Here is a 60,948-nt window from a genome sequence, read left to right as displayed (position 1 = left end):
AAAAATATTCCAAAACAAGAACAGGTCCCATACGTGAGCATGTGTTTACTTTGGCAGGGTTGGAGAGAGAGAGAGAGAGAGAGAGAGAGAGATTGCACACTTGGAATTTGGACTCGAAGAGGAAGATGAGTGGTCGGGTTGTGGTGAGGACGAAGTAGCCCTGGAAGAGGGTACTTTTGTGCAAGGTAGACCACAATATTAAGGGTCACTAGAAATGTACAGTCTCAAGCACTTCTCTTTATTTTTCTCATTTTAACTCACTTCTATTGGTTGCATGTTTTGTGATGTGTGTTCGATTAATATTTTTATTTTTTTTTTATATTTTATTTTCGACCTTTACAATGGTTTGAATTATAATTTTTTTTTTTTCAATTTCCAATCAAAATTCATTGTGTGTTTTGAAAGATCATGAGAATCAAACTTCTTATTGAATCATAATAGTAATAATAATGTTGTAAACGATATTTACTATTCATGTGTGGGTTTAGTCATATAGATTTTTTCTTTTTAAACAAACGATATTATCTACATTGATGGGAAACGGATGGGCTAAGCCTTACAATAGACTAGCAATAATGTTGTTCAAATTCATTCTTGGCGAGAATCAAACCTATGACCTCTTACTTATAAATAAAGAAGAATACCATTAGACCGTAATATTAATAAAAGAAAGAAAAATAAAAAGAAATAGGTAAGCTTTTTCCTTGAAGATAAATTCATATTATTGATTTTGATAATTATCAAACTATGTACAAACACATTAACAACGTTAACTAAAATAATAAAGAATTACACCAGCACAAAACATTTACAACTTGAGATACCTTTCGCTCTAGACACAATGGCATCCATCTCATGAGTTGCTTTGTTACACGATGGAGGAGATAATTTGAACACAAAGAGCTTAGCTAGAAAGTTAGAACACAAATATCATTGATCGGGTTTTGAAATATTAATTTTGTTTTTATATCCGCACGATTAAAATCAAATTGAGATTATCTTTGAATTTCAAAGAGCGTCGACCAAAAAAATTTCTTTTTTTTTTTTTCGGCGGGGACTAAAATCAGTACATGAAAAAGAAAGCTAAAAAAGGTGGAGTAGAGTCAAATCTCCTCCATCATGGGCCTTTCCTCCACTTTAATCATTAATCATGATTTTCTGAATATTCAGGCGACAAAAAATGGAAAATTACAAAAATATGAATGATCTGCTATTTTCTGACTTATGCAATATGTACACTTGTACACTCACCGGAGCAATCGCAGCCCTCCACGTGTAATTCCACAAATCCAAAAGCCAGCATCCTCCATCTTGTCACTCCCCGTAATTTCACCGCAAAAACAAGGGCAATTCAATCATGACGTAATCACGACAGCGACCCGCACTACCTTATTTGTTCAGACCCAACAACAATTACATCTCAATCTGACTAAAACACGACAAAACCAAGAAAAAAAAAACCGAAAAAGAGGAGAAAATTGTAGCCAGGCCCTCAACTTTAACGGAACAATGATTTTTTAGGTAAAAATACATGACTATTAATCCCTTAATACCTCAAAACGTTCAAATATGATCATTTTTATTAATTCTATCGAAACTTTCATAAAAAAGAGTCATATTGAAATAATCATTGCTATAATTTGGTTAAAGTTGAGGGATCATTGTTCCAATTGAGTAAAAATTAAACGATCATTACTCTAATTAGGTTAAAGTTGAGAGATCATTTTTACAAGTTTTTCATATTTGCCCCTTGATTTTGACCTTATGTGCATAAAATGATCATAACTATATATTTTGATAAGTTAAGAGACTTGTAATTATGAAATTTTTGTTAAAGGACCATTGTTTCAATTAATTTAAAATAAACCATTGTTACAATTTTCTTTAAAAACAAAAAAAAAAAAACAGTAAAGGCGGTGACCGAGATACCGTGACAGGGCTGTGACTCAACGGCAAGCTCTCCTCGGCCTCTTTTTATGTGGAGCACTTCAGAGCTCTCCGACACAATTCACAGAATTTCGCAGCAGCAAGAAGAGCAGCTGAAGCACTGAACGTGACCTCACCTCCCCCACACCAAACGACATCGTATTGCCACAGTCATCGTTCTCTCGCACTCTCTTCGTCTCCTTCCCTCCCTTTCTCTCTCTGCAACTCTTCAAATTTCACCATTTTTCAGCAGCTCACAGAAACTGAAAAGATAACAAAAATGGAGGCTTTCTACAGGCTCGAAGCTTGTGGGATAGTGTAGGTTTTTACTCCTGTTCGGAAAGCCTTCAGCTTCCTCCCCTTTCTCTCACTAAAGCTTTTCTCTCTCTTCACTCTATCTCTTATCTATGGCTGGCCTGAGATCGAGACTCAATGCGTGGAACTTGGATCCGGAGAGGAAGAGGAGCGGCGGACTGAGGACGAAGCAGGCAGGGAGAGGATCGTGTCGTGGAAGTTAGGCTGCGCTGGGAAATGCACGCTCTCCGGCACTGATTTCCTTGTCATTTAAATCGGCTGTCAATTTTGTCTACTCTGTTCTGTTCGATTAGTGCTTTGAATTTTCCGAACATTTTTTTTCGAGCTCCGGAAAGGCAGCAGCCATGGGGCTTTTTCTTAAAGAAGCGCTCAAGCGTCTGTGCGGCACCAATCAGTGGGCTTATGCTGTGTTCTGGAAGATCGGCTGCCAAAACCCTAAGTAAGTTCCCGGTACATTGGAGCACAAGCACAGAACGCTGATTAATTTTTGGTTTTCTAATTATCCATTTCTTTAATATTTTTTTTCAATCTGGCTAGTCCTCTGTTTGGTTACTGAGAAAGTGGAGGAATAGTGTGACCAGTTAGAGGGAGATTGAAGATTTTGTTGTTAGTGTTTTGTTTTCCTGCATTTTCTGAGTAGCCAAACCCAGTGGACCTGCTATCAAGATTGGATTATATTGTCCGTTTCCGTTTGGTTTGAAGGAGTAGGGTTTGGGAGGATATGATATACAATCTCAGATAAGATGGAGATGTTATAGTGTAATGTGTCGTTTGTTTTAGATTCGCGCAACCTCAAAGTTTCTTTATTTCTGTTTTTGGAAGTTTATGTTTTGGTTTGTTCTGTTTTGTCTTTGAGAATCTAATCAGTGCAAAAGTAGGTTTGCATTTACTATTCCAAACCTGCTCTTTATTTGTTTATACTCCGATACAAGCGATATTCTACTTTAAATTAATCTAAACTGTGGGGGATTCAAACTTGGGTGCATGGGGTTGAATCTGCTGATCAGTTGCTCTGTTTTCTTATCCGTTTGGCTTCTAAGAAAGTGCACTTGATATAGATATGATTTCAAACTTAGATACGTTATTACGCATGTTAAAGCTACTCCCAATTACCAACCGAATTAAATTTTGTTTTTATGTTATGTGCTCATGTGTCATAACATCCTTTGATGCTTTGGTGTTTGTTCTCTTGGTAATTATATGTTTCTATTCAACTTGGTGGCAGACTATTAATTTGGGAAGAATGTCATTACGAACCATCGCTATCTTCTCTACCTAAACGCATTGCTGGAACTGAAAGAGCTGAATTACCATTTGGAGAGTGGGAAGGATGCTGGGTTTCTTCTGAAGTGTGCTCCTCTTCTAATGGCTTTCAACAAGAGGAAAGAGTGTCCTCGCTTATTAACACAATGATGATTGATAAACCGTTTAATATAGTGGGCGAAGGGTATGACTTTTCTGTTTTCTTTGCTTGTTTTTACGTGGGTTTCATTTTTTAAGTGCCTTTTCTTCGTAGCTGTAAACATCCATTTGAAAAACTGTTCCTTTGGCTGTTTCAGAATGGTTGGACGAGCTGCATTTACAGGGAACCATCAATGGATTCTATCAGGCAATTACACAAAAGATGCCCATCCACCAGAGGTATAACAGTATTTCTACTTGTCCCTGCTAGTACAGTTTTTGCTTGAAGAGTTTAATGAAAATTTTCGGAGGTCAGGACCTAGTTAATAAGCATGTGTATCTACTTACTCAACATCTGTTCTTCATTGGCCATAATCTTCATAACTAAACACGTATACCTTGGTTCATCTATTTTGACAGTGTAGCCGGTGATTATACTTGGATGGGTGAAACTAAATTTTAAATGGAAATTAAATGATTTAGAGCCATCTAATTAGTTTCATAACTCTGGTCAGTTGTCAGACGCTGAAATTTATACCATGGTTTGATAATTGTGCGACAAATTTAGTGAGGACCGTTTCATCAAGGGATAAAAATTATATTTCAAGTTTTGGGTTTTGGCATTTGTATTTATATGACTTGATTTTGTCGCTGCTGCAGGTCCTGAATGAGATGCACCACCAATTTTCTGCTGGCATGCAGGTATGCTAGTTCCTATATAATCAACTTTTTTTGCATATTCTATAATTTTCTGTTTCATGACATTACTTGTATTTTATTTGGTCTGCAGACAGTTGCAGTTATTCCTGTTCTTCCTCATGGTGTTGTTCAACTTGGTTCCTCCTCGGCTGTAAGTCCTTTATTTAGCTCTTCGGTTCTATAGGATGCACTTACAAATTGACGTGTTCTAAGTTTTCTTTGTAGTTTAATGGATTTAGATGGTAGAATGTATTTTCTAAGTGTCCCTGTGAGATATGTATCTATATGTGGCCCCCCTCAAATTACCCCAAATATATATGGTTCCAGTAGTTTGCATCATATTTACCGGTGCCTGACACTAACATTTGCTTTCTCAATAAGCGGCCAAATCTGTCCAACCATGACACAAATCTTTGGTTGGCCTGGTCATCCTGGTAAAATTTCACCTGTGCAGCCAGGTTTTGGCAATATTTAACACATGAAAACTGCATTTAGCAACATTTGTAAGGCAATACTAAGAAATCTAGACCTTATACTAAACCTGTTGAAAAGTGGGTACTTTGTATGGTGTAAAAGCTAGTCATGGGCTTCAGGCCAAATAAATTACACTTTTGACTGTGCAAGCCGTTTTTTACTTGAATGGCCGCTCGCTGGTTACACCTTTGTTCTGTTGCGAGCAAAATTGTTGTGATATTAACCAGCCCATAGGAATACATGTCTATTTGTTTTAATTTTTGCCCCCTGTGAATGTCTATTAATAGTTTAGTACCTATGTTTTCTTCAAGTTTGAGCATTCTTATGCAAGTGGTTGATTAAGCCAAATCAATATTTGATTTCTGTCTGTTGTCCATTACTTCCAACCTGGCTAATGTATCCATTCTACTTCAGATGATGGAGAATTTAGGATTCATCAATGATGTGAAGAGTCTAGTCCTGCAACTAGGACGCATTCCTGGTGTTCTTTTAGCAGAAAACTATGCGACAAAAGATTTGGTTGAGAAGTCTGGGGTACCCTATACTTCCGGAATAGTGGCATCAATGCATCCAGCGGGTAATTATAAAGTAACAGGATCCACACGCACCCATCAAAGCCACTTTACTCAGGCTTCAGGCCTTTCTAGCCAACTATCTCACTCTCTTAAAGATTTTCAGAATAATTCTCAAACCACTTCTTCAACATTTCAAATCCCTAATCTTACCCAAAATCAGCCAAAAATTCATGATGATCCTCAACAACCAATGGTTTCTCCATTGATGAAGCTGAATTTTTCTTTGGGTGGCCAACTAAAGGATAGAGTTCGGGGAGCTGAAGTGATCACCTCAAATTCTGATGTGCGGTCGAGCAAGTCAACTACCTCTTACAAGTCAGGGGTGGGACTCAAATACCCATCTGGTTTAGGTCAATCAGGTGCAGATCAGGACAGCCTAAAGTTTATAGAACATATGATCTTGTCTGGTGGTAGCAGTAGGCATCATCGTGATAACAACTTTAGCGCATCAAATGGTATCGTGCCTCAATTGGGAACCAATGGAAGTTTAATCTTTGATCAGAGCAAAGGTTCGAGAACAACCACATTGCTTGGAGGAAATCAAGTGCATGGTGGATCAAGTTGTCATTCAAGGCCAATTTCTGTTCCTTGCACTATTTCAGACCCCAACAGGGTAGCTGACATCAACCTCTGTGGTGGACGTCTGTCGGGAGTTGAATTTGAAAAGGCTGATGCATTCCAAACAGGAGGAGTTTCTTCATCCAGTGTAGCAGGTCCATCGGCTTCTAATAACATGCCTTCCAAAGGCTCTGACCAGAGACAGTTTTCCACCGATGTGAAGCTTACACAGAATGAATTGGCCCCACAAAGGATAGATGATGAACTGTTTCAAGCCCTTAATATTCCGTTGACTCATCAAGATGAGCGTATCCCTGTGAATGCACACATCCCTGATGTTGTTCTTGATGATTTTGATTATAAAATCTGTAGTCCAAGATCTGCAAATGCTACAAATGATGTGTGTACTCAGATTTCATCAGGGGATGATTTGTTTGATGTTTTGGGTATGGATTTTAAAAATAAGCTGTTTAACGGCAACTGGAGTAATTTGCTTGCTGATGAGACACACTCAAACTCAAAAGACTTGGGTGAGAATACTATGAAGTTTACAAATGTGCAGGAGTTGGGTTCTGATTATTATTCAGCAGGTCAAGAAATCTCAATTGGTAGCATTTTCTCTGGGGCAGGTACTGACCATCTTTTAGATGCTGTGGTCTCCCAGGCTCAGCCTGCTGTCAAGCAGAACTCTGATGATAATGTGTCTTGTAGAACAACATTGACAAAAATCAGTAGTTCTACCGTCCCCAGTAGCTCTCCCACTTACGGACGGATTAGTAGGTCTAATCATGTGCATGGCGAGAAATATGGCCTTCGTAAATCTCTTGTAAAAGCAGGCCCAGAAGAAACTAGTTCTTTCCAATCTGGCTGTAGCAGGGAGGATATGCTAAACTGTTCCCAGACTAACTCCATATATGGATCTCAAATTAGTTCTTGGGTTGAACAGGGTAATAGCACCAATCACGAGAGCAGTGTTTCAACAGCATATTCTAAGAGGCCTGATATAGTAGGAAAATCAAATCGCAAAAGGCTTAAACCTGGAGAGAACCCTAGACCAAGGCCAAAAGATCGTCAGATGATCCAAGATCGTGTGAAAGAGTTGCGTGATATTGTGCCAAATGGTGCAAAAGTAATACTTTCTTCTTTTCTTCCATTTCCTTGTTTTGGAATTATGCAATTTTCAGGTGCTGATGCCGTTATGTTGATAACATTATATGGTTTTACAGTGTAGCATAGATGCACTGTTTGAACGGACCATCAAGCATATGCTTTTCTTGCAAAGTGTCACAAAGCATGCTGACAAGCTAAAACAAACGGGAGAGTCTAAGGTACAAACACTCTGTACTTTTTCCCCTTGCTTCCTTTTAAACAGAAAATCTGCTTCATTGGTGAGAAAAATCCAGATTTATGGGATTTGAGATCCAGGATATGAGATATTTAAAAACAAGGATATAACAAATAATGGATTCTTTTGAGATGATGTATTTCCTTTCCCGCCTATACAGATTATTGGCACAGATGATGGACTAGTTCTAAAAGACAACTTTGATGGAGGGGCGACATGGGCTTTTAAGGTTGGGACGCAATCAACTGTTTGTCCTATCATCGTTGAGGATCTCGATCCACCTCGTCAGATGCTTGTGGAGGTATTGACTGGCATTTTTATGAAATCTCTGAAATTGGAGCATTGGCTATTAGTGAAATACATGTATCAATATTTTGTCTTTCCATTTTATTATCTTGTTTTGCAGATGCTTTGTGAAGAACAGGGTTTCTTTTTAGAAATTGCTGATTTAATAAGAGGTTTGGGCTTGACCATCTTGAAGGGGGTAATGGAAGCTCGGAATGATAAGATATGGGCGCGCTTTGCAGTAGAGGTAATGCTCAAAACAAAGTATATTTTATATAGAGATTGCTGATTTAATTAGAGGTTTAGCCTGTTGGTTCTTTTGCTCCTTGATAAGGTCAAGATCTTGGATCAAGTTCATGATTAATAAAAATTTTTGCGATCTGGAATATATTTTAGGTTAAAATGAATATTTTTGGGTGCGGGACTTCCAAGTTCCAAGGAATTGAAACCAAGTTAGTAAGGAATGGATGACAAAATGTTAGATAGTAAAGACTAGAAATGCACCACATGAGCATTACAAAGGCATGTAAGAGATTTGCAAATCACTACTTGGAAGGAGTCATTTACCTCATACATGCCTTTGCAGTGACCATGAAGTGCATTTCTCATCCTCTATTTAACAATTTGTAGTCCATTCCAAACCGACCTGGCGAAGGGATTTGGAAATCCCTCACCCAAACATAGCCCAAGTGCCCCCAATCATCTAGTTTTCTCATAAAATTGGAGAGACGTATGCTTGTTAAAGCCTATTGGGCATCCTTGTCGTGATATTATTGCCAATGTCTTTCAAATAAAAAGTAATACAATACCAATAATATAGAAAATTGGCGACTGGACATTGATATATGGCTTGTTCGAGTTATTTTTTACGGGATTTTTATCGTGAGGTTTGATCTCTATTAAAGTTTATACATATGCTCTATTTTGTCATTTATATTACGTATCACTTTCATTTTTCTATCCCTTGGCAATTTTTGTGGTGCTATTCTCTTGACCGAATTTTATTCTGCACATCCAATTTTACCTTCTTTATTCTGGTCATTTACTTCCAAGTGTTATCTGCAGGCAAATAGGGACGTAACGAGGGTGGAAATATTTATGTCACTTGTTCACCTTTTGGAGCAAACTGTGAAAGGCACTGCCTCATCAGCCAATGCCATGACGAACAATATGATGGTCCACCACTCTTTTGCTCAAGCAGCCCCAATACGTGCAACTGGCAGGGCTAGTAATTTGCAGTGAGCCACTAGATACACAGTTCCAAGTTCGTAGGCGCAGTAGATTGTGATGAACCACAATAGCTATAGTTTGTTGGTCTGGACATGTTCAGAGCGAGCCAAGATTTCGCTTGCCATGACGAACATGCATTCTAGACTGGGCTCTCTTGCAGTTCTCACCTTGACCCTGTTTATCTATCAGAAACCACTGTCGTGAACTTTCTCATTTTTGGCGGGGTGAGCTTTGTTAAATTAGTCAGAAACTCCTCAAAAACTTTCTAGTGTGTGTTTTCTTTGACCTAGCTAAAATTCCGAATGTTGAACTATAGGCTCTGCTAAAACATTTTAGCCATCGACGGCACTTGGCACTGTATCTAGAGGCTACTGCTTGTGGGTATAACTTGTGGGCTATAGATTTGTCTAAATGTATAGAGGTTGTTGGGGGGATACTTTAGGGTTTCCAAGTGTTAAACAAAGACCGTTATTTTGTATCCTCGAATCTTCAAGGTTTATTGATCACTTTATGTTTGATGGCCAAGAATGCGTGCTATTTGAATGTTTTTTTTTTCTATCCTTCGTTTCGATTTTCGCATAAATTGAAGAGAATGATGCAAGTTGCCCCTTGTCATAGTGGTGGAAAGGAGCGGTGGTTAATCTGACTTCTAATCTAACAAAATTTATCGTTTGATGAAAAAAAAAAAATAGCATGACATTATTTATTTTATACAAGCGAGGAGGGAAATTGAACAGCATGACATTAAACATTAGAGTGACATGGTATATTCCTGGTACATCCCATGCCTACAAATAGCCCCAATAACAGTAATTTTGTGTTATCTCTCTAACTAGCTATAGAGGCACTTGAAAAGTTAATTTGTGTGATCTCTCTAACTAGCTATAGAAGCACTTGAAAAGTTAAGTTGGAAAATGAAGAAAACCACCTCAATATTCAATTACACAACTAGCGTCCATTTGGCACATTTCAGCTTGTAAACTTTCTTAATTATATATATTTTTCTTTTTTCCAAAAGTAATAAAGATGATTACAAGAAAATAGTGTGGCCATGCTAAACCTTTTCCAGGTAAAACCCAAATGATTTGGTACCTAGGATTGAATAGGAACAGATCATTCTCTAAATTTAAGGTATATTAGAGAAGAATGATTTTTTTTATTATGAGAGGATTATAATGATATTAGACATAGTAAAGCTTCTCTCTTCTATTTCTACCATTTTTAGGACACATGCAAAAATATTTCTAGCTTTCTATCTAATGCTCAAGCAATATCATAGTAAATTCGCCGTCTTTTGGGACCATTTGACAACCATTTCATTTTCAGTTTCAAATTTTGGTTTTCAATTTTTTAAAAACTGAAAAACTAAACTATTTTTAATTTTCAAGAAACCAAAGAGTAAAAAAAAGTTTAAGACAAATTTTGATAACTCAAGAAAGTGGCTTTTACATAGTAACTAAACGAGTTTTCAGTTAAAAAAATGAAAACTAAAAATTGAAATTGAAAATGAAATGATTATCAAACAGTCTGATGAGTCGATATTATTCTACATTTTAACCCTATTCTTAGGTATAATTTATTTGTTATTTTGGTATAATTTTGATACTTTGCTCTATATTTTAATTGTAGAACATAAAAAATATGGGCATAAAGTGATCAAATGGAGGATTTCTGGAGTAATTCCAAGTGGAGTGGATTCGTTAGTCTTTCAAGATGATCGTGTAAAAGTTCCAGATTTTATTCCATGCCGTTTGACTGTAGTGAAAAAAAGAAAGCCGATTGAACAACTTTCCTAGATTGATGTTTCTAGACGTTTTGGGTATTTTGACGGCCAAGATGGTGTTTTTAGATGAAAGTTCCTCCTGAGAACTTGAAGAGGATGTGTCAAGCTTTAAAAAGAGATCTTTTGGGGACTAATTGGAGTTGATTTGGTCAGAGCGGATTGCGTGTTAGATATATGCATTAGGAAAACCTAACCTTTATAGCATGTATGTGGTAATTCTTACGCAGTTAGTGGAACTATATAGGATTGTTAATGACAACGGTTAAACCCTAGTGCTTTTTATATTAACTATTTTATTTTCTTCCTTGCTGCCGAGTTTTACAAAAACCAATTCCAATTATTCTAAATATGTGTTTTTATCTTTTAAGTTCAGAATATTAAATATTTTAAAAAAATCTTGTGTTGAATAGTTAGCTAAGAGTTGGTTTTAAACATAAGTTATTCATATCAATCCGTGACATCCCTCTTGGAAATGTGCCCTACCCCCAATCATATGACGATACTTTATGGGCATTTCATATAAAATTATTGTTAGGAGAATCTAATCTAAAGAAGTTAGATTCGTGAGATCATTTTCTTTTGTGCATATCCCAAAACGTTCCTGATCATAGGATTGCCAATTGGGCATTGACGATCCGTTAAGATCAGTACATGCTATGTCTTCTCTCTGGGAGAGTGACAGTCTCTAGTCATTGGTGTGATTAACATCAAGGTAAGTATGTAAGTACTCAATAAAGAATGAGTCCATTGAACACGATCAACAAGAAGTTCTCATACTCATGTCACATGAGAGCTCATGGTTGAAATAAAGCAAAGTAGTCTTTTTGACTTGAGGTATCATAGATGTCTTGTGGTTAGGTCCTTGATATTTGACTATGTTAAAGGCACTCTACCAGAGGGTGTGCACGACATAGTTGAGGTTAAGTCACTTAAACATGGAGGCAGGTGGTGCGCAACAAGGGATCTCTAACCTTTAAACCGTTGAGGGAGTACTTTATGATATGAATAATCTCTAGCAAGAGTATGAATCACATTCAAGGCAATCATGTAGACAAGTGAATCACATTGGAAGTAGACATGAATAAACTATCAAACCAAACAATGTGATCAAGAGTATTGTCTTAGAAAGACCATTTTGCATTTGTAATCCCAAACCGAATAGATTCTCCAACCTCTTTTGATTAGCTTGGGTAGCCATGACATACTGCTAGGTGTTACTCATGGCTTGTTGAAGCCCTAAAGGTGTATAATCACTAAAGGTAGAATTGAAAGTAAGTTTCAATTCACAATCGATTTAAGAATAAGTTGTAATCGCCCACTACCTCACTAAAAGGAACCTAATGGATCACACACCGTATAAGGTAATGATTAAAGAAAATAATGAAGATGAGTAAGGACAATTAAGTAGTTTGATTGTATAAGGCAATGATTAATTAAAATGTTAATTAATCATACGAAAGGTTCGTATTAGGCCTTATGTCAGTTTCGGATTTCCAGGCCCAAAATGAGTTTTGGTCCACCAGGCCCATTGAGTTTAGTTGTATTACAACTAAAACAAAATGAAAATTAACCCAAAAATGAAAGCCAAAACCAGCCTAAGAGGGAAGGGAGTGATGGCTCACTTATTACAAGTTTGCCACTTACTTAGAATGAGGTATAAAGGCAACTTTATAGCTCCATCCTTCATTAGGGTTTAATTGAGCAAAAATGAGAGAACTTTTGTTTCGCCACGATATCTGTTAAATGTAGCAGTATGACCAAATTAATGATAATTGATTCTTGGAAAGAAAACTGGGTAACTACATCTTTTTGTGGCGACCCGTCCCTAATTTTCTATGTAATTTCTCCCCGAGTGTGTAAATTGACATTTATGCCCTTGTTGGCGAAATGACGTGGACGTGATTATGCAACTTTAAATTATTTTTCTCACTATCACAATTAAATAGTATTCGTTGTTAAGAACACATGGGCGTGAGTTAGGCTCGAATCGGACTTGTAACGAAAAAGTTGCGTTTCGTTAAAGTACATAACATCGAGTAGAATTGTACACGCGTGTGTACTAAATTATCAGTGTTAGAAACACTATTTTTGATAGGGAGACGAATTTTCTTGCATGCTTTTATTGTGCGAAATTTGAAAACTCTTATCCTTTACTCTTTTTAAATTGGACCCATGCCATCAAATCCCTCACGACCAATCAAACACTCTTCTCAATCCTCTCACCCAACTAGACAACTTCCCTCACTTTTCCACCAATCAGAAAAGCTGTCAGTCTTTCTATCTCTTCTTCTTCCTCTTTCTCTCTCTCTCACCATTACCTTCCTCTTCTCTGCAACAACATACACACCATAAAAAATAAAAAAAATCACAGATCGAACCAATGACCACCACCATCATGGTCCACTCAACCCCACGATCACAACCATACCAACTGATCACGAGTTCGTTGAGTTTTGAGTGGTCAATGCGAAGCAACTCGGAAGCTTTGACGCGGTGGGTTTTGCTCTGACAAGTTTCAGGTTGAGCTAGAAGGTTTTAGGACATGAGGAAGCTTCTACATAACTCCCTAGGGTCCCTAGACTAAGTTTGGGGACGAGTTGATGTTGAAACAAGCGAGTTTGAGGAGTCGAAGTTTAGGCCGAATCTTGTGAGGCTTCTTTAGGCCATTTCTCGTCCGTTTTTAGACTTCCAAAAGGTATAGACTTGTTCTACTCCTCAAGAGCTTCATTTCCATATAAATTTCTTCAAAAATGGTTGAGAAATGAGCAAGTTATGAAGGTTTGAAAATTTTCTAGAAACTAGCAAAAATCCCCAGTTTCCGACGAACCATATGGCAGCGGCGGTGGTAGATGGCAAGGATCACAGGAGAAGACGAAGAATATTCCGTCAAAATTGACGGAATATTCTAACGGTGTCAGGGTTCTGTCAGGTGCGTGTGGCCGTGGGTTGGGAGGCGCATGAGGGCACGTCCAGCCTCCGGCCTGCGAGTGGTTGACATGTGCGGGTCCGTGACTTCGAGTAGAATATTTTTGTATATTCAAACCTTCCGTTTGAGCAAGCTATGTGGAGTTTTTCCTAGCTTTTTTTTGCATATATGTTAATTAAGTAATTATTGTTAGTTGTTTCGCATATAGGAAAGACTTACCCTGAGGACAAGCAAGGCTAGGGGGCTACAACCCATCGACATATCAGTGAGTGGGCTTTTTTTTTTTCGTGTGTGTGTGTGTGTGTGTGAGATAGGATCAAGGGACAAATATTTTTACAAATACTTTCACACTCTTTTTAAGCCTTTTGATTACATGAAATCCAATGGTTCTTATTTATTCATTAAATGACATGGATGCTTATGTGGATTTTAACTAATATTAAAGATAAAATAAAATTGATAAAAACCTAAAATCTGGAAAATTAAACTAAAATTAAAAAAGGAGGAAACTTTGACTGAAATTGGTTCTCCCATTCCCATTTCGATCAAGATTTGGATTGAGACTTTGAACCTTAATAGAAAAGATCATGAAGCTTCATCTTTGCCGATGAAGAAGCTTGATGGAATCTCATTAGGTAAGCAAAACGAAACCCTAAATTCTATATTATTGTTTATATATGTGGGGTGATTAAGTTAGGTTTTGAAAAAAAAAAAAAAAAAAAAAAAAAAAAAAAGAGTTTTGTCAGTTCATGTGTTTCAATTGAACTCGAACTTATGTTCTAGGGTTTTAAGTAAGAAAGCAACAAAGTACGGAGGAAGCCAAAGATGACAAAGCTGACAAGAAGACGACGATAAACAACAAGCCTCAAGAAAATGCGACTCAATTGTCGTCTTCCGGTCATTCAATCTTTCGAATGCGATTGCGTTTCTTTGTTTCTGGTTTAATTTCTTGGTTTTTACTAGTTTGAATAATGCCATGCAAGTTTAATCCGATCCTAAAACTTTAGACTGAAAGAAAAGACTTGGTGATGATTCTGTTTCGTCTTGTTTTCAAAAATTGGGTTCTCATTGCATGCATTGTAATTGAATTAAGTGACAATTGATGGATTGAAACCCTTAAGCTTAGACTTAATAATTAACATGATGTGGTTAAAGAAAAAAAAAAAGAAAAAAGAATCTCGGCGTGAAGACGGCGATATAGGAAGTGGTTGGCAATAGAATGTGTGAATACGAAATCGTAAAGTGAGAAAGCTAGAAATATTCTGATTGATAGTTATTGTTAGTGCAAGTCTTGTAGATTGAATTTAAGGAGTGTATAATGTTTTGCTAACCGAATTGGGTCTTTGCTTGCAGGTTGAGCAGCGAGGGTAGTTGCGATTTTTGCAGCTCTGGTTTTTGATATGTTGGTACCCATGAGAATGTATGTTTTTGGTTCTAGATTATAACTTAGATATTGAATTTCTTGCCTCACTTCGTTTCGATTTTCCAACTACATATTTTTTTCCTTCTAGTATACTGGCCAATCTCTAATCTTTCTAGTTAGCTTACCATGGAAATAGGAGCATCAAGCTTTACACTTCACAAGGTGAGTGAAACTAGTTCAGAGTAATTGATTAAGACTTAATGGTTGGTCTTTTTTTTTTTTTCAAATAAAAGATGGTAGTATTTTTAGGTTTATTTTTCTAGCCTTAATTGATCCTCAACTTGAGGATGTCGAGTTAGCACTAACTCAAGAAATAAGTGACACAACCAATTGTCACACTCCAAAGAGAAATGAGGAAGCATTGCAAACGCCATATGTGGGTATAGTTTTTGAAACAATGGAAGCGGCAAGAAATTATTATGAAGATTATGGCCGACAAGAAGGGTTTTGGATTCATTTCTGAACTTCATCAAAATCTAGACAACGTTCAAATGAGGTCACAAATGCACAATTTGTTCGTTCACATCAAGGAAAATACAAGAAACTGTCCAAAGAGAAAAAAAAAAAAAAAAAGATTGATTCAGCAAATTAAACCAAGGCAAGTGAACTTATTTACTTTGAATTAGTTTTAGTTTATTGGATACCCTATTTTTAATACTTTTCATGTTTAGTCCAACTCATATTATCTTTTTCGGATATCTTATAGTTTCTTTATACCATGATGAAGAATGTTGTTGATCAGAGCATTCGAAGAATGACAACCATGAAGAATGATGCTAATTTTCTGCAACGATCGAGATAATAATCAAGTTTTTAATTTGTATGGCAATTACATGAAGTTGAATATATTACCCTTATTCATGTTATTTCAGTTTGAATTGTATTTCAGTTGTTAAACGATGGGGATTCAGTTTTGTTTTCTTGGAATGTACTTGAAGATTTGAATGATTATTTTGCAAAATTACTTGTCTTAAAAATTGTCTATAAACATAAACTCGAGCATGTTTTTATCAAACCAATTCGAAAACAAGATGATAAATACGACAAAAGCTCCAAGAAAGGAAAAGAGTATGTTGTTTTGTTATTATTAGGGTTTATTTTTGATAAAAATAAAAACTCAATCTTTTTTGACGCTCGGACCTATGCCTGGTATCACGTTTTTTTTTTAATTTAAAAAGAATGTTGTTTTGTTATTATTAGGGTTTATTTTTGATAAAATGAAAGAAGAGATTCCATCAAGCTTCCTCATCGGCAAAGAAGAAGTTTCATGATTTTTTTATTAGGGTTCAAAGTCTGAATCCAAGTCTTGATCGAAATGGGAATAGGAGAACCAATTTTAGTTAAATTATCTTCCTTTTTTAATTTTAGTTTTAATTTTCCTAGCAAAAAATAAGAACCATCACAGCTGGCTCTCGATCCGTCCCTAGTTGGAAGAAGAAAAAAAACATCAGTTAAATGATGTTTCATGAATCCAAAGTCTGAATCCAAGTCTTGATTGAAGTCTGAATCCAAGTCTGAAAAAAAACATCAGTTAATGATTTTTTTTATTAGGGTTCAAAGTCTGAATCCAAGTCTTGATCGAAATGGGAATAGGTGAACCAATTTCAGTTAAAGTTTCTTCCTTTTTTTAATTTTAGTTTTAATTTTCTAGATTTTATGTTTTTTTTTCCAGTTTTATTTTATCTTTAATATTAGTTAAAATCCACATAAGCATCCATGCCATTTAATGAATAAATAAGAACCATTGGATGTCATGTAATCAAAAGGCTTAAAAAGAGTGTAAAAGTATTTGTAAAAATATTTGTCCCTTGATCCTATCCCTATATATAAAATTTATAGTTTCCACAAATGCTTTTAAATTGATTTAAGCTTATATGCCATGATTTATTTAATTTTAAAAATGTTGTTATGTGGTTAAGATGTATATATTGTCATGGCATATTCATATGCGTTTTACCTGCTCATAAATGTTGCACTGTTGTGAAATGCTAAAATAATCTTACAGGATGCACATGTAAGTTTAGGTAAGTTTATTATGCTAATTGGAAACATTGAATCATTAGGGCATGCATATGTTCATGTAGTCCACTCATCATTGCTGCACCCTGATGTTAATGCTTGCCCCGGGCTAGGGCTAGTTCTTCATGTTCACCTCCTGTATAGCACGCTTGCCTTGGATCCAAGTAGGTGCTAGTCTTGTTGTACATGTTGTATTAGGCGATTCCGACTTGTAGATGACCGCGATTATCGCCAGTCTTTAAGTGATTGTAGCACTAGAGATATATATATATATATATATATATATATATATTACACCCAATCTTGTCGTACAGGTCAATTTAGGTGACTTTGACTCGTGTGCTAGCATAGATTGATGAGCAAACTAGGTCAGTTGTACAGGTCGCATTAGGTGACTCCGATTGGTATACTATCATAGATTGTTGAGCACTTGATTTCACTTATGCTATTGTCGATTTGGCGTGCTTTTGGACTTACTGTTGTTTTGCATTTGGTTTTCATACATATAAGTAGTATGATTTTCTAGAAACTATACATGTTTTACAGCGAAGGGTTAGTATGTTCAGAAAATAAATGGTTTTATAAACTTTTGTTTTTGTGCCCACTCACCCTTCTGTTTTTCGCCCTTCCAGATCCTAGATAGCTGACCTACCCTGTGGCATGTGAGGATTAGCGGCGACTTTGACATATTCTTGTTTAAATGTAGAAGACTCTTTCCAGTTGTGTACTAAGTACTTAATTAGAACATTTGTAGTTTATGGGTTCTATCCACTACTACGCACTCACTTTATTAGTTAAATAGGTTCTAGTTTCGGTTTTAATTTATCCACATTTTTTTTCATCACTTGCACCTTTGGTTACGTCACCTTCGGGTGACAGCCATCATGCCTCGACTCCGATCGGGGTGTGTGAGTTAGGTATTAGAGCATTGGTTTAGGTAGTCTTTCATTCCTTGTTTGTGCTATAGGTCCTAATAATTTTTGATCTCTTATGTCAGAATTATGCCACCTTGTAGAGAGCCACGTGTCATTTCTGAGACTAATTTCCCCGATTTTGGACAACTTGTTAAAGCTATTGCTTATGCTATTCAGTCCACACTTCATCCTCCCCAGAGGGCTACCTTGGAGATAGTATCCCACCTTCAGATAAATAATTTCTTTAGTAATAAGGGACTTGAGAAATCTGAGATTTGGATCGATCATGTTGAGAAAAATTTCTGAGTCATAGTGATAGAGGAACCTCCTAGTGGAGAGATGGATTGAGTCAGTAACTTAGTTCTTTCATTTAGAAGCAGCATCATGATGGGCTCAGGACTCATGCTCATTGTCTGCTCAAGAGGCCATGGATTGGGATGTCTTCAGACCCTTATTTGAGGCTAGGTTCACACCTCCGAAGTATAAATATCAGAAAAAAGAGGAATTCACGGACCTAAAGTAAGGGAAGATGTCAGTGACTGAGTACCACCGAAAGTTCACTGACTTATCCTTCTATTATCTCGAGATCGTTGCAAATCCCAAAGAGATGCTCCGTTATTTCAAGAAGAAGACTTGTAAACGACTGTGTTTTATGGTGACTACTACTCCCTACTCTACCTACCAAGAGTTCTTTGAGGTTTTGCTTTGGGTTGAAGATTCAAAGAATGCTCATGATGATGATGATGATGAGGAAGATAATAATAATAATGCTCGGAGGAATAATAACAGGGGGCAGTCTTCCTTTGTCCCTAGAAAGACCCAGAATTTCAAGAGAATTGGAAATAATTCTGGATCGTTGAGCGGTGGTTCAAATTCTAATGCACCACGAAGGGGCGGCAAGGCTATAGGTAGTTCCCTATTCTAGAATCAAAGGAATCCTAGCAATATTGGTGTTCCGTTCTGTCGCAGATGCAATAACCGTCACTTCGGTGAGTGCAAGAGAGGAAGTAATGGATGCTATACTTACAGTCAAATAGGGCACAGAGCTAATCAGTGTTCGCAAAGTCAGGAAAATCAGCCTCATACTCTACCACCTACTATCCCTCTCCTACAGATTCAAGGACCTGGTACACGTCGACAGGTTATGATGATGCTTCTCATTATCAAAGTGACATAGCTCAGTATCCAGGATAAGCATATCAGTACCCACTTGATCCTTATTACCAGGGCGGTTACCCACAACACCAAGGAGGCTATACGCCGTATCAAGGCGGTGGATTGCAGTGGTATGATGGGGGCAGTCCCAGAACCTTGAGGTAGCTTCTAGCAGCGGTGCATCGACTCAACAGAACCCACAATACCAAGGGGGCTATACGTTGTATCAAGGCGGTGGATTACAGTGGTATGCTAGGGGCAGTCCCAGAACCTTGAGGTAGTTTCTAGTAGCGGCGCATCGACTAGGCAGCCTAATTCGACAAATCAAGGTCAAGGTAACCAGGGACGAGGAAATCAGAACCAGCGAAACAAGGGTTGAGGAGGCCAACAGCAGACACAGGGTCAAGTCAATCACATCACCTTGAAAGATGAGCCGAGTAACATCGACTTGATTATGGGTACGTTGAATGTTCTTAGCCATTTTGCTAGAATATTAATTGACGTTGGTGCTACACATTTAGTTATTTCCCATACGTTTGCTCAAAAGACTCAACCTCACCCCACTTCCCTCGGTTATGAGTTGGAGTTCTCGATGCCTAGGGGTGAAGTTTGTTATGTTAGTTGGGAGTATCAAGGATGCCCCATTCTTATCGAGGTAATGCCAACCAATCTTGTTCCTTTGGATATTGTTAACTTTGACGTTATCTTGGGTATGGATTGGTTACATTACAATCATGCCAAATTGGATTGTTATCAGAAGATTGTTACTTTTCACTAACAGGGCATACCTATTGTCACGTTTGTCGGTGAACGTAGCTGATAAGCTCATATTTATATATATTTTATATCAAATTCACTTGTCTTTTCTTAGTTAGTTCCTTATATTTTTGAGTTATTTACCTTGTTTTTGTGTTTTTTAGGATTTGTCAAGTAAAGAAAAGAAAAATAACACAAGTGGAATGTTAAGTAATAAATTCGTCAAAACTGCCTGTGCAGGTCAGCTGACTTTGGAAGCCAGTTGCGGACAGTTCAGAATGAATTAGAGAATGAGCCTTATATGCTTGGAAAGCTACGGATGTCTATTTTCTGGAACATTTTACAGATTGTTAATATCATTTTTCTAGAAAAAGTTATGGCCGTTCAAACACTGAAAGGTTCCCAGGAGGCTGAGCAGTTTGTAACTGACAAAGAAGCATTGAAAGCAATAAATCCCATAAAACTAACAGCCAAAACTGATGCAGCCAAGAACAAGCCAGCTAACACCTATTCAAATATCAGAGGAAATGAAAAATTAAGTGAGAGTAATGGGCATAAAGGCTGCCCAAAGAGTTACAATTGTTTTGGCATTTCCTCCCACTTATTGTCATCACTAAATGGCTGTTAGTGGGGTGAGTTATGGAGAAAAAACTGTGGCAGCAGAGAAGAAGAAAATACCTACAGGTTGCAGCAACAAAGGGGGAAAAAAAGTGTGAAAAAAAGATAGAAAAAAAAGAAGCAAAGCAAGGGAAAAAGGAAGGCTGTGGCGTTGGGGAAGGAAGGAAAGGAAGGAGGAAATCTTGGCATTCTCTTCTCTCGGTTTTATCTTCTCAAACTCATGTCTTTCTTTTGGTTTAATTTGAGAATTATGTGTAACTAATTTTTAGTAGTTAGGGGCTGTTTTGAAGCCCCGAATATGATTGCAAGTTTGTTATGACATTTCATTTGAATTACTTTTACGAATGGATGAAAATTGGTTCACTACTTGTCTCATTGATGAATTCTTTTTGTGTTTTCTATGGATGCATACTTAGTAAGCATATCTAGGATTCTAATGCTATGAATATGTGTGTGCCTGCCCTTGTCGAATGAGGACCTACATATGTTCTAGAGTAGTACTTGTTAATTGCGATTAACATGTGAATCAATTTCTAGGATAAGTAAGACAACGCTAGTACTTACGATGCCTTGTGATGACTCAAACTCTTTTCGTTCTTAATGATTTCTACTTGTTAAATCTATGAACACACCATTCTAGATTGCATGTTAGGGACTAAGTTAAGTTGAAAACGCCATTCTCTTAGCATACTACATAAGAAAGAGTAATAGGTTGGGTTCTAACATTGAGCCAACTTGAGCATCTTCATCCGAAAATAGAAGGAATTTGAATGAAACATAACATGTTTGCATGATTATTTGGTGGTGGATAGCAATTCCCCTAACTCGTTTTTCTTAATTTGTGAACTACTCAAAAATCTGTCTCTGTTCTGTTTTTGTTCGATTTAATTTAAATAGCAAATCAACTCCAAAAATCCCAAAATTTTGTGTGAGTGTAGCTCTGTGTGTCTAGTTTCTGCATATAAAATTTCGTAGACTTTAGATAAGTGTAAGTCAGTCTAATAATTATTTTTCGGTGGCTGGTCAGTAGGGACAGCAACCCAGTTTTTGTGACATTTTAAGTAGTTAGATAAAACAATCTTCTGCGGGAAAGACCCTTATTTTCATATGCTACAATTGACAAATATTAGTGTTAATAAGGAAAATCAATAGGATATTTGTGTGCTACTTTGTGGTGTGCTTGTAATCCTATCAAATTTTTGGCGCCGTTGCCGGGGATTGTTATTTCTAATTACTTATTTTTTTTTTTTTATTGTTTTCTTTTCTTGTCTAATTAGTGTTTTTGTTCTTGTGTTTATTTCAGGTACTCTTCGTAGTATATGCATACTCGAAGGTCCAAGAGCATTGATTTAGCTTCCTACGATCCTGAGGTTGAACGAACACTTCGAAAGCTTCGAGGAACAATCAAGCAAAAGCGTGCATCGGTGTCTTTACCACCATCTTCTCCACCACATTTGAGTTCGGAAGAGGAGGAAGAACCACAAGAAGGCATGGCTGATAACCGGACTTTGAGGGAGTTGGCAACGCCTAATACGGATCAACAACCATTGTGCATCACATATCCAAATGCAGGAGGAGGATTTGAGCTTAAGTCCGGCATGATTCACTACTTGCCTAAGTTCCATGGCTTCTCAACAGAGGATGCCAACAAGCATCTCATGGAGTTTCATGTGGTATGCTCGGGAATGAGACCAGCCAATGTGGATGAGGAGCAAGTCAAGTTGAGGGCATTCCCATTTACATTAGAAGCTAAGGCAAAGGAGTGGCTTTACAATTTACCTCCAGGATCAATGAACACATGGAACCAGGTGAAGCAAGCATTCTTGGAGCAATATTTTCCGGCCACAAAAGCTGCAAGCATAAGGAAAGACATATGTGCAATCCGACAACAACATGGAGAGCCCTTTGGAGATTACTATGAGCGATTCACACATTTGGTTGCATCTTGTCCTAATCATCAAATTTCAGAGCATCTTTTAATACAATATTTTTATGAAGGATTGTGTGGTACTGATCGTGTAATGCTTGATGCAGCAAGTGGAGGAGCATTCATGGACAAGACACCAACAAATGCTAAGGCATTATTAAAGAACATTGCTGGCAACACACGACAATTTGGAGGGAGAGATGAGCTACCTCTTAAGAAAGTTAACGAGGTAAGTGCTAACTCTAGTATTGAATTACAATTAGCTAACTTGACTAATCTTGTGCAACAGGTTATGGTGGCTCCAAAACAGGTGTGCGGTGTTTGTTCAATGATGGGACATGCCACAGATATGTGCCCTTCGTTAATGGATCAAGGTGGTCTTGAGCAAGCTAATGCGTTAGGAGGGTTTCAGGGGCAACAAAGACAAAAGTATGATCCATACTCCAACAACTATAACGCAGGGTGGCGCGATCATCCACATTTAAAGTGGAATAATCAAGACAACGGACAACAATCTGTTCCCAACAACTATAACCGTCCACCTGGCTTCTTTCAAGCAAGACCGCAGGCACCGTTTCAGCCTCAACAACAACAAGCTCCAAGTAAGTCTCTTGAGGATTTAATTGCTTCTTTAGCTAACTCTACTCAATCTCATCAACAGAAAACAGACAAAGCAATTGAAAACCTTGAGCGCCAAATGAGTCAATCAGCAAGTTTGATGGGGCAACAACATCAACCAGGAAGGTTGCCTAGCCAAACCGTGGTGAATCCAAATGCGGAGCAGATGAATGTTGTGACTTTAAGGAGTGGAAAAGAAGTTTTTGAGCAGCCAAGGATGCAAAAGAGGACTAGAAAAGATACAAATGAGCAAGGGGAGCAACAAACCAAAAATCTTGAGCAAGATGAGGCTTCAACAGAAACTGAAAAGTCTCATAAAGATACAGAATTAAACAAAAAAGATTCTGATAAGGTAAGTAAAGAAGTTCAAAATTCATTTAACTCATGTGTCCCTATTCCTTTTCCTCGTAGGTTTATGAAGTCTAAGAAGGAGCAAACTGATAAGGAAATCTTGGATACTTTCCGACAAGTCCAAGTGAACTTACCTCTTTTAGATGCCATAAAACAAGTGCCCAAGTATGCAAAGTTCCTTAAAGAGCTTTGTACGAACAAGAGAAGATTCAATGATCAAGAAACTGTGGCATTAAGCGAGGAAGTATCAGCTGTTTTGCAGAGAAAGCTACCACCGAAGTTGAAGGATGCCGGTAGCTTTACCATTCCATGTGTAATTGGAGGGAAAGAGTTTGGAAGAGCATTGTGCGATCTGGGGGCATCCATCAATCTGATGCCATATTCAGTGTATGAATCACTAAACCTTGGAGACTTGAAGGAAACAAAGGTAGTAATCCAGTTGGCAGATCGTTCAAATAGATATCCCAAAGGCCTATTGGAGGATGTACTTGTGCAAGTGAATGAACTTATTTTTCCCGCTGATTTTTTTGTTCTTGAGATGGAACATGACCCTATGCCTACTGCACTTCCTCTTATATTGGGAAGACCATTTCTTAGAACGGCGCGTACGAAGATTGATGTTTACGATGGTACTTTAACCATGGAAATTGATGGAGAAAGCGTCAAGTTCAAAATCTTCGATGCTTTGAGGTACCCTAGTGATTTTGAATCTTGTTTGTCTATTGATGCGTTTGACTATTTTGTGCAGGATTGTTTTAATGAAGGTGTAGGACAAGACAATTTAGAAAAGGTGTTAGTGCATAGCATTACACATGGAAAATTTAATTATTCCGAGCACATTGAAGAAGAATTAATCCAGACAGTGGCAGCCCTTGAGTCTCTTTCACCAATTCGTGGTAAGTTTTCTTCCCATTTTATTTCTCTTCCTACTTTTAACGAAAAAATACTTCCTTCTGTGATTCAGGCACCCAAATTGGAGCTTAAACCGATTCCTGAACATTTGAAGTATGCATTTTTGGGAGAGGATGAAACATTACCGGTCATCATATCATCACAACTCACAGCAGAAGAAGGGGAGAAACTGATCCGGGTACTGAAGGATCACAAAACTGCCATAGCTTGGAGCATTGCAGATATCAAAGGCATAAATCCAGCTACATGTATGCATAGGATTCTGCTGGAGGAAGGTGCAAAACCTAAAAGGGAAGCTCAACGCCGTTTGAACCCACTCATGATGGAGGTCGTCAAGAAAGAGGTTATCAAGCTTCTTGATGTTGGCATCATATATCCTATCTCGGACAGCAAGTGGGTGAGCCCTGTTCAAGTAGTTCCGAAGCGATCCGGAGTCACAGTTGTTAAGAATGAAGCTAGTGAGTTAGTGCCTACACGTGTGCAAAATAGTTGGAGAGTCTGTACAGACTACCGGAAGATAAATAGCACCACACGCAAGGATCACTTTCCAGTTCCATTCATTGATCAAATGTTAGAAAGGTTAGCTGGTCATTCTCATTATTGCTTTCTTGATGGCTATTCTGGATATAATCAAATTGCAGTTGCTCCGGAGGATCAAGAAAAGACGACTTTCACATGTCCATTTGGCACATTTGCATACCGGAGGATGCCGTTTGGACTTTGCAACGCCCCCGCCACATTTCAAAGGTGTATGGTAAGTATCTTTTCTGATATGATTGAGAAAATAATTGAAGTGTTCATGGATGATTTTTCAGTTTATGGTGATTCTTTTGATACATGTCTACATAATTTGTCCTTAGTTTTAAAACGTTGTCAAGAAACTAATCTGGTCTTAAATTGGGAAAAATGTCATTTCATGGTTTCACATGGATTAGTTTTAGGGCATATCATATCTGAAAATGGAATTGAAGTTGATAAATCTAAAGTAGAAATTGTTAGTTCTTTACCTCTCCCTACTACTGTCAGGGAGGTTCGTTCTTTTCTTGGACATGCAGGTTTCTATCGTAGGTTTATGAAAGACTTCTCAATGATTTCTAGACCCTTGTGCCGTTTGCTTCAAAAGGATGTAATATTTGATATGAATGAAGAGTGTGTGGTAGCATTCAACAAACTTAAGGAGTTGTTATCCACGGCTCCTGTGATCATGCCACCAGATTGGAGTTTACCTTTTGAGTTAATGTGCGATGCTTCAGATTATGCTGTTGGTGCAGTTCTAGGACAACGTGTCAACAAAGTGCCACATGTCATCTATTATGCATCACGAACACTCAATGATGCACAGTTGAATTATTCAACAACAGAGAAGGAGCTTCTAGCTGTTGTATTTGCTTTAGAAAAATTTAGATCTTATCTAATTGGAACTAAAGTTATTGTGTTTTCTGACCATGCAGCTTTGAAGTATTTACTCACAAAAAAAGATGCAAAACCGCGACTCATTCGATGGATACTTCTGCTTCAAGAGTTTGACTTGGAGATCAAGGATAAGAAAGGGAGTGAGAATGTTGTAGCAGATCATCTTAGCAGACTTGTGCACTCAAACATAGAGGAAGATTTCATCCCTTTACGTGAGAGTTTTCCGGATGAGCAATTGTTTTCATTAAAGGTTACTGACCCTTGGTATGCAGATATTATCAATTACAAGGTCACCAAAAAGATTCCGGATGATTTTACACGTGCTCAGAAAGATAAGCTTGTCAAAACCGCCAAATACTACGAGTGGGATGATCCTTATTTGTGGAAATATTGCCTTGATCAATTGATTAGAAGGTGTGTCCCTGAATCTGAGTTTAAATCTATTCTAACTTTTTGTCATTCTTATGCATGTGGCGGCCATTTTGGAGCAAAAAGGACAGCCCTTAAGGTGTTAGAGAGTGGTTTTTATTGGCCTAGTTTGTTTAAGGATGCGTACGAATTTTTTGCAACATGTGATCGTTGTCAACGAACAGGTAACTTGGGCCCAAGAAATCAAATGCCACAAACCCCTATTTTGATTGTTGAGATCTTTGATGTATGGGGCATTGATTTCATGGGACCTTTTCCATCTTCAAATGGTTTTCTTTACATTTTATTGGCTGTGGATTATGTTTCTAAATGGGTGGAAGCGAAAGCCACCAAAACTAATGATTCAAAAATTGTTTCAGATTTTATTAAGACTAACATCTTTGCAAGATTTGGCACACCTAGAGCAATCATTAGCGATGGAGGGAGTCACTTTTGCAATAGAACATTTGAAGCGTTGCTTAGGAAGTACAATGTCACACATAAGGTGTCTACACCTTATCATCCGCAAACTAGTGGTCAAGCAGAAGTATCAAACCGTGAGGTAAAGCAAATTTTGGAGAAAACTGTGAGTCCTAGTAGGAAGGATTGGAGCATGCGCTTGAACGATGCATTGTGGGCTTATAGGACTGCTTATAAGACTCCTATTGGAATGCCCATTTCGATTAGTTTATGGGAAACCATGCCGTCTTCCAGTAGAATTAGAACACAAAGCTTATTGGGCTATCAAAGCCTACAACATGGACATGAGTGTGGCCGGACAGCAGAGGAAGCTTCAATTGAATGAGTTAGATGAAATCCGGAATGATGCATACGAGTCTAGTCGAATATACAAGGAGAAATCAAAGGCATTTCATGACAAGATGATATCAAGGAAGAGCTTTGCCATTGGACAAAAAGTTCTTCTATTTAATTCTCGCCTTCGGTTATTTCCAGGTAAGCTTCGTTCTCGATGGGTTGGTCCGTTTGTTATAACTAATATTTTTCCTCATGGTGCAGTGGAAATCCAAAGTGCAAAGACCAGAAACCTGTTCAAAGTGAATGGACATAGACTCAAACCATATTACGAGTCTTTTGCGGAGCATGATGTGGAGGTTGTACCCCTCCAAGAACCAGCTTCCCTTGAATGATTACTCTTGGTACCATCCGGCTGAGGACGTAAAAGCAAGCGCTTATTGGGAGGCAACCCAATATTTCTATTCATTATCTTTTTATGTCATTTTCAATTTTTCGTTTGTTTTGTTTTCTGAGTTTTCATGCGTGCTAAGCTGAAGTATTTCTTTTCTTTGTAGGAATCTTAGGTTATGTCCACCCTTGGAGTTGATTGCAGAATTGAAGTTTGGGGGTCATCACTTGATTTTATTGCAAATTGGGGAAGTTTTCAGTCCAAATGCTTTATTTTGTTTCTTACTATTTTATTTCATTTTATTTTTATTTTATGCATTATTGTGTTTTATGACATTGGGGACAATGTCCAGTTTAAGTTTGGGGGTAAGGATTGAAAAAATGACCAAATTGAAAATTTTCGTCCCTTTGACTAAGAACTGGTTTAATTTGTTTCCTTGTTTTTTTTTTGTTTTCTTAATTAGTTTTGTTGACTCTTAAAAAAAAAAATATTAAAAAAAAAGAGAAATTTCTAAAAATGAAAAATCCAAAAATAGTCTTATTTTATTTATTGTTTTGAATTAGATTTTTGTTAGTTTCCCGACCCAATGATACAACTGGATTGAATTTGAACCACGGTGATCAAGAACTTAGTAAGCATGTATTGTGTGAAGTTCCTTATTCTCTTGTTAGCTTTGTACATGTTTAATCATCTTTGAAAAACCAAAAGCACATAGCCTTGTTGATGTGAAACTAAAGCATGATTTAAAGCTTCGTATGTGAACATAGTGACCATATACAACCTATGTGAGTTTTTGAGCCTATCGAAAGTGTGTGCATTTTTCATACACTCCTATTCTTTCATGTGTGATGAACTTATGTGACTTACATCTCTAGAACTTGCATAACGATCTTTCGAAATGTTTGTCATTGATTGCATGAACTTGAAAATGATAGAGGCATTAGGTTTATCACCATGGCCCAAATAAACATGTTTCCTAAAGAAAAATGATATCATTAGATTGCCAATTTGAGCCTATATGTTAAGCCTTTTAATTCTTATCACCAGATATGTCTGCCCTTATACCTTAAACATTTTTCCTTACCCTTTCCAAGCTAGCTAGTGAGCAATGTGAGATTGTCTTATGAGAAATGTTTGTGAAGTACTTTGAAAGAGTTTGGCAAAAGAATAAGTGTGGGGGTATTTCATGTTTGTATTTAGTTATATGCGAAAATTGGTTCAAAAAAAAAAAAAAAAAAAAAAAAAAAAGAGAAGAAAAAAAGGAGAAGAAAAATTTTGTATACAAAGCAAATAAAAAGTTTAGGGGTGTGATTGGAGGTATTAGTAGAGTGGTTGGAGAGCTTGAGTTCTTATAAATCTCAACAAGAGAATTGCTTGCAATGTAGCTTGGAACTTGTGTTTACCTATCCTTTCATTTCTATAACCCCCTCCCTAAGCCTCATTACAACCAATAAAAGTCCTCTTGATTTTAGTTTTGCAATTATGATTGTGGAGATGAGATCTTTATGCAAGCTTATGGTAGATCTTTCACATTTGATTCTTTGAGCGAAACACGTTAAACTAAACATATGTGTGATTGAGTGTATGTCCCGTGAGAAGGTCACTAGTTTGCATGTAGTGTTTTAAAACAAAACTTGAAATTGCATTAGCATGGCTATTACACACACTACACTTCAAGGATGATTAAAAGGTAGTTGTTAACATTTGAATAAGGAAGATGAGCTTGGATTAGCTTGCTTGGTGCTAGCTAAGGTTCTTGATGATTTGTTTTCTTGAATGAAATTCTATGAGGGTGACATAGTGGGGAGCTAATGTTTTTCATGTTGCTACTTTTTCATGTTTTCTTTGTTTTGCTAGAGGACTAGCAAAAGCTAAGTGTGGGGGTATTTGATAAGCTCATATTTATATATATTTTATATCAAATTCACTTGTCTTTTCTTAGTTAGTTCCTTATATTTTTGAGTTATTTACCTTGTTTTTGTGTTTTTTAGGATTTGTCAAGTAAAGAAAAGAAAAATAACACAAGTGGAATGTTAAGTAATAAATTCGTCAAAACTGCCTGTGCAGGTCAGCTGACTTTGGAAGCCAGTTGCGGACAGTTCAGAATGAATTAGAGAATGAGCCTTATATGCTTGGAAAGCTACGGATGTCTATTTTCTGGAACATTTTACAGATTGTTAATATCATTTTTCTAGAAAAAGTTATGGCCGTTCAAACACTGAAAGGTTCCCAGGAGGCTGAGCAGTTTGTAACTGACAAAGAAGCATTGAAAGCAATAAATCCCATAAAACTAACAGCCAAAACTGATGCAGCCAAGAACAAGCCAGCTAACACCTATTCAAATATCAGAGGAAATGAAAAATTAAGTGAGAGTAATGGGCATAAAGGCTGCCCAAAGAGTTACAATTGTTTTGGCATTTCCTCCCACTTATTGTCATCACTAAATGGCTGTTAGTGGGGTGAGTTATGGAGAAAAAACTGTGGCAGCAGAGAAGAAGAAAATACCTACAGGTTGCAGCAACAAAGGGGGAAAAAAAGTGTGAAAAAAAGATAGAAAAAAAAAGAAGCAAAGCAAGGGAAAAAGGAAGGCTGTGGCGTTGGGGAAGGAAGGAAAGGAAGGAGGAAATCTTGGCATTCTCTTCTCTCGGTTTTATCTTCTCAAACTCATGTCTTTCTTTTGGTTTAATTTGAGAATTATGTGTAACTAATTTTTAGTAGTTAGGGGCTGTTTTGAAGCCCCGAATATGATTGCAAGTTTGTTATGACATTTCATTTGAATTACTTTTACGAATGGATGAAAATTGGTTCACTACTTGTCTCATTGATGAATTCTTTTTGTGTTTTCTATGGATGCATACTTAGTAAGCATATCTAGGATTCTAATGCTATGAATATGTGTGTGCCTGCCCTTGTCGAATGAGGACCTACATATGTTCTAGAGTAGTACTTGTTAATTGCGATTAACATGTGAATCAATTTCTAGGATAAGTAAGACAACGCTAGTACTTACGATGCCTTGTGATGACTCAAACTCTTTTCGTTCTTAATGATTTCTACTTGTTAAATCTATGAACACACCATTCTAGATTGCATGTTAGGGACTAAGTTAAGTTGAAAACGCCATTCTCTTAGCATACTACATAAGAAAGAGTAATAGGTTGGGTTCTAACATTGAGCCAACTTGAGCATCTTCATCCGAAAATAGAAGGAATTTGAATGAAACATAACATGTTTGCATGATTATTTGGTGGTGGATAGCAATTCCCCTAACTCGTTTTTCTTAATTTGTGAACTACTCAAAAATCTGTCTCTGTTCTGTTTTTGTTCGATTTAATTTAAATAGCAAATCAACTCCAAAAATCCCAAAATTTTGTGTGAGTGTAGCTCTGTGTGTCTAGTTTCTGCATATAAAATTTCGTAGACTTTAGATAAGTGTAAGTCAGTCTAATAATTATTTTTCGGTGGCTGGTCAGTAGGGACAGCAACCCAGTTTTTGTGACATTTTAAGTAGTTAGATAAAACAATCTTCTGCGGGAAAGACCCTTATTTTCATATGCTACAATTGACAAATATTAGTGTTAATAAGGAAAATCAATAGGATATTTGTGTGCTACTTTGTGGTGTGCTTGTAATCCTATCAGTAGCAGTCAAGTTATCTTTGCCATGAGAGCAAAACGGTTGTTGAGGAAGGGTTGTCTAGGCTATTTAGCTCGTGTAGTGGCGATTGAAGAGACTTCTGCTCATGTGGAAGACATTCGAGTAGTCAGACACTTTCCTAACGTTTTTCCCAGCGACTTACCTGGCCTACCACCGGATCATGAAGTAGAGTTCACCATCGACCTAATTCCAGGTACAGTTCCTATTTCTCTAACTCTTTATCGTTTGGCTTTTGTGGAGTTAAGGGAATTAAAAATCCAGTTGTAAGAACTTGTTGAAAAAGGGATTATTCAGCCGAGCACATCCCATTCGTGATGCTTGTGTTTTCTCGAAAATCGATTTAAGGTCCGGGTACTACCAGCTGAAATCAGAAGTGAAGATGTTCCGAAAACAGCCTTCTGAACTCAATATGGTCATTATGAGTTTCCTGTGATGCCATTTAGGTTGACTAATGCTCCCGCAGCTTTCATGGACCTGGTGAATCGGGTATTCCGTCCGTACCTTGACAGGTTCATAATCTTCTTCATCAACGAGATTCTGGTATACTCTAAGAGCGAGGCAGATCATGCTAGACATCTACTTCTGGTTTTGAAGAAGCTAAGGGAGAATCAGTTGTACGCTAAGTGCCAGTTTTGGCTGGATCAAGTGTCATTCTTAGGACATGTGATATCAGCTCAGGGTGTTTTCGTGGATCCCCAGAAAGTAGCAGCAGTGGAAAATTAGGAGCAACCTCAAACGGTCACTGAAGTACGGAGTTTTCTTGGTCTTGCAGGCTACTATCGACGCTTTGTGAAAGATTTCTCAGCCATAGCCTTGCCTCTGACAAGGTTGACTCGGAAATGAGTTAATTTTGAGTGGAGTGATGATTGTGAACAGAGTTTCCAACAGTTGAAAACTGTCTCACTCATACGCCTATCTTGGCACTTCTCGATGATAGTGGAAATTTTGAGATCTACAGTGACGCTTCTCTGAATGGTCCGGGCTGTGTATTGATGCAGCATGGAAGGGTGATCATGTATGCTTCACAACAACTAAAGCCCTATGAGATGAACTATCCTACTCATGATCTCGAGTTGGTAGCTATTGTTTCGCTTTGAAAATTAAGAGGCACTATCTTTATGGAGAAAAGTGTCAAATCTTCATTGACTATAAGAGCCTCAAGTATATCTTCACTCAGAAAGAGCTTAATCTCCAGCAGTGAAGATGGATGAAGTTGATCAGTGATTATGACTGCACCATTGAGTATCACTCTGGTTGTGCGAATATTGTAGTTGATGCTATTATTAGGAAATCTCACGGCCGACATAATGCTCCTTAGGCATGTCTTGTTCCTCTTCTCATTGACCTAAAATCTATTGGAGCCACTTTAGAAGTGGATGACCGGGGAGCCCTACTTGCCAGTTTTCAAGTCAAACCAGTTTTGTTGGATCGTGTTCTCGAGGCTCAGATGAACGACTCAGAATCTTAGGAGTTAAAACATGCAATATTGAATGGAAAAATGGGAGATCTCAGGATTCAAAGGCCTAATGGTATGCTGATGCAAGGCGATTGGATGTATATGCCGAATGTATAAGAACTGAAGAAAGAAATTCTCGATGAAGCGCATACTTCAGCTTATGCGATGCATCCTGGGAGTACCAAAATGTACCATACTATCCGACCTTTCTACTATTGGCCTGGTATGAAAAAAGAAATTGTAGAGTATGTGAGTCATTGTTCAGTCTGTCAAGAAGTCATAGCGGAAAGGAAGAAAGCATTTGGGTTGCTATAGCCACTCCCGATACCCCAGTGGAAATGGGAAGATATCATAATGGATTTCATGTACAAGTTGCTTCGTACACGAAATGGCTATGGCAATATTTGGGTGATTGTAGGTCGGCTTACCAAGTCAGCACATTTCCTATATGTTCATGAGAACTACTCGTTGAGTCAGTTGCCCGAGCTTTTCATCTTTGAAATTGTTAAGTATCATGGTGTTCCAGTTAGTATCATTTATGGCTGGGACCCCAGATTTACTTCAAAATTCTGGGTGACTTTCTAAGAAGCCCTGGGATCGAGATTGCTCTACAGCACCGCCTATCACTCTCAGACCGATGGGCAGTCAGAGAGAACTATCTAGACACTGGAGGATATGTTGAGATCTTCGGTTTTACAATTTGAAGACACATGGCACAAGCGCTGCTGTTAATAGAATTCGCCTACAACAATAGCTTCCATTTGAGCATTGGTATATCACCATTTAAGGCCGAAAATGGATAAAAAGAATCTAAAGCATCGCCGATCTTTGTATGGGAAACCATGTCGTACCCCGCTGTGTTGGTCTGAGGTAGGTGAAAGAGTTTTGGTAGGTTCTGAGATCGTGGATGAGATAACATAGAACATTCAGGTGATAAAGGCTAACCTAAAAGTAGCTCAGGATCGACAAAAGAGTATTGTAGATAGACATTCGACCGACAGAGTTTATAAGGTTGAAGATTGGGTATTCTTAAAGTTGTCACCGTGGAAATGCATTGTATGATTCGGAAAGAAAGGGAAGCTAAGCCCTCGTTACATCGGACTATATTAGATCATTAAACGAGTTGGTGAAGTTGCTTACTGCTTGGATCTACCTCCAGAGTTGTCAATTGTGCATAACGTTTTCCATATGTCGATACTACAGAGATACACCTCTGATCCATCACATGTGATTCCTCCTCAATCGTTAGAGATTAACCCGGATTTGACTTAGGACGAAGTTCCAGTGAAGATTCTTGACTGCAAAGACAAAGTGCTCATAAACAAGACTGTTCATATGGTGAAAGTTTTGTGGAAGAACCACTCAGTTGAGGAAGCTACTTGGGAGCGCATGCAAGATTTGTATCCATGTTTGTTCTTTGATTGATTTCTAGTAGTATTGAAATTTTGAGGATGAAATTTTCTTCAGGGTGTAGGTTGTGACGACCCATCTCTAATTTTCTATGTAATTTCACCCCGAGTGTGTAAATTGACATTTATGCTCTTGTTGGTGAAGTGACGTGGACGTGATTATGTAGCTTTAAATTATTTTTCTCACTATCATAATTAAATAGTACTCGTTGTTAAGAACGCATGGGCACAAGTTAGGCTCGAATTGAACTTGTAACAAAGAAGTTGTGTTTCGTTAAAGTATGTAACAATGAGTAGAATTGTACATGCATGTGTTCTAAATTACTAGCGTTAGAAACAATATTTTTGATCGGAGACGGATTTTCTTGCATGCTTTTACTGTGCGAAATCTGAAAACTCTTATCTTTGACTCATTTTTAAATTGCACCCGTGTCCTCAAATCCCTTACGACTAATCAAACACTCTCCTCAATCCTCTCATTTAACCAGACAACTTCTCTCACTTTTCCACCGATCAGAAAAGCTGTCAGTCTCTCTCTATTCTTCTTCATTTCTCTTTCTCACACCCGTACCTCTCTCTTCTCTGCAACAACATACACACCATCAAAGACTCACAAATCAAACAAGTGACCACCACCAGTGTGCTCGACTCGACCTTACGATCAAAACTATACCAACCGATCACGAGTTGGTTGAGTTTTGAGTGGTCAGCGCTGAGCAACTCGGAAGCTTCGACTTGGTAGGTTTTGCTCAGACAAGTTTCAGGCTGAGTTACAAGGTTTTAGGGCTTGGGGAAGCTTCTACACAACTTCCTAGGGTCCTTAGAATAAGTTTAGGGTCGAGTTAACGTCGAAACAAGCGAGTTCGAGGAGTCGAAATTTAGGCTGAATCTTGCGAGGCTTTTTTCAGGCCATTTCTTGTTCGTTTTTAGAGTTCCAAAAGGTATAGACATGTTCTACTCCTCAAGAGCTTCATTTCCATATAAATTTATTCAAAAATGGTTAAAAAATGAGCAAGTTATGAAGGTTCGAAGATTTTCCAGAAACCGGCGAAAATCCCCAGTTTCTAACGAACCAAACGGCAGCGCCGGCGGTGAGGATCACCAGAGAAGACGAAGAATATTTCATCAAAGTTGACGGAATATTCTAATGACATCATGTAACGCTGTTACTATTTAACGGAATATTTTGTTAATTCTGACGGAATATTCCTAACATCCGTCAAGGTTTTGTTAGGCGCGCGCCTGTGCCGTAGATTGGGTGGCGCGTGAAGCTGTGTCCGGCCTTTGGCCGGCAAATGGTTGACATATGCGGGTTCGTATATTCAAACCTTTCATTTGAGCAAGCTATAGGGAGTTTTTCCTAGCTTTTTCATATATGTGTTAATTAAGTAATTATTGTTAGTTGTTTCGCATATAGGAGAGACTTACCCCGAGGATGTACGAGGACCAGGGAGGCTAGGGGGCTACGACCCATCGACATATCAGTGAGTGGACATTTTGTTTTCATGTGTGTGTGTATATATATAAACTTTATAGTTTCCAAAAATACTTTTAAATTGATTTAAGCTTATATGCCATGGTTTATTTAATTTTAAAAATGCTGTTATGTGGTTGAGATTTATATATTGTCCTAGCATATTCATATGCATTTTACCTGCTCATAAATGTTGCATTGTTGTGAAGTGCAAAAATAATCCTTTGGGATGCGCAGATAAGTTCAGGTAAGTTTATTATGCTGATTGGAAACATTGAATAATTATGGCATGTATATATTCATGTAGTCCGCTCATCATTGTTGCACCCCGATGTTAGTGCTCATCCCTGGCCAAGGCTAGTCCTTCACGTGATGTTCACCTCCCGTATCGCACGCTCGCCTCTGATCCAAGTAGGTGGCACCAATCCTGTTGTATAGGTCGTACTAGGCAACTCCAACTTGTAGGTGACCGCGATTATCGCCAGTCTTCACGTGATCGTAGAACTATAACGTGTATATATATTACACCCAGTCCTGTCGTACAGGTCGTATTAGGCGACTCCGACTCGTATGCTAGCATAGATTGATAAGCAAACTAGGTTAGTCGTACAAGTTGCATTAGGCGACTCCGATTGGTATACTATCATAAATTGTTGAGCACTTGATTTCACTTATGCTATTGTTGTGCTATCTTGATTTGGCATGCTTTTGGATTTACTGTTGTTTTGCATTTGGTTTTCATACATATACGTAGTATGATTTTCTGGAAATTATACATGTTTTACAGCGATGGGTTAGTATGTTCAGAAAATAAATGGTTTTATAAACTTTTGTTTTTGTGCCCACTCACCCTTCTGTTTGTCGCCCATCCAGGTCCTAGATAGCTAACCTACGCTGTGGCGTGCAAGGATTAGCGGTGATTTTGACATATTCCTGTTTAAATGTAGGAGACTCTTCCTGATTGTGTACTAAGTACTTAATTAGTTCGTCAGCATTGCTTATGTTATCTATGCTCTGAACATTTGTAGTTTATGAGTTCTATACACTACTGCGCACTCACTTTATTAGTTAAATAAGTTCTAGTTTCGGTTTTAATTTATCCATGTTTTTTTACAGCACTTGCACCTTTGGTTACGTCACCTTCGGATGATTGCCAACATGCCTCGACTCCGGTCTAGGTGTGTTATTTTGATCCTAGAACTTGTTCTCAATAAGTTTGCTTATGATCTCATTAATTGGAAACTAGATAGTGTGTAAAAGCATTACCAAATTATTGTGGAGCCTAAAATAATTCCAAAAATTCTAGAGGCGACACATGGACTTTTCAAGAAAGACAAGATTAAATGGGCAGGCTCCTCAGATACTCCCACACGCAGCTCACACCCCTAAAGGTCCCTGCACCTGAATACGATTGCCCACAGTTCACCTGCCCTTGGTAAGGAAAAGTCAAAGCATTAAAGATGATGATTAATTACCCAAATCCTATCTTTAATACATTCCCAATTGAAGATTGACTCCATTCAAGTAATTAATTCATATTTAAATCAATTAGGGATAATTACTCCATTATCTCAAGATATTATTTTCTATTTAATATATTGAGAATATTTCTCCCTAAACCTTGGCAAATAGGATGTCGCCATGTGTAGAGTAAAACTCTAACACCATGGCCAACCACTCCCCTATATATACCTCCTATTCTACCAAATTTCAGTAAGCAGAAGTGCCAAGTGCATTAATGCTATTATTTATGCATAAACTTCAGAAGTATTTTGTCGAAAGAATTTGAAATAAAGGAGCTTGGCGCTCTAAAGTACTTCCCTGGCATTGAAGTATTTAAATCAGCAGAACGTATTTTCTACTCTCATTGTAAGTATGTGTTTGACTTGTTGACTTAAATATGGATATATGGGTGTAAAAAGCTCACACTCCGATTGAAATGAATCATAAACTGACTGAGCAAGTTGATGTACCAACCGACACGGAGCAATGTCAAGGCTTTGTTGGGAGGTTAATCGACTTAGCTTACACAAAGCCACATATTGTATGTGTTGTGAGTGTTATTAAGACCTTTTATGCATTCACTTAGTGAAACCGTGAGAGACAAAATGTTGTCGATCAAATATTAAGGTATTTGAGTCGGCGACAGGCAAATGGATAATGTTTCTAAGAATTATCTTGACTTCGAGATATACGACTGCGGATTGTGTTGCATCCATAATTGACAAACTTTCTACATCGGGTTATTTTATATTTGATGAAGAAAATCTTGTTGCGTGACAAAATAAAAATAGAGTGTTGCTAAATCATGTGTTCAAGCTGAGTATTGAGGGTATCACTCTTGGTATTTGTAAGAATGTTGTGCATTAAACTTGTGACTACAGAATTGGGTTTTAAACTGACAACCCATATCTATATATGCATTTTTTTTTTTTCATATCGTACTTTCTCTAAAAAATATGTGCATTTTTTGTGTGATAATTTAATGCAGTTTTTCATATCCGGTCCAACATTTTCACACTGAACACATATATGGAAGAATAAACCAATTTTGTTATCATTTACGAGTCTGAAGATCAACTAGCTGGCTGATGTCTGTCACTAATCCCGTTCAGTTTGAATTTCCTCTCCAATAGAAAAATCGTGAGAAAACTTACATAATTTTCATGGAAGATAATATAAAAGCATAGCTACGACTCTTACACGGAATGGATGACGAGTTCATGGATATAAAATATCGTTTTTATATAAATATACACTGCATCACTTAGCCCAAACACCATTTAAACGTATAATATCGTTGTATATATAAATAAAAAAAGCATAAAAAACTTCCATCGTTAATATCCAAACATACAGAAACATAGGAAAGTTACTACACTGCCCTAGAGGCTCCATCGTTTTTCAGATGTTGGAGAAGTTACTGTGGCGCAGATCACCACTAGTTCGAGTGAGATTTACGCGCATCTAGACATGGCCGGCATGCCCAGGTAATGATCAGCTAGGGGTCCGAGAAGGCGGCGAAGAGTTCATAATCAGACTTACAGGCAGATGAAGGGCAGAATGAGCCAATGACCAGAAGCTGCAAGAGCTTTGACACAAACACCAACATCGCTCTCTCTCTCTCTCTCTCTCTCTCTCTCTCTCTCTCTCTCTCTTCTATAAGGAGAAAGAAATTAAAGTGGGGCTGATCCAAGTATCAAACGGCACTCCTAATTCTTTGAAACTTGCTTCCGATTTCCTTGCTTGATTCTTGAACTTGTAGAGATGCTAGTCGATCCATGGTGATGACATGATGCGGTCCCACATTGCTGGAAGAAGTTTTACTTGACGTCAATGCTGTTGGTTTTTTTCGTTCTGCACTCTTGAACTGCACATGTTGAAAGGAGGCCAGTTTCTGAATAGACTTCTCAATTTGTTCAGCGTAAGCAACAACGTCACTTAGCAGCGAAGCAACAGTCACAGCTGGCACGATGTCTAGGAGACGAACTTGATCTCCACCAACTCCCGCCACCGCCGCTGCATTAGTCCTAAGCATGGATTTGAGGTTATTGGCTGCAGCTCTTGATTTTGTGATGTGGGAGCTGGCAGCAGAGCATGGCTCAGTCATTGTTTTTAGGGCCCATGCTAGCTCTTTCAGTGCTTTGCCTGATTCTGAACTCATCTTCATGCACAGCTCTTGAACTTGGTTGTTTTGAATGTTTAGTGGTGTCTGTAAAAGAATTTAAACAATTAGTTTTATCAAACAAGTTGATTACTTTGCATTTATATATATTTATCATGCACATTAATAAGAAAATTTGATGTGGTACAATGTATACCTGGACTTCAGAGTTGAGGTAACCACTGAGGGTATCAATGCGGTAGGCGCATTGCCGGGTGAGGTTTCCGATCTTGAGATAGTATCTCCAAGGATGACGGTACCTAAACTTTCCATGTCTAGGCTCCCACCTTGCAAAATTGGCCTGCAAAACAAGAAGGTATAGTCAGCATTATTAAACCGAAAATGCTAGGTAGACCATGTTCTTGGACATTATTTATAGACCGCATGATGTGACAATTGATGGTTGGATGTTTCTTTAATGATTTAAAAAATGAATCCAACTATCAATTGCCCCATCATGTGTGGCCTACAAAATATAGTTACCTAATTGAATTAGAACCATTGATTGCATAGAGCCACTTCTCAATGTGCAATCCAGATTCACAATCTCACAAGATAGCGTGTCAAATATGTAACGAAGATCATTTATCAAAGAGACTGACCTGAGTTTCTTCACTCTGTTTTGAATTGAGAACACTAATATATCCTTGCAAATGTGCCATATTAGACTCTCCACTGCCAGCTACTTTGAAGTATTCATCCCCAAAACCTACAATTTTTTCATTTTTTTTTTCCGACCTTGTGAGTTTTCCCTGTCACATTGATATGACACCTAAATTCCAGCAATGAAATACTGTATTTTAAAATAACAAACCTTCCAAGAAGCTTCCGAGCTTTTCAATATTCTTGGCTACTGAGTTGTGCAGATCATCGCCAGCCCATACTGGGCAAATGAAAACGCACACAAACACAGCTATAAAGGCACCTATGAGGATTGTGGACGCCCTCTTGTGAGCCATTTCCAGTATCTCCTCATCTCGGTACCCCGATACCGATATCAAACAGAATGTCAAGATAAAAATGAGGAGTCCATAGTCATATCTCGCCTTCATCCGCGGAAAGAAGCGTATAAATGTCACTGATGCAGCTGCATATATACAATGTAACATTCCGTAAATTCCTTGCTCATTATTGTACTTATAATTTAATGACATTATAACTGATTGAAGAATCCCCTATTTCCATTTTTATTTCAGTGCATGGAAAATGAATAATTAAGTATGTTTATGAGATCAAGTGTATTAATTTTACCTAGTAGAAAGACGAAGATGCCGATGAGTATTGGATGAGCTATATCTCCAGATAGATTTGCCAGGTGATGAACACCAAATCCTAGAGCACCTGCTAGGAATGTCGCCAAGATCCTGTTTAAACCTCTTCCCAGTGTTGCTCCTGCATTATAGATTAAAGATGATGCGATTAGAAAGTTACCTAACGATTAGATTTATCAGAATATCGCTCGAATAAGAAAAAAGTTGCACTAAAGATTAGCATTTTCTTAATTGGAATTATGAATTAAACTCACAAACAACAAAAGAAATTCCCAGACATCTTAAAACAAAATGAGAAGTGACTTAGGATTGAACAAATCAAATGAGAATCACCCAACACGAACAAGTGAAGGGGTGTACAATAAGAAACTAGGAGTGTGAAAATTACTACCGGAACGGAATTTTTCACAATGTGATTTCGGTAAGTACATAAGAAATTTAACAGAAACACAAAACGTACCTACTGAAAATTCGAAGACAACCACCACAGTTAGAATAGCCCACATGGCAGTGTCACCAAGACCATTATAGAAGGGCTGGAAGTAATAGAGCAATGACACCAAAAGAACTGCTAATCCAACTTTAAGAGAATGAACAATCCTTCTGGGATCATCTTGTCCAAGCTTCTTTAATTTCCTTGGAAATTCCACCACCTTGTTCATCACCTTGCCACAATAACCCATCGAACTATTTTCTGCATCGTTGTGATTGTCCTGATCACGAACTGCTGGAGATGCCATTTTTTTTTTTTGTGTGTGTGCCTATGAGGATGAAGCACACACTTTTCTGAGAAAGATTGACTGATGTTCTTGATCTTTGGAAAGAAGTAGATAGTTGTTCATATATAGTGAAATAAGATACGTAGAAAGTGATGACGAAGCTACCTTGAAACAGAGATCTAGTGCGTCTTAGTGAAACTAAGGTTTATAAATAATTACAAATACATTTTGTTTTTTTACACAATACAAATATTTTAAACCACTTTAACAAAGATATCTAGAGTAGTTAACTGGGCTAATTGACATCTACCGTTATAAATATCATTCTAAATAAATATTTTTACTATCTTTCAATAATTTAAGTAAGAAATTGCTAGCTGAGAGTAATTAATATGCTTAAAGAGAATGGTAGCTACTTTTTCATTTTACATTCTTTTTATATATCCTTCCTATTTAGCCTTTAGCAATACTTTATTATTCTTCGAATTTCTTTCTTTAAAAAAATTACTCAAATTGAAAATTGTTAGCATGCTATTTTCATCGGCATTAAAATAATTTAATGCGTAATTATTAAGTGTTGCCATTCAAATCACCTTTATTGGCCCCATCTCTAATGATGTCAATCGATGAAGTTCACATCTATTAATTAAAGAGATAGATGAGCAAAGTGGTCAATGGAAGTGCTCCAAATATAATGTTTAATTTTTTTTAGGGTAAATAGCTAAAATGGTCTCTGAGATTTGCATAACACATCATTTTGGTCATTGAGATTGAAACTAAATAGAAATAGTCACTAAGATTGTCCACCATCCATTATTTTGGTTATTCCGTTAAAAACTCCGTTAAGTGTCTCGGAGCTCTTGGCCGGAAGTTTGGGCAACTTTCAAAACTTCGTAACTCAATTATTTCTTAACCAAATTCGACCAATAATATATCAAAATGAAAATAGGAAAGTGTAAAACAAGATTTTACCTATTTGGAAGCCCAATGGTTGGCGGAGATGGCTAGAAAATAGCCTCAAAGTTAACTGGTCCGTGAGAAAATTGGAAAACTCGCCGGAAAATGGGTAAACTTTAAACGTTCATAACTTCTTCAATACTCAACGAAATCGAGTGATTCAAAAACGAAAATCATACTTATCGATGAGAGGAAGAGAAGTTATGAACGTTTAAAGTTTACCCATTTTCCGGCTAGTTTTCCAATTTTTCCACGGACCAGTCAACTTTGAGGCTATTTTCTGGCCATCTCCGCCAACCATTGGGCTTTCAAATAGGTATAATCTTGTTCTACACTTTCATATCTCAATTTTGATATATTATAGGTCGAATTTGATTCAGAAATGATTGAGTTACGAAACTTTGAAAATTGCCCAAACTTCCGGCCAAGAGCTCCGGGACACTTAACGAGAATGACAAAAATGATGGATAGTGGACAATCTCAGGGACCATTTCTATTGATTTTCAATCTTAGGGACTAAAGTAATGTGTTACGCAAATCTTAGGGACCATTTTGGCTATTTAGCCTTTTTTTTTTATATATAACAATACATTTACACTAAGAGATTGAGAGATTAGATTAGTATTGAACTCACTAATGAAATTCAAAACATGAAATTTTTTTTTTTTTTTTTCTGAATATCCTTTTGTATAAGGAAGAAAGATAGAGCTTTTTTCCTTCTACATATTGGCTAATTAACAGGTAGTAAGTACTACCAAATTTGTAATAATTGTACACATAATAATCCGTATTAAATAAGTATTGTAGTACTAGTATTAGAGCATTACGCGTACACATTAAATTCTTTATTTAAAACGAACATATTTGCAAGAGCCAGTAGGAAAGGAATAGCATTTTCAACATAAACACGTCTCGATCCACATCCATGAGATGGAAACGCGACCGTCCTGCTGTGACTGTGCTGGCTTTGCATGGACAACTAGTATACCAACCCAACAGATGTCACAATTAAATTTGTTTTCACTCTGCAAACACGAGTAGCCGTACCTACTTTAGCATTTTTCTTTTGTGATTTGCTTGTGGGTGAGTGATTCACAGGAGAAACCCTCATGGGGTCAATGCAAATTGTTGCACCACCTTTTGTTTGTTTGTTTGTTTGGGACTGTCGTTTTTCCAAGTACGTGAGATACTCTTGCTCGGAAACAGACTGATCTATTTATTTATTGTGTTGCGATGGTGACCCATTTATAGATGATACCTATGCCCATAATTTTATAATCTTATCTGTTGTTCTAAACCCTAATAAGAAATCGAATGGAGAGATTTGTTTTGTTTGTGCGGGTTCAATGTTGCACACCTGTTCTTTGGGTAGGTAATCATGGAGTGTTCACCATTAATTGTTGATATACATTTTTTATTTTGAAGAGCAACGATAGCAAATTCATTGTTGATAATATACTTAATAGAGGGGGAATGAGAGCGTTTGATTTTGTCCTCACACATGACTTTTTTTCGAGAATAATATTTTACATGAAAGGTGTTTACAATTACCAGAGTATTTCGTTTTGATAAACAATGTTACATATGCAAGTTTATCTTCGTGTGATATTGCATAACAAGATTGAGACATCATATTATAATAAATGCATTTAAGATAAATTGTTCTTCCTTTTAAGATTTTGTATTTTTAGATTCTTTTTTCTCGAAGTTTATTTTTGAGCATTTTTTCTTTCTTGATATCGATGTAGATTGTCAACAATGTCAAGTTAATAGAACGATATAAAACTCACCGGCCGGCCAATAAATTAGTGAAAAGTGATTAACTAGCATACAAGTACCCAAAAGTGTGTAACTAGCGATACAAGTTAACTATCACAATTCAATGAAGTCGACCAAGAAGATAGAGGGTTTAAAGGTAATGTAAGGGAAATCAAAATTTTAAACTAAATTTGCAAACCAAATGATGTGTCGTCAATAGTAAACAAACACATTAATCAACGCTTAAGTAATAATTCAATTATCAACAATCACATCATCGAGTTTACAAATTTGATTTAAAAAATTTGGTTTCCCTAACATTATATAGGATTTAAAGTGTGGAAGTTCATAAGTAATATCAATCTACAAAGCATGAATAGTTTAAATAAATACTCCTTATAAAACTTGGTCGAAGTTGGGTGAAGGATTCTTACTGATAATTCTAATTGGCGGGGCAAATCAATTCGTACTAAGTAATTGAGTATTGCAGTTTTGTCTTAGCTAAAAAGAAATCTCAAATTTCCATTGTTTTGAAAGATATTTATGATTGCATAAACATCTTTTAAAGATATTTAAGTCTCGTTTGATATGGAGGATTAACTTAGGTAAAACTATTCATTATCTTGATGATATTTCAAAGAAAGAAATAGAACAAATTATTTACTTTGTTCAAGTTGAAGGTTATTCATGAAGAAAAAATATTCCTACTAATTCCCACAAAAATGGTAGGATTAAGGGACAACTATCCTTCATGACTGACCTTCAACTTGGAAAAAATATGAATTTGTCATTCATTTCTTCTTTTTTAATATTCGTAATATAGTGAATAGTTTTATCCAAATCAATCATTTGTATAAAAGGAGGTCTCGGTGTATTTTTTAGAATGGAAAATGATATTAATTTATGAGCCTTCACTTGGGTTGGGCTCTTGATTGACCTGTAGCATCCTTATTGTGTTTTGAAAGAGATACCGTTAATGATGTTATTACTAATAAAATGCGGGATGAGGTTAAGCTTCATCCTTAATTGGGTTTTGGTGGATATTATTGAAGCTATTCCTCTTCCTCTTAGTCCTATTGAAGGACAATTTCACCCACCCCTCGTACGTAGTAAGTTCTCAATTAGGTCTCCTTCCAAGAAATTGGCTCCGCAAGCGAGCACAAGTATTGTGTTTGCCTCCTAAAATCAAAATTTGGTTGAATTTTTATTTTGAAATCGCTAAATGTTAAAAGTAGATTATTGTTGTGAAATTAAGGATATGTGTACAATGGAATATAAAATAAATAAGACACAATAGTTACGAAATTCGGCAAGTGCGTCTACGTCTTCAAGGCAATAGCAGTAGTCTCTCTCATTATCAATCTGGAATTACAAAGCCATGGAAACAAGATATTGTATGTTTTCTTCTCTGTTCTCTCCACATATATGTGAGCTGATAGGCCTTTATATAGGAAAACTATATCTTCTCTGTTAAGGCCAAGAGATGTGAAAGTAGACTACATACCTTCAATATTTTTTGGCTGACAAGAACTTCAACTTTTATTGGCTGACAAGAACTTTAACTTTTATTGGTTGACAAGAAGCGGTAGACGGTGCATATTTCTTCATGTGGATCACCACTTTTATAACAATTACACCAATTTTTTATGCATTGGCAATAGTCCTTTATGCCTTTTGTGTAATCTTCATAACGATACTCCCTCTCATCTAATGTTGAGTGTCCTTGATAGTTTCCGAGTATACAATCAATTTTCTCTTCGTGTAAATCCAGTTATTTTAAGACGGCAAGGGAAATGGCAAGGGTAGACTAGTGGAATTGCCTTTACTATTCACTCTGAACATTAATTGTCTTTGTGCAAGGCCATCCATTTGGGAAGGGCAAAGGCAAAGACAAGGGCGATTACTATTAAAAAATATATATTTTTTTAATGCTTTTAAGTATGTTCCATAAAAATAAAATGATTGTCTAATTTCAATACTATATTTCAAACTCCAAGACAAAAATATAGCATTACAACCTTGTACAATATTAAAATAATATCATTCTTCGTAGTCTACAACCTTGGACATCCAATGCGTCGTGATAGGGCGTCCAACGTATGACACAAATTTGTATTTTAGGGTATGCTTGACAACTTTTCAGCATTCGTACTCTGTGAATGACTTCGATGCACGTGGGTGGGGTCAGCCTTCTTCTGCTTAATGTCAGGTCCGATGTCACCTATCGCCAGTGGTTCAAGGCCGGACAATTGTTGCAGGGCAGTCCAACGGGCTTCCTAGAGCCCACCAATTGTCTGCCTATTTTGCACTGGTGGATTGAGCTATCGTTGGACTTATTCTTAATTAGCGGCCTTGTCCATAGTGTGACTGGCTTTAGTGGATGTCTAATTTACATGCTAAATTTAGGCTGTTAACATCCCTCAACTTGGGCAATGTTTTTTATTTTTTATTTATTTATTATTTGATTTTATTTTTTGGGAGATCTATCCTGCAATAAATAATTGGGTCCTCATCCGGCAAATTTGGCCTAATAGTGTGGGCATCCATCTTTGCAAGCCAAGTCCATTGGAAGCAATTATTTGGGTGCTACTTGTCGATTTTCTCTCTTCCTTTTTCTTCCAAACCGGATGTCATCAAATGAAGGCCTCCGGCCATTAATTTGAGAAAGCTTAATTTTGATGGTTCGGTTATTACTGTTTATGGAGCTGTTTGTGCGTATGTGATTCTGTACAATGTGGGGATTCCTTTAATTGCTGGTGTGCCAAGGATTAGGAAAGCTAAGGACTTGTTTTTCAACTTAAATCTAATTTCCTTTTTAATTCAAAAACAGTTTTTTGACTCTCAAATCAATAGTCCTTATTTGGTAGAACTATTTTTGAAAAGTGAACTAAAAAACAATTTGAAAAAGTAGCCTACTTACAAAAAACACAAAAAATCTGTTTGTTGTTGCGAACTTTTCTAGTTTAAGTGTGATTGTGTAAATCCTAGATCAGATTTGATTCTAGTTATTATTTCCTAATGGACTTGTATTCCTTGGGGATGAAGGATTTATTCTCTTCCTTTATTACTATAAATAAAGGCACTATGTAGAGGGGATAACAAATCCTCAATACACAATTCCCCTACGATTCTACAAACACATCTCTCCTCTCTCTCTACCCTTGCCGCTAGCCCCCTTCTCCTTGTCAGATAAAATAGGCTACAACACGTTATCAGCACGCTCCTACCGCTGTGCTTAGGAATCTGACGTTGAAGATTTTTCTGCATCAAACCAGTTCATCCATATCATCACGTAATCAGGTTCTTTCAAAACAATAGTTTTTATCTCGATATTTTTGCAGCCCTGATAGCATGAACATTCACCATAATGCATGACCCAACTTTAGGTTTTTCGAATTTTAGATTCTACATAAATTGTGTATGCATTATATTCATAATTGTTGAATTATGTGAATTTGATATTTGCCATGAATTGCATCAAATATATGTACATGCATTAAACTTATTAAATTGAATATGCTAGGAATTGAATTGAAAAAAAAAAAACATTGAAATTGCCATTTGGGTTCGTTGAACCCGTGACCCCGAGCAGCATGGATCATCAAGCTCCTTTGGAACCCGACACCTATGGCGTCCAAACCCAGAAAACCCACATCGCCTGAAGCGAGATCACCACTTTGCTATGTAAATTTCTGCCTAAATCCGACATGGTGTCATGATTTTTGATCCAATATCATTGAAATTCCTGAAGAATTTCATCGAATTTGGGTGAAATTCGAGTTTGAATTTCTTAGGTTTCCTTTTTCCCCAATATCAAGGTACTACCTCCATCCTTAGGAACTTGCTCACCGTCGAACCCATGATCTTGCACCGAGAAATTTCTTCCAAAAACACAGCCGCCTGCAACGGCGGTGCCGGCCTTCTTCCCCGGTGATTGCACCTAGCTCCGGCTGGGATGTTCTTGGTTGAAACCCTAAGCCTAATATTTGGGTTGGCCTTCTCCGCTAGCAGAGAAAGAAGAATTTTTCTTTTTCTTCTAGAACGGGTTCGCAGATGGGGCCTAATACTTGGCTTGACCCAACACCAGCTTGAAGGGCCATGGTGTCCGGACAATGTGTGCCGCACCAGATCCTAGCCCCACTGACGTATTTGTGTTCCCCCGTCTGGGCTATCATTTTGGCCCGGGCTTCTTTTGTGCAGCCGATTTACTATATTGGGCCTGCAGTCTACTATGGATATTCGGGCCTGATCAGCCTGTGCCTACTCAAGCCTAATTTTTGGGCTTGGATCACATATTTCACACCACTCAGCCCACCCGTACGCTTAAGCCTTATTTTGGGCCCCGAGTTTAATTGCCTAATTATTTTTAGGCCCAATGAGTTTTATATTTTTTCACCCGCACTTTAAATTTGGCCCCAAGTTCAAAGAATTAATTCAATTATAATTTTAAATCTGAAGTTCTATTTGCATATTTTCTTGTTGCATATTTCTCTGTGTATATTTGCATTTGTTTGCAGGAACATATGAACATGAAGAAGTTCATAATTATTTTGAAACCTGAAGTTTCGATAAACATGCCTTATTTGAAAACCTGAAGTTTTTTTCATGCGAGTATTAACCAATACATGTCTATTAGAACATGAATGTTCTACTCCTACGTGAATGGATTGACTTTTTTTTTTTCTCCATTGCACTAATCACATCTTGTCCTTTATTTTGTGAGACAAGCATGTCGAATTTGAACAAACTCGATTTGACCGCTTTGGAGATCTTTGGAAGGAACTACCTAAAGAGGGTCCAAGATGTGAAGCTTCATCTTACTGCAAAGAATTTGTGTCCCACCATTGAAGATGAGTCGGACAACCCTGTTGGTGAAGCTGAGAAAGCCACCACTATGATCTTCATCTGAAGACATATCCACGAAGCCTTGCAAACTGAATATCTTGCTGAGGAGGATCCACAAGCACTATGGGTCGCTTTGGCTGATCGTTTTGATCACCAAAAGAACATCTTCTTGCCTAAAGCAAGACATGACTAGTAGCATTTGCGCTTCCAAGACTTTAAGTCTGTGAATGAATATAATTATGAAGTTTGTCGAATCTGATCACTTCTTAAGTTTTGTAATGAAACTTTGATCGAAGAGAATCTCCTGGAGAAGACATATTCGACTTTCTCTGCTACTAATATTGTCCTACAACAACAATATAGAGCTTAGAAGTTCACTAAGTTCTCATATTTGATCTCTGATTTACTTCTCATTGAAAATCAAAACCAGCTGTTGATGAAGAATCATCAAGCTCAAGCTACTAAGACCTGGTTTGGTACTGAGGTGATTCTGAAAAAAAATTGCTATAAAAAAAAGCTGGGAGCTGTTTTTGTGTTTGGTAAACACTCAGCTTCAACTTTTTTTCACAGTTTTGGATGAAAAAAAGCCAAAAACAAGAAGCTGCAAAACCTAGCTTTGAAAAACTGGCTTTTTTTCACATCTGTTTTACATAAAAGTTTACCAAACACTCTAATACTGCTTTTTTTTTTTTTCAAAAGCACTTTTACAAAAAAGTTTACCAAACACTCTAATACTGTTTTTTTTTTTTTCAAAAGCACTTTTACAAAAAAGTTTACCAAACACTCTGCTGCTTTATTTCACAGCTGCTTATTCTCACAGCACAGCAGAAGCAGCTTTTTTTCAAAGCACAGCAATACCAAACCAGCCCTAAGGCAACTGCTGTGCCTGAAGCACACTATAGCACAAACCAACGCCCAAAACGCCAAAAGAGGCGTGGTAGGGGCCACCAGAAGCCATCCCACCAAGGTCAACAGAGTCTAGGCCCCCCAAGGGAGGAAACAAAGCCCATAAGCGCCTTAACCTCGCTCCTAATGCCCCAAACTTCAAGAATAAGGGCAAAGCACATCTCTACAAACACATATCTCTTCTCTCTCTACCTTTGCCACCAGCCCCCTTCTCCTTGTCAGATAAAATAGGCTACAACATTTGTAAACTTTTTAAACTCAACTATCTCTCATCTTCTCTGTCTATATGATCTATTCATTTTTTTTTCTCTCATCCCCCTCATATCTTCTCTTTGTTATGATTTTTCTCTCCATCCTTTCTTTCTCTCTCCTCCCTCCCACTCTCTCTCTCTCTCTCTCTCTCTCTCTCTCTCTCCCCTATCTTCCTTTATGTTTTGATTTTTCTCCCTACTTCCTTTATTTTCTTTCTCTCTTCCAATCCTTTCCTTCTTTTTACTCATTCTATACTCTTCAGCCTTAGCTTTCTCTGTCATTCTCTCTGTTCTCTCTCTTCTCTCTCTCCCTTTCTTTAGATCCTCTCTCTCTTTCTCTCTCCATTTTTTTTAATTGTTAAGATTTAATAATAATTTTGAATTTCAAAGAAAACAAGTTTTTGAGTCTTATAAAAACTGTTCTTAAGAAATATTTTTAGAAATGATAATTTTTTTACAGAGCTACTAGACCCACCCAATTTATCGATCCATGTAGCAACAAATGTTTCTTTATATGGATTCAACCAAGTACCTATCACATATTGAAGCATCTCTTAAACATACTGAACTCATGGCATAGTTGTCTCATCTGCCTTATGAAATCAGCTTCAGTAGTCGATGCCATTGTATTCCATTTCTCTACAAATCTATGGCAATCTTCCTTGGACTTATATAATTTTTTGAACTTAGCTAGCACATTCTTATTGATGTGCCATCTACATAATAAATGCTTACTTGTCCCAAATATAATTTCAATGGCCCTCCTCAAAGCCATTTCTTTATCTGTCACAGTAGCATCAGGCATAACATTACTATCCATGAGTCCTCACAATATTCTTGAGGCCCATACGTCATTATCTTCTCGTTCAGCAGAAAGATAAACATAATCAACATAAAATGTCATATCAGTTGATGCAACTCTAACAATTTCTACGAATGGCATACAATACCTATTGGTCTTGTATGTACAATCCATAATCAAAATATGTGGAAATGCATATAGCAAGTCTAAACAAACGGGGTGTGTCCAAAACAAGTCCAAAATAGTATTAGTCTTCGGGCAACTCCTATGCCACTTAGTGTAACTATGCTCAGATAACTTACTCATCAATTGTTGCATTTGGGACCTCCCACCTTTCTCCAAAAGTCTCAAACGTTGACGTGCCTTATAAATTGTCCTCGGTGTAGATACATTTTGTTTGTCTCTTCATTTTAGTGTAGTCAAAATTTCTTTTGGTTGTACCAAACTTTTAGACAAATCAATCAACAGCAAATTCTCCTCCAATGATAATCTACTAGCAAATGAATGACCTTCCAAATGGTCTACTGTTGTGTGATTATGCACTCCATTAACTACAATGAATTTCCAATCATCATCACTTGCTAGGTTTTTACCCTTTAATTGAAATGGGCATCCACACTTTTTCGTTTCACAATTCCTTCTATCCTCATCCTTTATGTCGTTTTTGCGAATTCGGCTTACATATTCTCCATTCCTTTCACATCCCAAGGTAAGTCTAGGGTTCTTGTTACCTATTCTGCCTTGATCAGATTGTAATGTCACAATAACAAAACTAATGACTTTCCCAACTTCTCAAGCCCATAGTATTAATTCTTCTCTACTCTTGAATAACCACATACCAAAATTTGACATTACAAATAAACATACAGAAATATATATAAATAAGTTAATTATGTAGTCAAGTCAAATTTTACCTTATTTGTGGCAAATTCACTAATAGAGTCCACTATATTTCCAAATGCTAAATTATTAGCAGGTTCATCTACCTGCAGAAAAACAAATTTGTGTGAATAAGACTAGAAGTATGTGACATGAAAAGGTTTTTATGGAACAAGTTTGTGCTAGTAATGTATACTAATCATAATGGTAGGCAAAATCAAATAAAAATTCAAAGCCACCAAGGCCTGCAAATTCAAATGAAAACCACAGAGGTATCCCAATTCAAAAGAATTCAACAACGACAATTCCAATATAGAATGGGAAAATTTAAATGACCCACACACAAATTATTCTTCTACCTTTTTAATGGAAACATAATTTTCTACCTCTTTCATAGAAACGTCATCTTCTACCTCTTCAATGAAAAGCCACCTTCTAAGTCCATTTTTATTGAATGATAGGAGATGAAAATATGTTAGAGTTTAAGGTAAGCAAATCATCTCCCACGCCCAACCTTTTTTTTTTTTTTTTTTATTTAAATTAAACAAAAGAAGATAATTAATGTCCTTATCAGTCTTTTTACAAATAGATAAATTTGTAATTAAAAAATTCATTAAAAGGTGGGTGAGAAGATAATACACGGAGGTAGGAATAACATAACTTTGGGAACTTTCATGAAAAGGGATTGGGCTAAGTTTATTTTAACAAAAAAACCATGCTATAACTTTATTTAATAAAAAATACTTAAATTTTAATGAAAACCCCTTAAACTTTAATAAAAAGGACAAACTAACTTAAATTTTAATGAAAAAGACATAATTTAATATTTTAAAAAAAAAATTTGACGCATGGGACTATCGTGTTCTCACACATACTGTTTATGAAACTTTACTGTACTACACTGTTTATGAAGCTTAAACTGTACTACACTGTTTATGAAACTTAACGGTACTACACTGTTTATAAAACTTAACAGTATTATACTGTTTATGAAACTTAACGCGTGTTGGACATACATGTTTATGGATAATACTTGGGTATTGACCAATCAATACCTAATTTGCTGACCCTTTGATGTGGCCCACTGATATTTTAACACATGTCTTGTAAATTTTTTTTCTCAATATTTGCTATTTTGCAAACCAAACACCAACTCTTACTTTAAATCCATAGCCAAACACTACATGTCTTCTTCATTCTTCTGTCTGCCATGGTTGATTTGTCGATGCCGACCACTCTAGTCGCTCCTCTAACCTTTCTCCTCCGTCAACCACCCCCACTATCTCCAATCGTCATCCCACCCCAACCCGTCGTCCCACCCTAATCCCACCTCCCTCATCGAGACCAACGCACACTTCCTCTTCCGATTGAAAAGGATAATGAGTTTGAAAAATCAGACTGGCTGGAAAAGGAGATGGGGATGGGCCAGTGAGGTTGGTGGAGCAGCCATGATCGACGACGATCCGCCAAGGTAGTTGAGAAGGTGGCGAAATAAAGATATTGTTTGGTTATAGGTTTAAAGTGAGAGCTCGATGTTTGGCTAAAAAAATAAAAAGAGTCTGGTCAAGTATTGTCCCATGTTTAGATTTTATGTTTTTTTTTTTCTTCTTCTTTTTGTCTTTATCTTTAAATAAAGTTATTAGATGATTTTTGGTTAAAATGCAAAGTTTTGAAGCCATTTTCATTAATTTACTTTTTTTTAGGAAGTTGTTATTGGCACTCTAAAAATCTCATTCTACACACTCCAAACTCTCTATATTTGGAAATATAAATACACTTGTGAAAAGCGTAGAATGAGATTTTTAAAGTGCCAATAACACTTCCTTTTTTTTAATAAGATACCTAATATGCCATAATATTCTTGTTGTTGCTGTAGGGGCTTTTGCTTGCTTTTTTATTTATTTAAATTCAAAGAGGAGAGATATATAAAGAGTAGTTGTAGTAACTGCATAGAAAGGCCCATCACTAAACCACTAAAATAACTTAGAATGTTGTGCATTATTTGTATAATGTGAAATGTTAAGGAGACTCTCTCAAAAGTGAGACTCCCCATAAGAAATGTATAAAATATATTCTATCGTTTTGTTTTAAAAATGTTTTGTTGGGTGGGGCGCAATAATGCATCAATTATAGACTACTAGCCTCTCCGCATGTGCTCATGTGCATGCAAGAGGCATTTTTTCATCACCGGCGCTATGTGTCCCAAAGATTTGTTGTTTTAGATATTCTTATATTTCTTAAGTGATTATTTTATAAATTCTGGGTGTGTATCCATCACAACAATTTCTTATTATTTTCAATCATCTAACTTAGTCCTTTTGCACCTGCCCATTGTACAGAAAAAATAAAATTTATAAATTGCACACTAACCATTCCACATTTTTTTTGCTTGCTGATTATTATGGTGTCATTTTTTTTTGTTTGGCTAATAGAATTTGGTTTCATGAACTGAACTATGCTGAGTAATGTTATTCATACTATATTTTTATACCACACTTCTATACCACCTTAGGTGACATCTGATGTGGATAGCCACATCATTTGAAAAATTTGCAAAACCCAAGGAAAGGAAGGAGAAAGACTCCTTGTATACCACAATCATCATTTAATTAACTAATTTTTGTTAATTATTAGTTTATTAAATAATGAACTAAATTTAAAAATTTGATTAATTCAAATGATGTGGCTGTCTATATCAGATGCCATCTAAGGTGGTATGAAAATGTGGTATAAAAATATGGTATGAATACTCAACTATGCTTGGTCATTTCTATCACTTTGGTAATTACTGATTAACAAAAAAACATAAGTTAATCAGTGTAGTTATAATTCTCTTATATCCATTAGTATCGTTTTACCCCTATATATTGTACAGAAAGAAAATCAAAAGTTAGGTTCCTTAAAATCAAGAGTTGGGTTCCTTAGTCAATAAGGAATTAAAAATGGTGGATTTCATTTTCGTTTACTATGATAATGGTGTTATCGTTATGAATGCCATATTGGCATATTGCCACGTTCGTTGAAGAATTTAGCATCCAATTTGCACATATGTGACTATGTGAGTAATCTCTCATACAATTTTTACTATTTTTCCTTTAAAACAATAGCGAAGATAAAGTGGGAAAACAGAAACTATTAAAAAAAATCTGAAAATATGACATGTAATTTCATTTCTAAATACATGTTGATAACATTTAATGTCCTTAAATCAAAATTTTCAGATTCATAAGTTTTCAGTCAAAGTTATAGGCTAGCTAGGGATGAACTCCTAATATATGAAGCAAAGAAAAATACGGACAATATGTACATAAGTAAACATAGCGTTTACATGTGAAATCAAAGTCATGCTTGCCACTCATTTGCCTGCACTTGATGCTTTAGATTTTCATGGTTAATCTACAAGCAATGATGATAAAATAACAAGTCTAATTGATTAAGATGGGAATAATGCACTATAATGCACTATCCAAATATAAAGGTTGTAAGCAATTTAACCTAAATACCTTTAACTTTGACAATTTTCCCATAGCAATACTTTTACTCCAATTATTTTTAGAATACTGAAAGATAAATAATTTGTCAAGTTTGAGGTAACAAATTGTAATTATGTTTACAAAATTAAATAGTAAGAAATGTTACCTTAATTTTGTATTTCAACCTTTGTACTTTGAGACGGGTGTGATGCTTGTAAAATTCATAAAAAAATGCAATTTTATTTCTATTTGACAATTGAATGCAATTTTAATTTATAGTATACTTCCGTATGAAAATAAGAGAACAGTTACCGTATTTAGAAAAGTTGTTTGGTCACTATTAATCTTTTTCCTACACCCATAAATTGTTTTTTTTAGTATTCAAATTTCCTTCACCGTTTTTTAAAAACTAACGACAACCTCTACCCTTTTTCTCTTGCGTTGTTTTTTTTTTAATATAATTTTGTTAGATATTGAGATCTCCTCTTAAAATGAAGGAGATACGTTCCTGTCCTTTTTTTTTTTCTTCTCAATAAAACAAATTTTAATTTTCTGTTTAATATCTCTCTCCTAAAATGGAGAGCAGTTAAGTTGTTTTTGTTTAATATAATTTTGTTAGATATTTTTTTAGTATAATTTTGTTAGATATTAATATTTCCCCCTAAAATGGAGGAGTGTTGCAGTGCTATTAGATTAGAAATGTGATTGTGTAAATCCTAGTGTATTTAGGGATATCTTTGAATATTCCTTTTAGTAGTTAATATCCTATTAAAGTTGTAATCCTATTAGGGGTAAGGATTTAACCTTCCTTACTACTATAAATAAAGGCACAATGGGGTGATATAACATAACTCAGAATTACATCTCTCTCTTCTCTCCCTCTTATCGCCGGCCCTCTCCTTCTTTAGTCCTAAATAGAGTTCTGTAAATTAGGCATACAACACGTTATCAGCACATTCTTGTCAGAAGCTAAGGAACTAAAGGATCGTGGAGGAGGCTTTCTTCTACAACATCAAAGGCTTTCAATTATTTTCTTCCAATCAGGTTTTTTTAAAATAAATTAAGATATTTGAAATGACCTTGAAACATAAAAACATTCCCCATGATGCATGAACCCCTTATATTTATATTTTCCTTTCAATTATATACGTTGCATATGTGTTCATATATTTTGTCTATATATATATTTGTTCATGCAATACGCAATTATGCTATGTGGAATTTGTGGGTCAAAGCATCGAAATTAATTTAGAGGTAATAAGGGTTTTTAACCCTAGAATTCGAAAAAAAATCTGGGATTTTTCGCAGCTGAACCATTGCTCCACGGCGCATTGCCGAGCCACGCTGGCTATATGACGACTCGTCCTTAATTTTCCATGTAATTTTCTCCCCGAGTGTGTAAATTGACGTTTATGCCTTGTTTGGCAAAAGTGAAACCTGACGAGTGTGTAAATTGACGTTTATGCCCTGTTTTATGCCGAGTGTGTAATTTTCTCCCTCACCAACCATTGAATCACTCTCCTCACTTCCCTCACCCAATGAGACAACTACCCTCTCTCTTCTTTCTGTCCAATCAGACTCATTCCCTTTCTTTCTTATCTTTTTTTTTTCTCTCTCTTCCTCACCCGTAACTCTCTCTTCTCTGCAACAACAAAGACCATCATCAACACTCACCATCATCATTGAACTTCTTTCATCCCCACGAGTCCATTCATACAAACCGATCTTAGAATGGACAAGTTTTGAGTTTCCAACTTGGAGCAACTCGGAGCTCCGACTCGGGTGTGAGTTTCTCGATGATTTCCAGCACATGTTACAAGGTTTTGGGAGATTTGAAGTCCATACACAACTCCCTGTGACCACTAACCTAACGGCGTGTACAGGTCCGTGACATTGAGTAGAATGTTTTCGTATACTTAAACCCTCCGTTTGAGCAAGCTATGGGAGATTTTCCTAGCCTTTTAGTGTATGTCCTAATTAATTAATTAGTAAAGTTATTTCACATATGGGTGAGACTTACCCCGAGCAAGTACGAAGACAAGCAAGGCTAGGAGGCTACGATCCGACCACGCATCAGTAAGTGGGCATTTGTTTTTTATATATTTTATATAAAGTTTATAGTTTCTACATGTGCTTTTGGATTGATTTTACGCCTATCATGCCATGTTTTATTTAATCTTAAAAATGCCATATTATTGTTGAGATTTTTATATATAATCATGGCATGTTCTTATACATATTACTTGCTCATCATGCATGCTTGCACCAATGTAGTACTCACCCTGGCCAAGGCTGGGCTTCAAGTGTATGCTCACATTGCACCGCACGCTTACCTTGGATCCATTGTAGATGCCAGTCTTGTCGTATGTGATGCGCCTAACACCAGTTTTCATGTGATTGTAGTATTATAGCGTATATTATTGTAAACACGAATTTTTCTGAAACAAAAACATGTGTACAAAATAATATTTTGTATTGATTTTAGGGTTACAATCTCTCTCAAATTTGATCCTCTGATTCTATCTTCGTAAGCGTAGATCTGTGAATGAATTGTTGATCCAAAGGGTCGTCGGGGCTTGATCTAGGGATGAACGGTTGTGTGGATTTGTTGATGTTATTGATCCAAAGGGCCGTCAGGGCTTGATCTTAGGATGAACGGATCTTCAAGGGCCTCCGGGGCTAGATCTTGATGAACAGTCGATGAATGGATCTTCAAGGGCTTTTGGGCTTGATCTTGAAGAATGGATGTGTGGATTTGTTGATGTTGTTGATCCAAATGGCCGTTGGGCTTGATCTTAGGATGAACGGATGATGAACGATGAACACTTTCTTCAAGGGCTGTCGGGACTTGATCTTGAAGGTTGAGGGAAGTTTCTTCAAGGGCTGTCAGGCTTGATCTTGAAAGAGGATTTGACGAAGCACGAAGAGGGCTTTCTTGATTCTTCCGAATTTGCTTGAGAGCTTTAGAGTTTCAAAACTTCAAGGTTTTGGTGTGATGTTAATTGGTCTTTTCTCCCTCCTTATCCCTTGATGGAGAAGCCTATTTATAGGCTTTGAGAATGAATCACCACCATCCATTTTTTTTGGTGAAGTAAGTGGATGTTGTAGGTGAAATGAGTGGAGTTTGTAGGTTAAATGAATGTAGTTTTGTTGGAAATGTGCCCTAAAACCAATCATATGATGATACTTTACGGACATTTCAAAATAATGTAGTTTAAATGTAAAGGGCAAAGATTATTGTTTGAGCCGTCTCATATAAATGTTATATGCTTAAACGATAAGTCCAAGGAATATGTGATTGGAAGAATGCGATCTAAAGAAGTTAGATTCATGAGACCATTCTTTCGTTGACACATCCTAAACGTTTCTGATCATAGGATTGTCAATTGGGCATTGACAGTCCGTTAAGATCAGTACGTGCTATGTCTTCTCTCAGGGAGAGTGACTAGTCTCGAGTCATTGGTGTGTGTGACATCAAGACAAGTACGTAGGTGCTCAATAGAGAATGAGTTCACTGAACACGATCAACGAAGAGTTCTCATATTCATGTCACATGAGAACTCATGGTTGGGATAATGCAAATTAGTCTTTTGACCTGAGGCATCACAGTTGTCTTGTGGTCAGGTCCTTAATCTTTGATTATGTCAAAGTCACTCCATCAGGAGGGTGTCCACGACATCGTTGGGGTTAAGCCACTTAGCCATGGAGGCAAGTGAATGCGCAACAAGGGATCTCTAACCTTCAAACTGTTTGAGGGAGAATACTCTATGATATGATTAAGAATCTTTGGCCAAAGTATGAATGAGATTTAGGAATGTGTTCCAAATCACATTCAAGGTAATCATATAAGCACAAGACTCACATTGGATAGTAGACATGAATAAACTATCAAACCAAACAATGTGGTCAAAAGTATTGTATTAGAGAAAGACCGTATTGCATTTGTAATCCTAAAACTGAATAGGTTCTCCACCTCTTCTGATTAGCTTGGGTAACCATGACATGCTGCTAGGCGTCAACCATGGTTTGTGGAAGCCCTAAAAGTGTATTATCACTAACGGGAGAATTGAAAGTAAGTTTCAATTCACAATCGATTTGAAAGAGTTTGAATCGCCCACTGCCTTGCTAAAAGGAACCTAATGGATCGTACACCGTGTAAGGTAGAGATTGAAGATTCAACGGAGATGAGTAAGAATAATTAAATGGTTTAATTGTTTATGGCAAGGATTAATTAATATGATTATTAATCAAACGAATAAGTTCGTTAAAAGACCTCGGGATAGTTTTGGACCTTAAGGCCCAATGGGCTTTGAACGTCAAGTCCATTGAATTAAGTTGTATGACAACTTAATGAACAATGATTCACAAAGGCCCAAATAGCCCAATAAATCCCATATGGCCAGCCATTTAGAGGAGGGTAGTGAACTTGGCTTAATTGCAAGTTTGCCACTCCATTGTGAGGTGGTATAAAGACATCTTTATAGCCATTTCATCCTGAGGGTTTTCTTAGGAGTAAAGATGAGAAACAAACCTCCCTTTGCTCTCAAAGAGGCCGGCCACCCTTGAGGAAAACATCTAGCAATCTTACTTCCTCAAGGTCACTCATTTCTTCTACAATATGCCTTGGTGTGGAGACTTAGAGGTTCTCAATTTTGGGAACTTGGAGAAACCTTTTCATCCATCCAAATCTATGGATCTAAGATGCAAGGAATGAAGGCCCTCTCTTTGGGTGATTAGCCTTTGCTTATGCAAAGAGGAATCTACAAAGGTATTGATTTCTCAACTCACTTTGTTTTGAGTTGAGTCTTGGTTCACCTATCTACTAGGCTTTGAAGTTCATGGGTTAAGTTTTGTTTTTGAGTGCATATAAACATGATTCCGCCTTTTAATTGTTAATTGCATGTTGTTGATGTTGCTCAAATGAACTTGTTTTTCACAAATCTTCCTTCAAGTTTATAGGTGAAATGAGTGTAGTTTGTAGGTGAAATGAGTGTGTGATGTAGGTGAAATGAATAAATGTTGTAATTTTAATGCATTGGTCAACATTTATTTCACTAAAATTTTGATGTCTACAATTATGATTACACCCAGTCTTGTTCGTGTCAGATTCCCTCTACATGAACACGTGTGTTAGCATAGATTGATGAGCACCTAATTTTATTATTATGCTGTTGAGATATTGTGATTTGGCGTATTTCTGGATTTACTGTTGATTTGCATTTGATTTCATACTTATACGTAGTATGATTTTCTGGAAACTATACATGTTTTATGGTGAGGGGTTAGTATGTTCAGAAAATAAATGTGTTTTATAAACCTTTGTTTTTGCCCATTCACCCTTCTGTTTTTTGCCCCTCCAGGACTTAGATAGCTGAATTCTCTATGGCGTACAAGGAATCTTTGGCGGTTCTAACATATCCGTAAGTAAATGTAGGGGACTTTTTCCCAGTTGTGTATTAACTACTTTAACTAGTTTTGACTGCACTACTTATGTCGTACTGTCATCTATGCTCTGAATAGTTGTGTTTTATGGGTTTTTCCAACTATTGCGCACTCTCTACTTTAGATTAAATAAATGTTAGTTTTGGTTTAAATTTATCCTTATTTTTATGCATCACTATCCTTTTTGGTTACGTCACCTTCGGGTATCGGCCAACATGCTTCGACTCCAGTCAAGGTGTGTTAGTTTGGTAATAGATATAGCTTTGATAGTCTTACATTCCTCATATGTGTTATAAGCCCTAATATTTTTTGATCTCTTATGTCAGAATCATGCCACCTCGTATAGCGCCACCTGTCCCTTTTGAGACTAATTTTCCTGATTTTGGGCAACTCGGTGAGGCTATCACTAGCGCCATTCAATACACACTTTGTCCTTCCCGGAGGATTACCTTAGAGACCATAACCCATCTTTAGATAAATAATTTCTTTGGCAATGAGGGACCTGAGAAATCCAAGGCTTGGATCGACCATGTTGACAAGATTTTTCACGTTATGCAGCGATAAGGGAATTTTTAAGCGGAAAGATGGGTCAAGATAACGACTTGGTTCTTTCATCTGGGAGAAGAATCATGGTGGGCTTAAGATGCCATGAATTGGATGTTTTCAAGCACCTATTTGAGGCTAGATTCATACCTCCGGAATACAACGATAGGAAGAGAAACGAATTCACAGAATTGAAGCAAGGTAAAATGTCAATCATAGAGTACCACCGAAAGTTCACTGACTTATCCCGTTATTGTCCCTCCATCG

At 36.9% G+C, this 60,948-nt stretch overlaps 3 protein-coding genes across 3 annotated transcripts; 2 read left to right on the top strand and 1 right to left on the bottom strand.

The window, feature by feature from the left end:
- The first annotated feature begins 2,019 nt into the window (after positions 1–2,019).
- Positions 2,020–8,848, top strand: LOC103930136 (transcription factor LHW). The gene is made up of 10 exons (XM_048571255.1): positions 2,020–2,680; positions 3,467–3,688; positions 3,801–3,882; positions 4,303–4,344; positions 4,433–4,492; positions 5,230–7,077; positions 7,175–7,276; positions 7,454–7,594; positions 7,700–7,825; positions 8,644–8,848. The coding sequence occupies exons 1-10, from the start codon at positions 2,586–2,588 to the stop codon at positions 8,818–8,820; spliced, it is 2,895 nt and encodes a 964-aa protein (XP_048427212.1). The 5' UTR covers positions 2,020–2,585; the 3' UTR covers positions 8,821–8,848.
- Positions 8,849–21,629: 12,781 nt separating this feature from the next.
- Positions 21,630–27,443, top strand: LOC125471153. The gene is given in 5 exon segments (XM_048571270.1): positions 21,630–22,558; positions 22,619–22,897; positions 22,991–24,686; positions 25,152–26,703; positions 26,705–27,443. Coding segments are annotated over 5 exon segments (4,839 nt in total). The 5' UTR covers positions 21,630–21,721; the 3' UTR covers positions 27,180–27,443.
- Positions 27,444–37,880: 10,437 nt separating this feature from the next.
- LOC103930137 (aluminum-activated malate transporter 2) lies at positions 37,881–40,979 on the bottom strand. Its single transcript, XM_009339435.3, has 6 exons — positions 40,567–40,979; positions 40,087–40,227; positions 39,650–39,922; positions 39,438–39,544; positions 38,993–39,136; positions 37,881–38,883 (listed from the first exon to the last, which is right to left on the bottom strand). The coding sequence occupies exons 1-6, from the start codon at positions 40,844–40,846 to the stop codon at positions 38,371–38,373; spliced, it is 1,458 nt and encodes a 485-aa protein (XP_009337710.1). The 5' UTR covers positions 40,847–40,979; the 3' UTR covers positions 37,881–38,370.
- Between the last annotated feature and the right edge of the window lie 19,969 nt (positions 40,980–60,948).

This window comes from the organism of the source record quoted next, unplaced genomic scaffold (genome assembly GCF_019419815.1).
Source record: "Pyrus x bretschneideri cultivar Hongxiangsu unplaced genomic scaffold, Pyrus_bretschneideri_v1 Contig58, whole genome shotgun sequence".
Classification (NCBI taxonomy): Eukaryota; Viridiplantae; Streptophyta; class Magnoliopsida; order Rosales; family Rosaceae; genus Pyrus; species Pyrus x bretschneideri.
Note: the sequence above shows the minus strand (reverse complement) of the source record. Positions and strands in the feature narration are given on the sequence as shown.

Excerpts from the sequence above, each read along its gene's own strand:
- LOC103930136 (XM_048571255.1), top strand. The coding sequence starts at position 2,586 with ATGGGGCTTTTTCTTAAAGAAGCGCTCAAGCGTCTGTGCGGCACCAAT. Across the intron at positions 3,689-3,800 it reads TTTAATATAGTGGGCGAAGG|AATGGTTGGACGAGCTGCAT; the intron begins GTATGACTTTTC and ends TGGCTGTTTCAG. Across the intron at positions 4,345-4,432 it reads AATTTTCTGCTGGCATGCAG|ACAGTTGCAGTTATTCCTGT; the intron begins GTATGCTAGTTC and ends TTTGGTCTGCAG.
- LOC103930137 (XM_009339435.3), bottom strand. The coding sequence starts at position 40,846 with ATGGCATCTCCAGCAGTTCGTGATCAGGACAATCACAACGATGCAGAA. Across the intron at positions 40,228-40,566 it reads TGTCTTCGAATTTTCAGTAG|GAGCAACACTGGGAAGAGGT; the intron begins GTACGTTTTGTG and ends TCTATAATGCAG. Across the intron at positions 39,545-39,649 it reads GCTCGGAAGCTTCTTGGAAG|GTTTTGGGGATGAATACTTC; the intron begins GTTTGTTATTTT and ends AAAAAATTGTAG.